The following is a 70,459-nucleotide window of genomic DNA, read 5'->3' as shown; positions in this document are numbered from 1 at the left end:
CCACAATACTTTTGAACAAATACCTTGATATCGATATTGCGACAATAGTGTAGGATGATGATTGCTTTCACAACATATTTACACCATGAGGTCTTCGATAAATAATCATTAGTAATGTGGATTTAATGACTATGTGAAAAAGGCAAATTATAGAACAGTCTGGTAAATTCAGAAAAGTACATCACTTTACTGTAATGCAGCCTTTAAAACCAGGGGGAAACACTTTTGCGATATTACGATATCCGAAATCTAAGACGATTTTATAGTCTCATATCACGATAACGATATAATATCGATATATTGCTAAGCCTTATTTCAAGCATGTGTATGTTTTCAGGGGGAGCTCTCACCCGTGAACACAAAGCAATAACATGAAGTGCATTTTCATGTAATCTGCAGAAAATCGACCCTCAGTTGGATGAGTTTTTCCAGACTCTGCGGAGGAAAGTGAAGATCGGCATCGTTGGTGGGTCGGACTACTCCAAAATAGCTGAGCAGCTAGGGGATGATGGTGAGCAGTCCTCTTTCTGTCTTAACCACTGGCGGTTTATACACTGCATGCTGTATCATTCACACTGCATGGCCTGACACGATTTATTCTACTTTCTGCTTAATTGGACACCAGTCCACAGAGAGTAGCAGAGAGGATAGTCCTTGGGAATACTTTGGGATTAAGTCCATTCTGCTTCCTATTAGAGAGTAACACAACATCCTTGTAACAGTCCCACTATAAAAATAAGACTAGTATTTAGTTCAGTCAGATCATCTTTTTCTGCCTTAATCTGTGTCATTGTGTCTTATTATGATTTCGCAACAGCAAGTTGGGAGCCACAGTAAAAAAAAAAAAAGGAAACAAATGAATGTTCAAACACCATTTCTGACATCTGAACTCAAGTGCAACTCCAGTGGTTTGGTTTAGTTTACTTTAATAACCATGTCAAAACACACTCACTCATCCTCCCAGCTGAGTTAACACACGGACAGGATGAGAACTTGTCTATCTGTAAAAATGATTGCATAACTGGAACGCATATGTATTGTGCCAAGAGAGAGCTACGTGGTTTCATAACCTTGCCAAGTGTGTGAAAGGTGAAGCTTTTCATACTTCATGATGCACACATTCGCAGCGGATGATGTTTTAGTTTCTGTATAATGTGATGACCTGTTAAAGAATGCTAAAAATGTTAAAGAATGCTAAAAATGTTGAAGAATGCTAAAAAATACACTCCAGATGGGTTGAAAATGTAATTATAAGATGTTTATGTTGTTTAACAATACATTATTACAGTGTTGATTTTGTATTGCCGTTTTAACCCAGTTAGAGTAACATTTTATTGATACTTGTCACAAACAATTGAGCCGTTATTATATTGTTTTTATTTATATATAACATATATATATTTCTACATGCCTTCAAGTTTATGCTGTTTTGCTGATTACTGCTGTGTTATTAAAGGTAAATTAATCAAGCTGCTTTTAAATTAGGCAAAGTTACAGACTTTTCCTGCTGAGTTGTTTGCAGCTCACTTACAGGCCCGAGTGAGCGGTACGGTCACACAGATTAAACTAGATTTTTCCAGGCAGTGTTACATACACTGTAATCTGCTACCAGGTAAATATAGCAGGCTGTTCATCCGCATTCAGACTTTAGCTGAAGAGCCACTGTTAATTTAGTTGAGTGCAAAGGTTTTAAAGAACCAGCTGAGCACATACAGCCACATTTCACTGGCCTCTTCTCTTGCAGTGATACACAAGTTCGACTATGTATTTGCTGAGAACGGGACGGTGCAATACAAAGATGGAAAACTCCTCTCAAAGCACGTGAGTGAAAATTCAGAGTCACATTTTTCATGTCACAATGTCTGCTTGTATGCAACACATTTGTTTTGAGAAAAATACAAAAAATTGACTGCATACATGCTTCACATGTTTACATTTTAAGTGATGAAAAGTATGTTTACCAACAAAGAATATTATATAGATATGTATATTTCATTAGACACAAAGTGAAAAGAAATGGAAAAGAAGAATTTTATTTCAGACCACATTAAAGAAATTATTCTCTACAAATGAGGTCTAAATTACGTCTTTAAAGGAAGGAAAAAATACAAAAAAAGGCTACTTACGACTATGAATTTTCCTGCATCTTGACAAATCATACTGATAGGCGGGGAAAAAACATTTATTTAATTATATGAATCTGTTTCAGTTTCTTGTCACAACAATGGGACACAGCACAGTCCATCATGTGCTTATGAATGAAGTGCATTTTCACCCTCACAGGCCATTCAGAACCAGATCGGGGAGGAGCTGCTGCAGGACCTGATAAACTTCTGCCTCAGCTACATGGGGCTCATCAAGCTGCCAAAGAAAAGGTGAAACTTTGACCAACCCCACAAGACAGTCAGGCCTCTAGTTACTTAAACCCCCAGGTGGACACACACACATACACAAACACACCTCTGACCTGCATTTCTGGTATTCCTAGTATTTCTGGTATGTCTTTATTCATCAACAGCCGGTTGAAGCAGGAAAATCCGTGCCTCATTGTGATCTCTGTGTAGGAATAAAGCTAATACACCCAATTGTGAACATGTCTTCTTTTTCTTCTGTGTCAAAACAAATCCAGGTTTCTATAACAAGTACCATTTACCAAGCATCATTTATTTTTCCCTGCAGAGGGACGTTCATTGAGTTCAGGAATGGAATGCTCAACATTTCCCCCATCGGTCGAAGCTGCACGCTGGAGGAGCGGATCGAATTCTCTGAAATCGACAAGGTAAAATACTTTGTCATTAGTACAATTATAGTGACCAACGTGACATTCCTGTATTCAAACATTGTTGGAGAATGATGCAATCTCTCTGATGTCGTCGGAGGTCACTGTTTGTGTCATTCTTCTGCTGACTGCTTTCAGCTAAACAAACTACATTTTTACACATCAGGCAATGAGAGTCACAGAGAGCCTCTCTGTCTCTCTGTTTCATGAAATGTGCTCAATTAGGCAGAGAGAGGTCAAACAATGTTGAGCTTTCAGGACAGCTAAACAGGCTGTCCATTGATGGTTCACAGAGCAATATGGAGGGAAGCAGATAGCAGCAGAGGAGGAGAGGTTTAACCCTTCAGCGCCCCGCTCCTCTGCTACGTTCATACATGAAATAATATATAATCGGATTATGTGAACCAACTAGATTTGTATATTGCAAACATTTACCTTCTTTGAAATCAAAGCAGATACTAACAATGATGACTGAGAGTAGAAGGAGTGTTAAATGAAAACACACGTCTTGTGTTCAGTAACAAGTCTGACTGCTTTGTCACTTTCTCCACAGAGAGAGAAGATCCGGGAGAAATTTGTTGCTGCCCTGAAAGAGGAGTTTGCTGGAAAGGGACTACGGTTCACTAAAGGTGAGAGTCGAAAGCTAAAACCCCACTTACAGAAAAACTTTACAAGCATGTGCACTCACAAAAAAAAAAGCATCCTTTGACATCTTACTCTGGCTGGTCTCAAGCTGATAATATAAGATAACCCTTCATTGATCCCCAGAGGGGAAAATCAAGTGTTACAGCCGCACAAAGGCAGAATTAAGTAAAAATAAACATAAACAGCATACAAATAAGAATAAATAAGAGGTATATACAACTAGTATATGAGTACAAACTATACTAGAACTCTACAAGAATAAATTTTACAAGAGCAACTAAAGACAAACTTACGAGGTAGTGACTATTTAAAGTGGCACGGTATTAATAACAGCAGCGAGTCCCGTGTATTTGTAAACAATGTACAGCAGAATCATTTGCACTGTGAGGAAGTAATGATACTAGTTTGTTCTGTATTGATATAGCAAAATAGAAATACTATTTGGTGTAGTTGTGTAAATTACATTTGGGAAATGAGACATGAGTCCTAATCTGCAGCAGGCATAACACAGCAGGGCCAGAGCGTGTTTGTCAGTTAGCATCACTGCTGCCTCCAAACAGAGGAGAAACCTTTATTTTCTCAGTAGAGTTAAATCTGTGTCTGTGTTCAGGGCTGAATCGATTGTAACACAGCTTGTGAAATTCTCCCATGGAGATCCCCGAAGTGAGGCACACCGATTTTTAATTTTAAAAAAAGAGAACGTATTGGAACGTGCTATAACGGCCCTGTTCACACCTGGCATTAACATGCGTCTTGAGTGATCCAATCACAAGTGGACAGCTCAAAGTTCAGGTGTGAGTGCACCGAGACACTGTGTTCCTGATTACAGTAGTGTAGTTTAATGACAAAAAAGACCCCTCTACCCCCACGCCCATGATATATGGAGGCTGTTGTGCTGGACATTGGAGCCATCAGTTAAGTATTACACACACTGTTCCCTCTCTCTCTGTGGCGACACAGTAACTGTGACTCAGGTAATGGATGTTTGCCTACGTGCTCGGCGAGGTGTGTGAGCCTCTGCTGATGACGCCTGAAGGTTGTTTACAGTTCAGACAAACAAAGGAGACGGACAGGCTTGTTTCTCCTCAGTACTCTTCCTCATATAGATCGCTGGCACGTAACACACAAGAGAAATGTGATGTTATTACATGTCTGTTGTCGTAGTTCACAGAGTTCTACATACATCTATCATATTATCTGAAGTGTATTAGATCAAATAACACCTGTGCAGCAGTTACAATACAAAGTGGGAAGAATGCAAATATAAAGAGTGCAAATACAAAAGTCTAAGATAAAAATTAGGTGCTAATCCAAAATGTATACAATGCCAAAGTCAGGTTACCAGTATGGATCATAAAAATATCAATAGGTTAACAGTAGGGCTCAGCGTAGGTGGGGTTAAATGTACAGTATCAGATCTGATTATCTGATCATTATTACTAGTCAAAGTCCAGGCTTTTAATTCTTATTCTGTTAACCATCAGTGTTGTCAAATATTGTTTACAGCACATTTTTCTTACAGTAAGTTTGACTTTTTCCAGAGGGATGATATCCCACACACACACACTCAGGCTGCTTAGGTGGAAAGTGTTTTTTGCGACATCACTGCCATTTGCACATGCTTTACTGTTCACTCTGCTGACTTTGACACTGAGGAAACTGAGCTTGAGATGAATTTGTTTGCCTTCCTCATTGTTTATCTGCTTCTGCACGGCTGCCTGTTGTTAGTCGACACTGCTGATCTCTGCAATAGATGTTATATAAACCTGACACTCTATCCAATCTGCACAGTACAGAATGTAAGGGACAGTGTTTCAGGACAGAGACTGATGATGACAGGTCAAAGCTATTATCCTGTATTGATTTGTCCTTGAATGTTAGCAATCACAGAGGAGTAGATGTAGTTAAAGAGAAGAAAACCCTTTGAGACTTGCCGTGTGTGTAAATATGTCCTTCCCTGTATGTAAATCAGGAGTGTTGAATATTAATTTCCTTCAATTACTTATTTCCACATAGTTTTTTAAGGCTTTCTTAGATTCCTGTTTAACTATTCTCTCTAACGTTTGACTTTTTGTGCTTTTTTGACTTAAGATTAACCGACATGCCGAGTAACCCTTATTTATTAACGCTGGTTGTGTAGTTCCTTTAGGTTTCTTTACGACCTACAGGGTTTAGCAGAAGGGTTTAAAAAGATTACATGCACTTCTTTGCTTCATCAGCAATTTAGCAGCCCAACTCAGAAGTGAAAAACAGAAGGCCTGGGGGAAGGGTTGTTACAGAGGTGGTTGAAGCCCTGAGGTGTTTATAGTGTGGGGTTGAAGGTGTTTGTGATGGAGGCGAGTGGAGGGTGTGTGAGTGAAGCAGCCCTCTGATTGGCTGGACGCTTCTCAGCTCATTGACTCTTTAAATGTTTCAGCTGAGACCATGAAAAGATTTAAAGAGGGGGAAGGGAAGTGCCGCAGAGAACTTTGTTGGAGACTTTTCTGCTACATTTCACAGTTCAAAGGTCGCTGCGGTCATTCGACTCACAGCTAAGCAACATTAAAGCTTTTTCTGTGACCTTTTTAAATGACAAACAAGCTGTAATGAGAACCGGAACTGGACTGTGTGAAAATATTTGTTCTGCAGAGCCAAATGTGTTGAGTGTAAATACAAGTGGAAGAATGCAAAAGTGAAAGTATTCACCAACATATTGAGTGTACTGGTAAATAAAAGTGTGTTTTAAATGCGGCATGAACACTGCTTTGTCTGCTCTTTCCTAAAAGAATTGGAAAATATCAGTGTTAACTTTTTCCTTTCCTCTCAAGGAATACACAGTGTACATGATGTGTATAGAATTAATCTGATGATTATAACAATGTCCTGTTTGTCGTCATCTCTTTTTAGGGGGTCTCATCAGCTTTGATGTTTTCCCAGAGGGCTGGGACAAGAGACTGTGTCTAGAGCTGCTGCAGAGTGAAGGCCTGGACGCCATCTACTTCTTTGGCAACGAGACCTCAGATGTAAGTTGTAAAGTTTACAGGAGAGCTGGATGCAGTGAACTGGACACAGATGCTGACACTGTTTACCAGTTGCACTATTTGTTAGAGTTGCAAAGATTAAACGATTAATCGATTAGTTGTCATCTGTTTAAATTCATCGGCCAGCATTATAACAAACGTTAATAATCGTTTTGAGTAATTCTTTAAGAAAGAAAAGTAAATATTATCTGATTCCAGCTTTTTAAATGTGAATATTTTCTGGTTTCTTTACTAAATCTATGACAGTAAACTGATTATCTTTGAGTTGTGAACAAAACAAGACATTTGAGGACGTCACCTTTGGCTTTGGAAAACACTGATCGACATCTTTCATAATTTTCTGACATTTTATAGACTAAACAACTAATAGATTGATCAAGAAAAGAATCGTTAGTTGCAGCCCTGTTCTCTATATGGCCGAAACATGAAACAGTGCTACAGGGAGGAGAGTTGCAGGCAGAACACAAACATATTTAAGTGATTTTCTCATCCATTGCAATGACACAGGAGAGTCAGACATACTGTTGTTACTGTAACAACTCTTCAGCTCATAGTTTGCTCTGTAAGCATCACAGAAGATGCAGATGTGCACAGAAACAGCTTGTGGTGTGATGTCTACACATTATAACAGTGATAGTCTTTCAAGAATCCATGATTTAAGTGTTCGGTTCAGATAAAACAGACTTTTAGTCCAGAAATAATGTTGGTTTATAATGTTTGACGATTCTATTTTTAGGGAGGAAACGATTATGAAATTTTCAACGACCCACGGACCATCGGTTTCACGGTTTACTCTCCGGAGGACACAGCGAGGTTCTGTCGGGAGATTTTCTTTAATGCTCCGCCACACGAGCCCTGAAGTTCCCTTCCCCCGATCCCTGTTCCCACAACGCCTCTGACTTCCCTGTGGGTTCTGCTGGTACGACAACAAGCAGCCCAGGATATTTATGAACTGCTGAAAGGTAGCACTCCTTGTTATTATCATGATTACTCTTTTTATAAAGGGACAGGTGTCACTTGTTGATGTATGTGAAAGTTTTAAGTACTGTGCCAGAAGAGTTGCTTGAAGCATGTAGCATAAATTAAGCAGGTTAGAGATATTAAAAAAAAAAATTGAAAGTTATTACTCCAGATTATTAGAGCATAGAATGATGTTTTGCACTAATGTGGGCATAATTTCATTCCAATCGTTGGTATTGTTGAACACTGTGTGAGTGAGAGAGAGATTTTAAAACCGGTGAGGAAACTTTTACTAATTTTAGTCCATTTTGAAACTGAGATATGAATGAAGCATTGAAGAAGATGTGGGTCTTTAATCCTCTACAGTTGAACATATGTGAGTCATTCCTGGTATTTTAATGTCTCTGTGGAGATCTGAGCTGAATGGGATTTATTTTTTATTTACTGTGTTCATTTAAATATCAAATGTCTGTTTTAACCTCACAAAGCTGCAGGGAATGGAAGACGTTTGCTTGTTTTGCATCTGTAGGTTCTTTAAATGCATTAAAATGAATCCGATTTCTATTTAAAACTGAACATACTACTGACTTAATGAATTCATCTTAACCAGTGAATTAAGCTACTACCAAGTTACTCTAAAAGACTTCTGTCATTTAGATGACATCTTTTTTATGTAAAATATTTTTACAAGCTGTATAATGGCCGTATGTATTGATGCTTATTGCTTGGTTCCTTGTTGCTTACGTTTTTCAGATTCATGTTGTTTTCAACAGCTGCTTAAAGGAGTTTTTCAAAAACTTTAAAAATGTGAACACTGATAGGTTAATGTTCTGTCCTGTCTTGGTTCAGGATAATAATGCCTCCTCGATTGATCATTATTGTAATTATGAGGCTTTTGATAAATACATTATGATACATTAGCTGCTGGACTGTTAACACTCTTTCAACCTCAAAACAATAATAAGAGAAAATTAGCTTTTAACGTGTCTCTGATGCTAACTGATTAAAAGATCGGTCTTGTTGTTTTTCCAGTCATGAATGGATAAAAATGTATTTTGCGTCAATTCATTATAATAAAACCTTTTTGATAATATGTCGCTGACCTCTGCTCTCCAGTGTTGTGCTTTATCCTTTTGGCCCAAACTGGGCTTTGATCTCATAAATGCTCTTTTTACACATAACTCACTCACGAAATCACAAAGCTCAGCACTTCCTCAACAAAAAGGCTTCAGATTCTCCAGCATTCATTTTTCTGCCTCTGTGTCTTTTAAAATGTTACCACTGGGAGTCGCCAGAAACTCTCAAATCTGACATACACAGGTGCTTTTAAAATGAAATACAATTCCACTTGTAGCTGCTTAAAGACCGCATGTTAGCCTTTGAAGAATTTATAACCAATTGATCATTTATTCCCCTTTGCAATCATTTAATGTCTCCTTAAAAAATCTCATTTTGCAGTATGTTTTGGCACTTGACCATCAGACAAGTGAGCCTAAGTGTTAATTGTCAGTAGAAAGATTCCCCTGTCAACAATAAATAACAGAAGTTTGTATTTCAAATATTCAGCACCAAAGACAGAACTTTGTCAGCCAACATTGCTAATGTTATAACATTGGTTTCTTTTGTATTCTTTTGTTCACCCCACAGTAAAAGACTTCTCAAACGGCTCAGTAACAATACACAGAAAAGAAGAAGGAAAGCAGAAAAGGGAGAAAATGTAATGTATGTTATAAATACAGGCATTCAAATAGCATGAAGAACACAAAAGGCTTGAGTCAGTAGTCACACAGGATTGCACTGGTTTAAAGCTTAAATGCTTCCTCAGGCCACATCAAGATGTTTATACTGATGTGTCTCTAGAAATAGAGAAAAGGCAGGAAGTGACGTCATAAATACGTCATAACGAATGGCATGTTTACTTTATTTTTGTTTTTGTCTACATAGATTATTTTTGCCTCGATTCCCTTATAGTCCAGCCCTGAGGTTCATATGGTTATTTTTCGAGAATAAATAAATCTACTAGCGTTATTTTCAGTTTATAAGCCTACTGAAAGACTTTATTCTCAACATTTCGACTTTATTCTGTTTTTTATTCTTTTTAAATGCAAAATTAATTAATTCATCTTTCTGTTCTCCAAATATAAATGCTAAACAATGTAATGTAATTGAATTAGTAATTAACCAACGATGTGAAACAAAATGGCAATTCAACGTGATCGCCAGGCTGGGGACACTTGACGTGTTGGCTGTGAGTCACCTCTTCATTACAGACAGTCTCTCTCACCACATGTTTATCAGAGTTCACACTCTTCCTCTTCCCCCTTCAGCTGGACTCTCAGTCCCACACGCAACTAAAGAAACACAGCTTCCATCAGACATGTGAATCATAAAATGCTTTAATGTTCTTTCAAGGCTCAGTAGAAGTCATCACGGTGATCACCACCACAGTGGCTCGTCCACAAAAGAAAGTGCCCTTTGATGTGACAGAAATAAACTAAATGTAATGTTAAATTCAGGCAGTGACACTGACAGATAGACACGATGCATAGACACTCTATGGAACAGGTATAATAGAAAATGACATACAGTACATAACTGAGCAAAACCTGAATAACTACAAACAGCGTTTATGTGACAATGATCTCGTTTGGCACCAAATATGAAGTCATGTAGTTCACCATCACGCTGACTACGTTTAATAAATGTTTTTTTTCTGATAATAGAAAAAGAGATTTACAAATATTTTTCTCAGCAATTCGTAGCTCCAGACGCTTGCAAAACAGAAATGTTCAAACAGAATGACAAATTGTGAAAAACCTGACAGTGGTGTCTGGAGCAGTTTTTTCTGGCAGTTTTCATAGTGGAAGTTCAAATTTCTTAAGTGCAAGTTTAAACTGTATTACTTAAAATGTAGAGCTCGCAATCTGAGGACACACGCAAATCTGAATAAATAATGATAAAATAAATAACCACAAACAAAACAATACAACCAAGGATATGCATTTTTCAGGAAAATACTTGCAATCGCTTTCCATTCACAGTAAAATATGTATTTCCTTTTCATATGTTTTAAATACCCATGCTTCGTTTAATGTGATTTGCCTTCTTTAGTCCTGATTTGCCTTCATGCTTTATCTGACAAACTGAATTCCTAACTCTGAACTTAGTTTTGCTTCAGCACATTCCCCTCTCCGTTTCAAAATAAAACGTCCCCTTGTTTCATCCTCTAAGGTCATCTTTCTAAACTGGTGACCTGAAACCTAAAAGGGGTTTTGAGTTATTAATATTTAGGGATTTTGATCGTTGTATAGATTTCATTTGGATTTCAATACTAAACCAGCTGTGATTTAGACAACCTGCCATTTCAACTTTCTTGTACTAAACACAATCCTTCAAATCTCTTTAACTTTCCCTAAACTACTTGCTTTTTTACGTCCATTATCTCTGTTCTTGAAATCAAAGTATTTTGTCATCTTTCCAAAGTCTGTGTATAGGTTGTGATAACAATTCATCTGGCCCACACTTGCACTCACCATGGGATCCTGGAAACCTTTGGTGAAGTAAACAAGTGCATAACAGCTGCAAAGAAGGGAAGTGAAACTGAATTCTGCCTTTTGTCCGACGGCGCTCTCTGACTTGCTCTTACACTGAGCTGCCTCAGTTTGTGTTGCACAGCTAATGTCCGTGTAAAGTGAGGCGAACGAACTCTTTACAATTTAGAAGTTTTATCGTCCGCTTCACCCTTCCATTTAAAATAAAAATGTTCTTGCTGCTATCATGACAATAATATAAATAAATAAAACCTGTCTTTTTCCTAACAGTAAATAAATGGATAGTTTTACACACACACAGCATATTAGTAGACAGACAACCACACCTGCAGTATCAGTAAATCTGGCCACTTTGCTGTGTATGGAAAGCATGTTTTTAAAGAAATGATTTGAGCCCAGATTGTAAGTTATCTGTCCCACGAAAGGTCCCCCATCCCCCACCCACCCAGCCCTCAGCCCTGCCCGGCCCAACCCGGAGTTCAGGTCTACGAGCTGATTATCTGGCCAGACCAGGTCTCGTGTTTCGTCCCTGGGTTGAGATGTGTGATTTTCACATCCACCGCCTGCACCTTCAGGTTCTTGGGCGGGACCCGGCTCACTTTGTATGTGACCTCGTCGCCCTCTACTGGGACATACTCCCCCTCGATGCTGAAACAGAGAAAAAGTAGGGGTAAGTATGAGTATGAGTAAAAATGGTGTTATGCTTCATACTGTTATATAGCTGCAGAGAGGGTTACAGACAAAGTGTAAACACAGGAAGTGTCATAACAAATCGAAAAATAGCCTACGTAATAGTTACAACAGAAGTATTTTCACTTTCATGCTTCAAAACTTTGTAAATGCCGTGGTTGTGACTTGTAACTCATGAGATGAGACATCAATCTTTTTCGTTAAACAAAATAATAGTTTTTTTCCTTTTCATGTTGTTTAATCAGGACTAAAGTCTGTGAACGGTTCATTATTTTATAATAGTAACAGCAGAAATTAGAGGAAAAACACAAAAGGACACGATAATTAATATGCTGTCCCATAAATGGGAGTTTATCCCCAGGGTCCTAAACGCTTCCCAGCTCAATATCCTCTTAATATGACTCATTAAGGAGACTTTTCTCATGGTTTTATGTTCTCAGCTAGCTCAATGTACATTGCATGTTTCCCAATGGTCAATATGTTGAAGTCACCCACCTACAGCTTATAGCCTACTGATGACGTTCAATACGCACTTAAATTTGCCGGCCAGACAGTTTTTCTTGACTGTTGACATTGTTGTTATCTCCACAGTGGCTGAACAGATTTTTACCATTCAAATTGCATTTGAAACATAATTTGCAATTCAAACTGTGAAGATAGTCTTTACCAATAAAGAGACACACAGGGATGATCCCAAAATTCTGCTCATGACCCTGAAGTTTTATTGTGACTCCTTTAGGATGCCTCAACGTCCAAATCTGAGAACCACTGACCTAAAGTAACACACACACGCACACACGCACGCACGCACGCACGCACGCACACACACACACACACACACACACACACACACACACACACACACACACACACACACAGGCTATTATAGAAGCAAACAGAGACATCTGCTGGAGCTCTGATGATGAGGAAATTTGAGACAAGATAAACATGTGACTTTCAGACCCTCTATGCAGCTGTTTAAGATGGATCATCCTACATAATCTGTTTTAGAAATTTAACAATGTGCTTTTGCTGAGGCTGTAGTAACATTTGGTATACTGCTTGTGCAGAATAAAAAGGTTGAATAAAACCAGCTTGCTATACTCTGTGTGCACACCTCTTAATGCAGGTGTCACAGAGTCCTAGGGTTGGAAAAAACAGCTTTCCTTTTGAAAACAAGTAGACAGTAGACAGTGTTGTTTGCTGAGTTCTTACAGTCCTGTGAGTTGACGCTGCAGATCCGCAGTAAGTCTGTGCTGCTATTTGTAATTCAGCTAACGTGTTGTCTGCTGTGATTCTCAGAGGCGACAGCTGTGAAATCTGTATGATTTTGTTCTTTAAAGAGTGTGTTCAGTGTTATTGCCACTCACTCTGAGATGTGAACAAAGATGTCTTCGCCACCATGGGAGGGTCGGAGGAAGCCGTGACCTTGTGACCTGGAGAAGTTCTTACACACGCCCTTAAACGCCGGACCTGAGTGAGCACGTACCGTACTGCAGCCAAAGAGAGAAAGTTCTTACAATAAGCATAACATGACTCATCTCAGTAAGACTTACTGTTGGTATTGTTTCAGTAAGACGAGAAGAAGGAGATATATATTTTCTTTTATATGAGACATTTCATGGTTCAGGCCCTTTTTACAAGACAGAGCAATAGAGAAGTGTGAGGACAGAGAGGGGGATTCATGAAGAAGGTTAGAAAGAACATGAAGAGCTACTAAAATAATAAAACTAATATAATTGTACATAACTATCTGTTTTTTTTGTCTCTTGATTTTCAGTCTATTGGTACCTCTATTGCTTATTGTTTGTGTCCGATTGTGTTGTAGCATCATATCCACCATTGCCGATTGAATTCTATACTTTATCTTTGTATATTAATTCACTCTTGCGTTGCATATTTTCCTTGTGCTAAAATAAAAAAGAGAGCTAATCACATTAACTCCTACACACTGCCTCGTGATGTCGCATCACAACGGCAACAGAGCTGAGACACTAATCTGTGTAGTTTTTATAGTATTTTTTCATATTCTTGTTGCAGTTTTCATATTCTTATTGTACTTATCTTCTACTCTATATTTACGTTTCTTGTACTCATTTTTTAAGTATATTTTTCATATTTTTAGTGTATTTTTCATCTATTCTACATTTATGTTTTTTGATTTTTGCAATACTTACTTCAATTATTATTTTTTTATTTTTTTATTTCTCTTACTATGTTTATGTATTGCACCAATACACAAACAAATCCTTGTATGTGAAAACCTACTTGGCAATAAACTGATAGTTATCTATAAAGCTTTAGTAAATGAAACCGTTATCCTTTAGTTACAGATTATAAACTCTTTATAAAGTTGCCTTATTCTAAAGTGGTACTGATACATGGAGTGGAGTTAAAATAATGTTTCCCCTTAAATGGAGTGAAGCTTTAAAGTAGCAGAAAATGGAAATATGTGGGTGTGTGTGTTGTTTCCACCACACACTAATTGGTTAATAAACTAATCAGACTTACGCTGAGTAGGTGCGGTTGCGTTTGGTTGGCAACGGGCTGGGCAAATCCCGAGGCAGCGGCTGCTCTTTCCCTTCCTCCCATACCCGGCTCCTCTCCCTCAGGAAGGGGAAAGAGAGGGTGAGAGAGGAGTTGGGGGAGCGCAGTGGGGTCCTAGAAGGTGACGTGAGGCCGGGGTCTGCCATGTCAGAAGAGACAGGGACGAGGAGGATGAGGGAGGATGGTGTGGATGCTGCTACTCCTCGAGACGCAGGCTGCTGATGTTCTGCTGACACAGTTATCTGTCCTCTGGTGTCTGTGAGTCCGTCTGCTTGCAGAGGCCTGCCTCAGTGTGGGACACAGGCGCAGCGGTTATCCAGGTCAGCGCTGTCGCTTCAAGTTTGTCAACAGGACAGGCTGTGAGGAGAGAGACCACAGGGTGAGTATGGAGGAAGATCAGAGAGTTGTCATGTGGCTTTAGACATGATGGGGGGAAATGAGGGATGGGAGGGGTTATCCAGCCAACAATAATTCAAGACAGAAACAACATACAGAAAACTAAGGGACCTGTGAGGTGGAAAATGCCTTCTCAGTGTTCTATTATGTTCTATTATGTCTATTATGTCTAAGAATATATCGTTCTACCATTATATGTCAAGTTATTTGATAAAAAACCTTCCAAGAGGAAAATAGATGATGATGCGATGCCTCCTCAGTCAAGTGTCAAGTCCTTTAAATCAAGTCCACTCTGATGTTAAAGGGGTACTCCAGTGATGAAGTATTGCACATCCTAAAGCTGTGGGACTTGCTACAGATAGATTTGAAAAAGAACTAGAAAAGTGCACTCTGTAGAGTCTCTCCCTCCCACCTCCCAAACAAAGACGAGTTGAATCTCACTGAGTTGTCCCTCCTGGCTCCCTTACAGTCCAGATGGTGGTGAAGATAACAAAAACAGGGATTTATTCATCTCGTATCGTGTCTACCTTTAATGGATCACAACATATCAGGTATGGAATGAATCTACAGATGCTTCGGTTCAAAATGACACCAAACCTTTATATGGATGTCAGTTTTTGAGCCGCAACAAAGGCCAACATGTGGCCTGCAACAGACTAGATAAGGCCTGTGTTTAGCCAAGCAGATTGTCAGAAAAGCATTTTGCTACTGAAGCAGTTGTTGATCACTTGCGGCCCCACCGCCAGTTGAGAGGAGTGAGGAGTCAACATTCAATGACGGTATAAAACAGTCATTGACTGCTGATTCATTACTCATAGTTTTTTCAAAACATGTGAATCATTGCAACCACAAGAGGTCCTTGAGCAAACAGTCATAAATGTGCACAAAAAATATTAGGCGGATGGGTCCAGTAGTGTGTGAGATACACACACCACCAAACACATGATCTCCTGCAGGATTACGTCTGGCGGAGATAATAATCAAAAATCAATACAGCAGAGTCTAAGATATCCTGACTATTACTACATAGTATGGGTCCAAAGGAGGTGGATCCTACACTTCCCATAATGCAATTTAATTGCATCATTAGACCCTCTAATACACCACACGCCTCCAGTTTGTAGCCTAACAGTGGCTTTCCGTTAAATATGTGTCCAAGCCCAAACTGAGATAACCCGATGACATCATCAGGGTTATTTTCTGACTTGACAGAAAAGACCCACTGAAGACATAATAATAATAATAATAATAATAATAATAATAATAATAATAATAATAATAATAATAATAATAATAATAATAATAATATAATAATAATAATATATAATAATACATTATACTTGTATAGAGCTTTTCTAGTAACTCAAAGAAGCTTAACAGAGTGAGTAAGACAAAAATAAATAAATATATAAACAAATGAAAAAACAAAAAATTACACAACAGCTGAGTCCTTATGACCGGTAAACTGACTTTTGGATTAAGAATGACCCCTTTAATCTAGCCTTAAAAGTTGTTTAATGCAGAAACACCATATTTCTTTTTTCCACCTTGAGCGTTTGAAAGTTTCCCTTTGGCCCAGTTGGTAACAATGTGTATTCCACTGCAATCCCCCGTGGTTATTATACTACAAGGTTTATCTCTGAAGCTACCCAAAGCATTGCATTAATAATAAATGTGAAGATTCAGTTTTCGTATCTACTTCACTTGCATTCCTACTCTTCAGTGTATTGCAGGACACTATCATTGTACAGTGTATTCAATGCATATCAGAGTTACAGAGTATGCTCCTTAGATCAGCATCTTGATTTTGTTTTAGTTTTTAAATTAGGCTAAATCTAGCCTATATGCTGTTCATCATTCACTAATACTAATAATTTGCTTGGGTCCTTATTGACAGTTTTCAAATAAGAATACACATACAAATAAATAAATAACAATAAGATTTCAATTATACCTGCCCTTTTTACATTCTAATAGGAAACCCTTGCACTGTTAGGTTTACAAAAACAAAACAAAACAAAAAACAACCGTTTCATACAAAATAATAATCATATCTCAGTTTTACAATGTTTACCACCCTATCTTTTTTTATTTGCTAAGTGAACTACACATTCTTAGTCAAGTCAACCCCTTTGACATATTTACATTTGCTTTTTATATTTGACCTTACCCTTGTTTTTTTAATTGCCTACATATTCCCCTAAATTAATTCCGGATCTCTCTCATTTCAAACAACCTCTAAATACAAATCAGAAAGCAAATTATTTTGTGTTTTGTACATTATCTGTGCAGTATTCAGATCAACTAGATCACAAAATGTAAATGAATAAATATAGCATTAGTTTGTTCATAATAATCCGAATGATATACAATCCTTATGGCTCTCTTCTGCAGCATGAACATTTGATTAGTGTCAGTTTTGTATGTTTCCCCATACCTCCACACAGTGTAATGTACGGGACAATGAGAGCACAATTCTGAATCAAGATATCTTTAGTTGTATATAAAATTGCAATGGTTATAGACATAGTATTTTATGATGTTTATCATTCACAACATATCCTGTTTAGTCAGGTGACCTTGCCCTTCAATACCTCGTAATCTGGTTTCTCCCCACAGTGATATTTTCAAGGTTAGGATAAGATAAAATCTCTGTCAGTACTCAAGGGTGAATTCCCCCACACCATAACACAGTGCCGAAAACACCTTGTCGTTTTATATATGTATAAGTGTTTTCTTTTACGCCCACTCCTCTCGCCTGTGATGATGCAGGCAGAGCTCCGCACGCAGCGTGACGACGGAACAGCTGCAGAACGCCACCTCAAGTGGTGCGTTCGTGACGTCAGAGCCCCATTCCCAAATTGAACAATATACAACAGTACTACAGATATAATGTTGTAGCGCTAACACCACATGATAGGCAAAGAGGGCCGCACAAACTATGAGTTTAAACATGACTATTATCTACAATCATTTTTCATAATGAGACACTATGGACCCAAACATTCAGAGCAACTCAGAGTTTACACCCATTTACAGACAGCAGCAGCGGGAGAACATCTGGATGTGCAGAAATGAAGCAACAGAATTAGGAGGGTCATGGCTCCTCTGGCCGTGGGTCAGCCACAAATTTCTTCCCTGCCCCATGATTATGAAAAGGCAACGTGTCTATGAATTGTGTGTTTGTGTGTTGATATTCGAGAGCTGGGTTCACACACTTATGAGAACCTAACCATAACAGCCCATATTTTTATTTTAGCCAATAGCAAAACGTAAAGAAATTCGATTGACAGCCCCAATAATATCTGCAATTTCTGAAAAACGTGTGAAAGGCTGAAAAAGCAGTCAGTGTTTTTTGACAATACAATTGGACAAAAGCAGGGTGAGACGTGCGTTCATTGAGACCCGCTGATGGTCAAATATGGTGGAATTGTGACACCGATCATCCCTCCATACGATCAGAGATAAATATATCCTGCCTATTTGATTTAGCGGTTATTATGCTAAGCATGCAAAGAAGACATTGTGCCCGATCCCAAAACAAAGCCACACTGACAGACTCCCCCCTGCAGGGTCTTCATCATATTTCCCACATAAATGTTACTTACTGCATTAGACGTGCTGGTAGGTTGAGGACGATCAGCGTGTGCGAGAGTGTATCTTAAGTCGGTGTGTATTATATAACGACTTATTAAATAAATAAGTCGACTAAATCCGCGCAGTCCGTCGGAAAACCCTGATGTGACGATGCGAGCTGCTGAGTCTGCGCAGCTGGCGGAGATTCCGATGGCGTGATGCGACCGTGTGTGTGTGTGTGTGTGTGTGTGTGTGCGCGCAGAAAATGACTTTCTTCATTCCTTTTAATGTGTGTAATATGTCGGGGGAACAGTGTGCTCAGTGTAATAAGGTATTTCTTTCTGTCATGATTTTATCATGTTTATCACATTTCACTCTTTATGCAGCTGTTCTTGTGCTGCTCTATTATCATTAAGGATGAGTTTGTGTGGTGGACTGGACTCCATTAATGCAATGAGTTTTACATTTGACAAGTTTATCTATAAAAAACATTCACATATGTCAGTAAAAACAACCAAAAAGAGTTTTAATGTCTAAGATGAGCTATGATATTCACATATATATACACGAGATAGTTCGGCCGAGTCCGCAGTAATAGTTATTTACATGGTCAATTATTTTATCCTTTTCTTAAGCTAAGTTTTCTGTAGGCAATATATTTCTGCAAGGAGGGTCACATGCAAACCTTGAATTTTTATTGATAAAAACTCAATAGTCTGACCTAGTTTCACAGCAGACATCTCAAATCAAATCAAATTTATTTGTATAGCCCAATATCACAAATTATATATTTGTCTGTGTGCTTTACAGACTGTACAGGTTACAACACCCTCTGTCCTTAGACCGGAATGGAAGAAACCTCAGGGAGAGCAACTGAGGAGGGATCCCTCTCCCAGGACGGACAGACGTGCAATAGATGTCGTGTGTACAGGATAAACAACATAGTACAAATACTACATCCATGTGACAGAACTGATGATGGGGTCAAATGTTTAAAAAAAAAAAGGATGTAGACAAACATCTACTAGACATGCAGTCGTCACATGAAACACTACTCTGTGTGTGTGTGTGTGTGTGTGTGTGTTGCTGAACAGACACCAGCATTATGAGTGCAGATCTGTTATAAAGGCCGTGGCCTTCACTGCCCTTCAAACTGTAGGATTTAAAGGCTGGCCACTAATCCGTTTTGGTATACTTCCTATAATCACACAAAATGACAAACCACAACCACTCACGTTGATGATACGCCATTTTACTGTGAGACAAAACAGAAACACAAAATGCCAGAAGGCTGTTGAATAAACTGGCGATGTGTGCACAAAAAGAGGTAGTAGACTTTTTCAAATCAAATGAAAAGTAAATATTTTAAGCTCGACATTTAAACATTTTTTATTGCTGCAAAGTTATCATTTTCTGGATCTTGATGATACAAATGTGTTATAAATTGTACTGTGGGCCTAACTCCTACCAACAGAAATATCACTCAGCCTTATTTCCGTAGCTTCTCCCACCATTAGGCACATGTATTCATCCCTGACAAATGCTGTTCAGTGTTTAACAGCACCTAATTTGAGCCATTGAAGTCAGATCTTGTGACCTGTGTCTGTCCAACAATCATACTAAAGTAGTGACGACATTATGATTCAAATAATGAATGACTTCATTCTTGTTTTCTTTTCAATTAGGGGTCAAAATCTCATGAAATAGACCAAATAAAAGTAAATGTCCGTTGAATCATTCTATTTTTAAATCTATAGTAAAGTTTACATGTAAACATGAAATTGGTATATTATTTACAACACAATCACAATGTGACATCAGTGTCTTTCCACTAACAGTATCTTGTTTCAGAGAGCAGCTCGACTTTGAGTCTTGACTTCTGTACCCAAACTACTGGGTTCTGTGTCTCCAGCTGACCGCTCCTCGCCTCTCCGGTCAGTCATGATGGTCGATCTGTTCGTAAACCACCGAATGTCCTCTTCTTCCTCCGTGGTGCTAACTGTTCCACCATGACAGCAGCCCCAGCCCTGGGTCACAGATGGTCCCCTGAAACAGCACAATGGGTCAGGATGGACTTTTGTTTCATTTTGGCTACAGTTAAAGTCCATGGTACATGGCAAAAATAACAATTGATTTTTACACTTTAAATCAGAAATATAGTGCAACAGTTTTTATTTAAGCAGATCTCCTGTTGATGTTAATGTGTGTTAGTCATGAGGTGTGTTCTTACAATCAGCGTGTACGGTGCCTCTTTCTTCTCCACGATCTCTTCTGCTGGCGGCGGCACCGTCGGCGGTTGTGCTGGTAAGTCTGCAGTGGCCGGGCCCGTTGGTGACGTGTCCACAAAAATTTCATCTGTCACCCGAAAACGGATGTCCTCTCCCTGGTCCATGTAGAGGTCATGGGCGCCCTCGTCCGTCTCATATTCCCAGAGCCAAACTTGCTCTGCTTCATCACTGAGGCTGCAGCTAAGGACGACTCGACTGATCAGGAGCTGCAGCTACTGAAACTACAGGCACTATCAATTCTACATGAGAATCTAAATAGTATGCGATGCACATGTGTGTTCTTGAGATGAAATCACAGCACATTTTCAGTCAGGATACAATTTTGCGGGCTGTTGAAGGGACTCTGGTGGAATGAGAATGTCATCAAAGAAGCCCATCGTCACTGTGAAGCAGAACGGTGACAGTGTCAGTGTTTACCGCAGTACTTCTATGTGTTCTGGTGGAAGACGTCAGCTTGAGCTCTGAGAATAAATGAGCCAATATATTTCTGGACATTGAATCAAACATGCTGAGATGGAAAGACAGAAGTTACCATGAACTCCCTCTTGACTGCAGTACTTGATCTTGCCGAGCAGGATCTCATCGAGAAAAGGGTGAAAAACAACGTACCTGAAATGAACTGAGAGAAAGACCAAAGGAAGATAGGGAAGAATCGGTGGGAGAGAGTTAGGTGAAGTCATTCAGGGCTAATACACGGTCCATCAACCCTCACTTTAACCATAACTTCAGTTCGAACAGTGACAATGACCGGGTTTCGCTTTGACGCCCAAGACCAACCTCCATCACTCTGCAAGCCTGTCAAAGTGTTTTACTATTGGATATGAAACGCAACTGAAAAGGAAACTGCGAGGCCAAATTCCTCATAAACAAATTAAAAAGTGGAATGGCACAGTTATAGTCGGGATGCAATATTTGTGTGTCCAAAATCTAAAAAGGCAGTAAAAACACAGTGCATGGCTTGATGCACGATGCAAGCGTATGAAGGAACGAGAGTGCATCGTCATACCTATGGTGTGTGAGGCTCCGTCCCCCGGGAATATATAGGAGTCGTCCAGTTTAGTGATGTCGTACAAGCAGATGCACAGGCCAACGTTGTAGACCACCTGAGGAGATGAGAACAGGAATTGAAATGACAATATCCCACAAGTGAGTGGGCCTGATTGTCAAAATAAAACAACTTGTAATGCAAAGAGCCAAACTGACTAGTGCGAAACACTAACTCACATTAGTTTGAATCCCTTTACCATCACTGACAAGGCATTCATGTCAAAATTGTAATGTGTTGGGTGTCTGTTAGTCCGAGAGTTAATGCTTACATTTTTCTTGTAATCGTCTTTCTGTAGTTTGATGATTAAACTCACAAACGATTAAATCTCAAATAATGAATTTTGTGGCAGATACAGAGCAGAAAAAGTAAACTGAGGCAATGAAGTACAGTCATTTTGACTTGCAGATGTACTATTTACGTAATTGGAATTAATTACAAAAGACCTTGAAAACCTGAAAGTCTCATCTCATTGGATACATTTTAACTTTTAATTTTGGATCTTTTTTAGCGAAGTCTGTGATCGTTTCTGGTGCCGTTTGTGTATGAGTGTGAATATGCTTTGTTGCATCTGTTCTTACATCTCCTGCTGCACTTACATAGAAGATTAATTGACTGAATAAAGGTAATGATAAGTATAAAGTATATTTTAACATTCTGTGTTAAGTTTTACAAATCTCTCGCCCACGCACGCACGCGCGCACGCACCTTGTTGGCCAGTTTCTTGTTGAGCTCCTCGGCTATGGCCTCGTTGAGCTGTCTCTGGAAGTTCCACGGAGGGATCCTGACAGTGTCGACCATCTCCACCAACACGAACATGATGCAGACTGCACACTGTGAGCAGGTACTCGCTTACACACACACACACACACACACACATAAACACACACTCACAGAAACACACACTCACAGAAACACACTCACAGAAACACACTCACAGAGCTGCTGTGGTTAAACAACCGGAATGAGCTGTCAGCTGAGCTATGAGTTGTCGCTTATTTTCAGGAAAGCGTTTCCTGTTTTTCAACAATCAACAATTGTTCACAATCTAGCTGAAGACATGACTAAAAGTAAAATAATATAGAGCTAACTCAGGAGCATCCATGATGTCTCCATGTGATTATTTACGACAGTGGGTATTTACGACATGTCGCAAATCTTAAAGGTACAGTGCACAATTCTAACGCAGGTTATTTGGTTTCCACACTTTTCACGCAACTCTAACAAAGAAATAAAAACATTTTAAAATCGTTAAGTTTATTGATATTATTAGACAATTGTCATATACACAAAGTAGATGCAAATTTTCTGGTAAGTTATTTTCTGTTTTCTTAAAGGAATGAGACCTTTATGTTAAAACTATTGAATTCCTCACAAACAAAAAAGGCTTTTAAAACTTTATCCGCCTGTAACACTTATTTGTTCCTTTAATTTGTTGACATTAACAATCCCCTCATTAGCCAATTTTTTTTATACATTACAGTTAAAAATTATTACCGTTTAAATTATTGTCAGACTCCATTAAATACAAAATATCATAATTTGGCACGCACATATTTCCATGTACACTACCATGCACAGTAGATACTATCTAGTATCGGTTTGGTAATGTGATCTTTGGAATTTCAAAGATGAATGTTAAAAATAATGATATAGTACAAAGATTTCATATACACATGGGAACTATGTACAGGTATTTTGATATTTCAAAGTTGTGGTTGTTGTTTTGAAAGTGCAAGTGAACAGTTAACATTACTGTATAAACAGAATAATAAAAATAGGTGATATAATGAATGCATGTCAAGACTTACAGATGTAGATGGAGCCAATTCTTCCTCTGCAGCTAGAAGTCTGTACATTCTGTAACAGTACTGACAATCACATGATCTTATTATTGACTGCATTAAACAAAGAAAAACACAAAAATATTCACATCAGAATTTCATCTTTATTAATTTACCAGTTATTTTGTAAATGTCAAGATATTTTTAATCTCTCAAGCAATAAAACTGCAGGCGTTTTGAATCATCTACTTTTACAAAGACAAGTTTAGGTGTGAGGCGAATCATAACTATGAGAAAACATCTGTTCATATATTCCAGATTTATTTGCTGCATCTCAACAATTGAAGCATGGTGTAAATTATATTCCAAACACACCAGAGGAAGCCTGACCAACACACCAGAGTACAAAATGACACAATAGGCATGCCTTCATGAACAACATCATTTCATTTGTTACAGTAGCGCTTTAAAACTCAGGGTTGAACCAGTGAACAACAAAGCATTGTCTTACGTCACAGTATCAGCAAACGGCTTCACAAGCGGCTGTTTTTGAATGGATCAAATTATTCAGTATTTTGCAAAAGGTTTCACGAATAAACATTCATCCTGGTGAATTCTGTAGGAAACAACACCCTGTACATAATCAAATAATTATGGACATGGCGATACATTTGAAAGAACACAACTTATTGATAACCATTACTTCTCAACATCTCAGTATTTTCATTAGGCATCTTTGGCAGTTTACACTGGCGAGGAGTGTTTAACCATCTAAGCGACGGGCTTAAAGAGTGCATAAAACATGATGATTCTCAAAGTGTTGAGCAGTTGAGTATATGAACAGATAACGCCTACATGGAGTCATTAATGTCCAAAACGTCTCTAAAGTTGGGCTGCTGCCATTTTATATCCCCTCTGTCCCTGAAAACAATTTGAACGAAACTAAAAATGAAGAAACATACACAAAGTAATCAAGAGTCACCTTCCTAAAAGTAACAAGTTCCTTATCCCTGTCAAAGCCCAGTAGCGAGCGACAGCTACAATCTAATATCTGTGCTTTAATTTAACACACAATCCTAAACTGTTTTCTGAAACCATTAGATTGATCTAGATTCAGTTTAATGAAGACCACAGAGGGGACTATATATCATATTATGTTACAAGTCGTCCCACACAGTTAACAGCTCTCATTTAGACAGGCAGCACACAGCATGTTACTCACTCTCTCCGTTTCTATATTTATATTTATATATATCTGTATAATGATTTATCATTTATGTACACGTCTCTATATAAAGTGCAGCTGTAGATCACATCATTTACACACCGGTCCAAACTCAGTGACTTTTTTAGTGCATAGGGATTTAGCTCAGGAACTGTAATTATTCATCCAAAAGCGATTTTACTTCCTATACAGCATAATGAAGAAGTGACGGATTTATAGACTTTCTGGATGATGATGAGAACTAAACACAGCTGATGTCCCACATAAAACACTGCAGCAGCAATGACCGCAAACATCCCTAAGCCCACAAAAACACATAACCACACTGTTACTGTCGTGCACACCATGTATACAGCATGGCAAGACTAAATCCAAGAATGATCTTGAATCTACATGTTCTGCTGTTCTGAATATTACAAGCTGTATGTCAGTCCTAGAGTCAAACACAACAGAGATGTGCGCTGAAGAGTCAAATGTTTGCCGAGGATAAACGAAGCGCTGCAAAGCACTCCTAAAGCTGCTTTCCTAACTCTAAAAAAGTGTACAGGCATCTGGACACTAGATTGTGCGTTAGTTTGTGTAAGAAGACAGCAGGCTCTCTCATGCTATGGGGAACCAAACCTCAACCTGTAAAAACATTCAGTTGGAAAACAAACACTGTCATCTCCCATTACAGCTACATGAGGCAATTTCACACGCTGGCAGCTCCAGAGGATAGTGAGGACTAACTGAAAAAGTGGGACTTTAACAGAGAGAAACCACAAACACATAACAGCTGTGGAGGTTAGTTCCAGAGGATTTAATTGGGATGATGAGATAATAGGCCTACTATAAAAGAGTAGTCTTTTTATCACAATGTAATGCTGCAATTTTACTATGAGCACAGAAGATTTCCTGTGTCTATACGCTGCACCAGAATTGACATTAAAAATCTTTGCAGAGTGCAGCTTCGATGTCTAGCAACAAATTCTGATTACAGCCTATTTCCCCAAACACACCAGGTTGAGGTTTGGACAGCATGAACCAGCCTGGTGAGAGAAACAAGACAGGAATTGAAAGAGGGACAGACAGATGTGTACACAGACTGATGTCAACCCAAAAAAAGTATACATAATAAACACACACAGGACAAAACACAGATGAAAAGAAATGGCGAGGTTTTCGCGAACACAATGGTAGTATGTGTTGTGGTTTGTTGTCCCGGTCCCAAGTTTTTACACAATGGGGTGTTATATCACACGAAAGAAAAGAGAACGAGTAAGCAAGCATTGGACGAGCAGCAGGGAGTGTGCACAGATTCACGTGTTGGCTGAAATGTAACACAATCTGGGCGAGCTCAAAATGATCAGTGCACAAACAGCCGCATGAAAACACAAGATCTTGGACTGAGTGACAACGGCTGTAGTTGTACCATGACAAGGCGGGGGCTGATGGGTTTTCAATAATGCTGCTTACAGTAAATATGTGTGCCTGGTAGTTTGTTTACAGTGTGGCTCCAAACTACAAATAGTGAGGAAACACTTGTTCAAGTCAATAATGGCTAATCTAGCAGCGCACTACAAGAGGAAAACGAATGACAACTGGTGGAGTTCATCACCATTTGGGGCATTATAATCATGGGGAACATGTGGGGAACATCTTTCCGGAGATATTGAAAGGAAAAGTACATTCATGCGAGTTGAACAACTCTGAGCTTATTGAGCCGCTTGGATGGAAACTATTGAGAAACATTAAAGAGGAGGTATAATGGAGGATAAGAATTAACTGGTTTTAGGGTGGATTTTACAGTTTAATAGATTAAAGCAGGAAGTTGTTAAGTCGTCACTGCTTCACCAATTTCCTTTTATGAATATTCTCAATCCAACTTTATGAATTCAGGGTCTGGATCAGGTTTGTGTATTCCTAGACACGATGGCATATACAGTCTAGTTGATAATAAATTATGCTTTATGTTAATGCTTCCACCATGTTCAATGGAGAAAGATGATTGTCTGTCAGCTGAACGCTGCAGGGTAACACTCAATGAAACACTGAGCTTGACAAATCTGATTTTAGACTGAGGAGTGCTGCCAGTACGAACGATGCTGCTTATTACAGAGACACACACTGATAAGCTTCGGTTATGTGCGCTTGTTTGAGTGCATTGTGTAATTCTGCCTGTCGTCTTGGAGTGATTTCACAGTTAATCCTGTCTGTGCATGTACGTGCTCGTGTGTGTGCGCTTTTCATCTGTACAGCGACCGTGTGTGTGTGTTTTTTTTTTACTGAGTATGACTACAGCTGTCCCTAAACCAACAAGTGTGGTTACCATCTACCGTTCACATCGTCTCTTCCTTTCTGCGAAGCCCCTCTCTAGGCCTACATTTCCCCCTTCTTAACCCACGCCAAGGCCCCTCATTGGCCACTACAGGCCCCGCCTTCCTTCCTCTCCACTAATTACTGGACCTCCTTCATCCTGTTGAGAGCGGAGCCAGCCTTGAACCACTCGATCTGCGTCTCATTGAAGGTGTGGTTTAGAGAGATGGACTCCTGGCTGCCATCGCTGTGTTTGATCACTGCTGTCAGGGGCTGGAGGGAGGCCAACAAGATCATGTGTCAATCATTTATCCAGTTGTTTTCCACATATTGTAAAAAGGTTTTTGGTAATAAAGCAGGTCTAGGTGCTCTATAAATACTGTGAAAGAACCAAACAGTCCGTGGAGAAATGCACACAGTCCGTATTTAGAAACCTTCCCTTTAAACAAGCCTTAAAGAGACAGGCGCTAAAACAGAGCGTTTCAGACAGAGGGTGAATACAGGTATATTCAAACAGACAGTATGGGAAAAATAATGTGTTTCTTGAACGTTAAAGCATGTAAACATTTCTAAACATGTAGAAAACCAAAATAGAAGTATGAACCTGAAAACTATCATAATTTGTCTCCTTTAAGAGAAGGTCAGCTGTCCTTTGGATCAATGTTTCAGTAATGCAGAATACTGCTCACCTTGCCGGGAACAAGGGATTTCAACCCAGTGATTGAAATCTTGTCATCAGGGCGAATTTTGTCGTAGTCTTTGGGTTCGGCAAAAGTCAGAGGCAGCAGGCCCTGCTTCTTCAGGTTGGTCTCTGTGCAGAGGATAAAAAATTGGAAATATGAGACATAACGGCGTGACACCGACTCATTCCGTACTTCCATCAAGTAACCAGAGAAGAGCTCTTTGTCTGTCAGGAGAATATCGATTACACAGAAATACAAGGTCGTGGAGAATAACGCACGAGTACGTGTGACTGGTTGTTATTGATTGGTGCCAGTTCTCATGATGAATTAGCTGTTCCATTTACACAGAATTCAAGCCGTTAGAAATATTTTTTGACAAGACCAAATAACGTTGAAAGCTTTGTATAAATATATGCAAACTACCAACTACACCTGACAGCCTTCATTTTGTGTGCTTCTGGATCTGAAGAAATCTTTTCACACAAAGATCAGACAGGCTTACATCTGCCCACTACATGTAGCTACAACAAACTGGCACTAATGGACTGTAATTATAACTTGGAGACTCTCTTAGGAGACATCCCTTTTCTTGCAGACTGTAAACATGCCAGTAAATAGTCATCAGTCTGCTCTGGAACCCAACCACACTTATTAAGATACTGCTTCTCTGTTGCCTCTACCTTTCACAGAACACAATAAATTAACGGTTTGAGTGTAAGCATAAAATTGCAGTGATGCCAGAATATCCCTAAAATGCGAGAGACAGATTTGCATGTTTGTTTTTTTTACACTGTGTGCCCGGAAACGTACCGTGGATTCTGGCAAAGCTCTTGACGATGATTGCGCGTCCTCCAAGGTGTCTTGGCTCCAGGGCAGCGTGCTCTCTACTAGACCCTTCTCCATAGTTCTCGTCTCCAACCACCACCCAGTTCACTCCATTGGCCTGGATTATACAGTTAAACAAAGACAAGGGAATATGTAAACAGCTGTCAGGAAGAGGACCGAGAAGACAAATAAAGTCCCATGGAGGAAACTGGGAAATTGGTTGTTCGGAAAATATGCAACACAAGCATACAGCATGCTACATTATCTACACTCAGTTTATTAGGTACACCTAGCACTAATGCAGTCGAATACAACAGACAGCTTACAATGTTAAGTTTTTGTTGAATCCATTTTAGCGCATTGTTAATTCAACTTAATGGTCATTTTGGAGGCTGCAGTTTGTGGTGCTGTTTGACTAAAGTGCGTTATATTGACAGGTGTTTCTATCATTGTGTCCACCCCATATATATCCATGAGTAGACTAAATATCAGAAACACCTTTCTCTATAATGCAATACAGGGTAACGAGCACCGCATCCTCCCATATGATCAAAAACTGAACATTATAACCTTTGTGACAGTAGGACTTGTTGTATCAGACTGTATAAACAGGTAACTGAGTGTATGGGAGACATTTAAGTCAATGAAAGGAATAAATGTAAAACAAATCATCACCAGTCACCGACCCATCAAACTCACCTTGTAGTGGCGGGCCACATCAGGCACACCTCCGAACTCTCCTGTCAGCAGGTTCTTCACCTTGTTGATGGCATCATTGTCAGTGTTGACTGCACCGATCAGCATGTTGTTGGAGATGTTGTCCAGGTGGCCACGGAATTTCAGCCAGGGCCCGGCAGCACTGATGTGGTCAGTGGTGCACTTTCCCTTCACCTACAGCGGCAGGGGAGAAGAGATACAGAGGATAAGAAATGATGTAAAGTAACAGAAGTTAAACATGGCTAATTCACACTACACCATTTATATAATTCACAGGAGTTTCAGTCACCTTTGTGCAAGCGGTTTTGAAAAATCAGTTAAAACAATATAATGCTGCAACTGAACGCTTGTTTTGTTTTTTAATGCATTAACCTCAGTGCAGTACTGAGACATCAGATGTATGAACACCACTTCACCTCCTCCGGCTGCACTCAGAGCTGATGGACATTCTGCTCTGACTCCTTCACTCTGTCTCTCTCTTATTATGTCACTCCATCTCATTTCTTTCCCCATGAAGCTCGTTTCATGACTCCTATTGCATTCATAATATAATTCCGTATGTTTGTGTCTGCTGCCTCTTTTTTCTGGCTACGAGAAAATCAAACATGTTTTTAAAAAGTGTGGTAGCGTCTGGTACAGCTTACGATGAGGTGAAGTCTCTGAACTAGTGACTTCTCACCTTGATGAGGACCCTCATCTCCTCCATGTCTTTTCCATGCCACCTGTCGAAAGGCTCCAGCAGCTGCAGACGGTTGCTGGAGGGGCTCACGTTCACCTGAACAACATCAAATCAGGGTAAGACATAAAAGGTTCTTCCAAAACTATTTCTCAAAGGATAGTAGGGCAGACAACTTTTCTGTTTCGACAACTGTCACATTACAAGCCTTGATCGTGCTGTTAGTTCACACTTTCATGTACTGCTTTAAACTCTTGGGTTATGACAGAGGATGCTCACCTCACTAAACGTCTGTTGGATTAGTGCTGTGTTGCTTTGTTGAATGTCGAGATTAGCTATTGTGTCTTTAATAAAATTAAAAATAATCACCATTACTGAGCTGCTCTCGGCCGGGGGGTGCTGGTAGGTGTCCTGGCCCGGGTCGAAGTCTCTAGAAGGGAGCTCGTCACCGGTGGGGGGCTCCAGCTTGAACTTCTCTCCGTTAGAAGCAGTCAGGTAGTCTGTCTCTGGGTTGAAGTCGAGGGTCCCGGCGATGGCCATGGCAGTGACAATCTACATTGAATGACATAATAGGCGCTCAGGGCGTGCAAATGTCAAAGCCACAAAAGCAGTAACACACACACACACACACACACACACACACACACACACACACACACACACACACACACACACACACACACACACACACACACACACACACACACACACACACACACACACACACACACACACACACACACACACACACACACACACACCTTACCTCGGGAGAGGTGACAAAAGCATGAGTAGCTGGGTTAGCATCATTCCTGGCAGTGAAGTTCCTGTTGTAGGACGTGACGATAGTATTCTTCTCTCCTTTTTTCACATCTTTCCTGAAGAAAGTCAAATCACGGAGCATGTTAGGCTGATGCGTTGCGTTTAACCCAAATCACTCAAGACTTTTATCTTGATCTTCAGACTTTACTGTGTACTTCTGCGCCGTGATCCACCCGTTTAAAATCAGTTTACAAGACTGAAGTTTTAAAGCCTTGCGAGTGGCCTTTAGTGGCTGCAGGGTCATTACTGAACGAACAACATATTGATGATTTCCCTGTTCTTACAGCCTTACTAGAGGAAGAGCCATTCAAAGGGTTCATAAATATCCAAATGTCATGACACTCTGGCTTTGATATGCATTCTATGTAAATGTATAATTTTGGCCTCTGATTGATCCATCCATTTTCCTCCACTTATCCAGGGCCAGGTAGCGGGGGCAGCAGACGAGATGTCCCTCACAATATCGATACTCATGAGCCCCGGCTGAGCGCCGCTGTGTTGGAGTTCTCCCGAGGGACCAACAGGGTCACCTCTATGCGATGGCAAGATGCAAAGAAGGTAGCCACAACTTCAGCCCAGGCTCACTTAAGGTGGACTGAGCTTTAAGGTGGACCGACTATTCTTATTTCAGTGACAAGCTACGCCAACTAGCTCAGCCTCCCCCGCAAAGTGTGTGTGGACTCGTTGAAGGCTTATGGGCGTGTCCCCAGGGGAGTCCTGTAGGGGGTACTGCGGGAATAAGGGCAACCGGGATCGTTGCTACGCACCATCCGGTTCTTGTATAACCAAAGTGAGAGCTGTGCCTGTGTAGTCTGCACAAAGTCAAACACATTTCCAGTGAGTGTTGGCCTTAGCCAGGGTTGTCATGATTTCTGTTTGATTCCTTCTCTAGCGGGGAAGGAACTGGAGCTGGTGTGGGAGGTGGAGCGGTTTCAACTAGATATAGTCCCGCTGAACTGATCGATCAGATTGATGCTAGAGGAACGTTTATCAAACCTCAGAAATAGAAGAGTTCTGGTGAGCATGAATTCATCTCTTTAGATTGACATTTCTTGTTTGAGACTTTGTGTGAGAGGAAAGGTCACCAGAAACAGTAGTATTCATCCTCCGGGGACCATAAATATTCAAAGTTCATTTAATTGAAATCCAGTCATTAGTTTTCATGAACCAGTGTTGGTAAAGAGGAAATACTGAAATGGGAGTTTATGATATGATATCATTATATGAGGAATACCTCTGCCTTTTATAAATAAGGTGCATACCTGTCCCACTGTCCGATGCAAGGTCCACAAGCATTGGCGAGGACGATTCCACCAACATCGCTCAGGATCTTGGCCTGAAGGAGGGACAACATAAATCATTTCCTGCAGCATTCAGACACACGCAACTGTATAAATGTCTAATGTTTCAATAAAAACTGAACTGCCCAAATGCTACGGGTCACTAGATTAATGTTGGCGAGACTCACATATCCATCTCTCTCGATAGTGGCGCGGATCTGCTCAGAACCAGGAGTGACTGTGAACTGGGCCTTGCACTTCAGACCTTTATCCAGAGCCTGTTTGGCCAAAGAGGCCGCCCTGCCCATGTCCTCGTAGCTTGAGTTGGTGCAGCTGCCGATCAGACCTGCAAGAGACAATGTTTGTAAGGAGGACTGAATGAGTATACAGCTACAGTGGCAGATCGGAAATATTCATACATTTTTGCATATGGAATGAGAGGAAAATTTGCTGAAGAGGAGAAGACACAAAAATCAATTAAGTCTGTAATTATCCATCTTTATCATCTTAATTATATTCTACTCATTATGTTAATGATTGGAATTGTATTGCGCTCAGTGCTTCTAGTAAGCACCTTTGAAATGCCACATGACAGGGGCTGTAATGTGATCTGGACAGTGGCGGGCCGTGCATTTCACACCTAGGCCTTCAGTGATGTCCTACACAGTCCTACCTGAATTATTCCACCTCTTAATACCATCATTATGACGCCATGGCTCTAGAAACTATACATTTAGACAGAAACGCAGTATAACCGGGCGTTGCATCACCTTAACAACAGAGTTATATTAATATTTACGAAACATTTAGTTGTAAATAGCCGGCATTCCCAGCAGTACAACGTGCAGTGCCTCTCGGAGGCTGTGAGCCGGGGTACCGCTCGTAGTTAGTGATTTGAAAGTGGCGGACAAACCCTTTTCCCGAACGATACGCCGAACACGCCCCCTGCCTGAAATTCAAGGTGTTTTTTATTTTATCGAATTAAAAATATATTTTTTTGTTTTCACAACTCACTTTTCACATTGACAGGTCTCTTTTATTAAATAAACTAAACGCTTATGCTATTAATCTAATTTATGTGCACGTTTCAGTTTTTACCGTCTACTTTGCGCATTCACATTCTCTCCTTCGCTCCGCTTTGCGAAGGGCGGGGCTTCGCAGCTGACACACACACACACACCTACAGAGCGGAAGAAAGGAGAGGGAGAGAACTAAATAGAAACCGCGCCGCGCACGCGCACTGAAATATGATTGGATAAAAGCTTAAAAACATAAAGGCCAGACCTCCAAATCTCGATCTGAGGCTGGAAGCAGCGCAACCAAGAGGAAAGCTATGAAATGAAGAGAATAGACTATGGGGAATCATTTAATACATATTTGTGGAAAAAATATATATAAAAATTAAATTTTTATTCTGTTGATGTTTAGGCCAGCAGAGACGGCCCACCACTGGATCTGGACATATCTGGTCAATAACGCAGCTCGTAGGAACAAAGAAAGAAGTATCACATTTCACTAGACAAAGCATTAAAAACATTGACAGTTCTAAGATAATACAGTTGTGTCACAGATACTGACCAACTTTAACCTCCAGGGGCCAGCCACTCTTCTTAGCCATAGCCCCGATCTCAGACACAGGGTGGGCCAGGTCAGGGGTGAACGGCCCGTTGATGTGTGGCTTCAACTGTTAGAGGAGGAAGTTGTTGTTTTTTTTAGTGGACAGCACTTGAAATCTCCTCCCGAAAGCTGTTACTCAACATAAGCAAGATTTGGTAGGTCAGTGATTCTTAATGATATCTGTACATGTTGGTTCTTTAATGAATGTTTTAACAAACAGGTTTCTATGTTGACATGTTTGTCTTAACATAACACACACATATTTAAATCAGCAACATGCTGAAGCATTGGATTTGCTTGGACATCCTAAACTCAGTTTGAACGTTGCACATGTTGTATCATTTCCTGCTAGTATAAAATAGTGTGTCAATTTATTTGTATACTAGTATTTAGTACAGACAGTAAATAATGAGTATGTAGTCTGGATTTGGGACATGCCGATAATAATGTCTTGCATTACATGACTCGTGAAAATGTTTTGACTCACCTCACTCAGGTTAATCTCTATGACCTGGTCGTATTCACAGCCATTATCTGGGACCAAGTCTTCTCTGAACTGATCAGCCACAGCGGCAATCTCTGACAGGGAATGAAGAAGGAGACGAAGTTGTTGGTAAGACACTTTGAATAAAGACTAAAACAGACGGACCCACGGTAAGAGACTGACCTCCACGGCCAGTTTTCTCCATGTACGTCTTCATGCGGTGGTTGTAGGGGAACACGGACGTGGTGGCTCCAATCTCAGCACCCATGTTACAGATAGTGGCCATTCCTGAAAAATCAAAGTCTCATTTTACCCTTAGAGTAAAACATACTGCACTAAAGTTGAAACGTACGTAATATCTGTTCAAGCAAGATATGGATGGTAGTTGATAGGCCTATTGCGACAATTACGTTATTGACTATATCGTACAACATAAGGACATGACCTTGATATTGACTGTTGGGTTTACGTGAGTGTTTGTTAAGTAAATAAGTCGCCAACATGATGCCAGAATAAACAGCAGGGTTTGGTCACGTACACAGATGGTAGCCAGCTTCACTGTGTGCATATTCAGTTGGTTATGCAGGGTTTGGAAACATAGGCTTTATTAACTGTTAATTATTACTTAACTGGATCGTTTTAACTACAGGGTAATGGATACATATCGACTGATTTCTTTTGTGTGAAATGTAAAGAAAAACATAAGGTTGCTCTGCTGCGTCACAATGTCTCTGGTACAATGAGGTAATTATTATAATCATTTTTAAACAGATTGTAGATTGTACACAGTTCTTTGTAATTTGGAATTCATTTGTTTATGTTTTATTTTTCACATTATAATTCCAATGTCTGAATATTATTAAGAATGAATTGCTCTTTGAAATGGTATACTTGCATTATTATGCTATTATATTATCCTTACTGGCATAAAAGGGTCTCAAAATCACACGAATGTAATTTATACGTATTATTTCTGGGATAATATATCGTCCAACAAAAGTAGTTATCGTGACAGGCCTAGTAGTTGAAGCCGTCACTGTTGTCTTTTTCTTTGATTTTCTCATGTAAACAGGGAATGTCTTTCACCGGCGTTTTAAAGTCTTGTAATGCAGCTCATCCTTACCTGTGCAGGAGATGGAGTCAACTCCAGGCCCATGATACTCCACAATGGCTCCAGTGCCGCCCTTCACAGTCAGGATGCCAGCCACCTTCAGAATGACATCCTTCGGAGAGGTCCAGCCAGACAAGCTTCCTATCAGCTTCACTCCAATCACCTGCAGGAGAAAGAAAACGGATAGAAACAGTTGTGGAGACGTTTAGTTGTTGAAAACAGGGATGAAACTGCCAATGCAACAAAAATGTATTTATTTATTTTTTTACAAGCTATCAGATGACAAAAACTCACATTAGGACACTTGAGCTCCCAAGGGATTCCAGCCATGACATCCACGGCATCAGCTCCACCCACTCCAATACAGATGGAGCCCAGGCCACCGCCATTGGGAGTGTGGGAGTCTGTACCAATCAGCATCACTCCAGGATAGGCATAATTCTCCAGGATGATCTGTCCAAACAAAAAGAACATGACAGTCAGTCAGACATTTTTATCTTGAGACTTTTGAACTGACCGCTATTCGAAATAGACTTCTCTGGAAATGTTTTTTCTGGAAGGACACATAATCTATTCTGCAAAGTCAATATCTAACATCCAAGAAAAATAACAATATGCAAAACACATTTACATTAGTAAAGCCATTTACAGCATCATTACAAATCAGTGTACTGTACCTGATGGATGATCCCTGATCCAGGTTTCCAGAAGCCAACTCCATATTTGGCAGCAGCAGTGGAAAGAAAGTTGTACACTTCCTCGTTTACTTCCTGTGTTAAGAGTAATCGAGGAGTAGTTATTTTCATATACGATAAACAAGTATCCTTGATTAACCATAAAATATTAAACTTGGCTGCAGCACGTAATCCTGAATCCTGTAATTTAACAATTTGATCAAACTGCCATAATTTGAACCAACACATGGTATCTATCGTACCCACAGAAAACTGTTTACACGCACAATAAGTCATTTTCTGTCACCAGGGGTCTCTCAATAAAAAAATGTTTGGTGTCTTGAAGTAGCGAATCATGGAAGTTGTTCATCTTTTAGGATGTTTTTACTGGGAGACAAAATGATCTGCAGAGGTCGCCTACTCTCCAAAACAAACCGGTAAAACACTGAATAAAGCAGATCCACCTTAAAAATCAGTGTTTCATCGATGCTGTTCAGCTGACGCTAACGTTTGCTCAGCTTGTTTCTCTGATAACTTAAGATCCAGAAGTCTGATGACTAAAATCCTTCATCCGGTTAATGTATACTTAAAAAACGACTCAGATCTAAAACGTGTGTGGTACAAATGTGGCTTAAAACTGGATAAAAGTCAAGTCATGCTTCAAAAGGGGGGATACAGTACATCGCCATAACAAGTGACCAAACACACAACTCAACAAAACGTATAACATGGGGCTAGTTTTTTTGTTTGTTTTTTTATTGGCTCTACTTCACACGTGTTAATTGACAAAAACTGGCTCAATTGACAAACTGAGCCAAAAGCCAGATGAGAAACTTCCACAGCTGATGAGTCTCTCTATAACTGCGTCTTGCCAACACAATAAAGGAACCTTATGAGGTTTGTAATGGATGCATATAGGCTAAGAGCTGCCTCTCTGCTGTTGTTAGTATCAGTGTGTGTGTGTGTGTGTGTGTGTGTGTGTGTGTAAAAACCTGAACCAGCTCTAGTCGCCTTAACCTGAAATCAGCCTGACATTGTGTTTTGATGTTTTGTCAGTCAACCCTATTTATATACCATACCATACCATATATATATATATATATTAATTATATATATATATATATATATATATATATATTAATATTATATATATATATATATATATATATATATATATATATATCTACTATATATATATATATATATATCATCTATATATATATTACTCTAGATCTATATATATATATACTATATCTCTTATTATATCTATCTCTCTCTCTATCTATCTATATATCTTCTTATCTCTCTCTCTATATCTCTCTCTCCTATCTCTCTATATATCTATCTCTATCTCTATATATCTTCCTTAATTATATAGAATGCCTTCTCTATCTCTCTATATATTCTCTATATCTCTCTTCTTCCTCTCTCTCTTCCTTCCTTCATCTCTCTCTCTCTCTCTCTCTCTACTCTCTCTCTCTCTCCTCTATCTTCCTTATCTCTGCTCTCCTCTTCTTCCTCTCATTCTCTTAATTCCTCTCTCTCTCTCTCTATTCTTCTCTCTCTCTCTCTCTCTCTCTCTTCCTCCCTTCTCTCTCTCTCTCTCTCTCTCTATAATATTAATATATATATATATATATGCTATATGTATATGTGTGCGTGTATATATATGTGTGTGTATATGTGTATATATGTATATGTGTGTATATATATATATATATATATATATATATATATATATATGTGTATATATATGTGTATATATATATATATATATATATACATACACATACATACACGCACACATGTGTGTGTGTGTGTGTGTGTGCTCTGTCTGTCCTCACCTTAGCCCTCTGCAAGTCCTCAGGCCCTCCGATTTGAGCCTCAATCAGATGATCGCAGTGGATGGTCGAGGGAACCGCCACCTTGGGCAGACCACTGCTGATGAACTGAAGCATTGCCATCTGAGCTGTGGCGTCCTGCATAGCTACGCGGTCTGGACGCAGGCGCAGATAGGTGCGGCCGCGAGCGATATCCTGCCCTGCTGGATCATCCAGGTGACCGTACACAATCTTCTCCGACAGAGTGAGAGGCCTGCTGAGCCTTGTGGAGTGGATAAATGGAAACGGAGTGTTAGTAGCGTCAGATACTACAATATTTGATGAATTTGGCTAAAGAAAAGCCTATATATTTTTTTATTTTATTTAAGTGTTCCTGCAGAGTCTTTCTGTGTGTTGTGTCTCACTTCTGAAAAGTACTATATTTCGTCTGATGCCGAGAATTATGGAAAAGCCCTGAACACCACAGGTAACCATGTCTTATCGGGACAGAAAACACTTGGGAGCCAACTGCTCATCTAACAGTCATATAACGGCCACACATAAGGCTTTGCTATTCAGGATTACAGCATGTGGTAAACTCAGTAAGAGGGAACACCAAGCCGTCCAAAGTTAGCTCTGTGGGCCCTCAACATTGTAAATGTCACAAGATTAACTGTGCAGCTGTAATAAACACCAGCCATTCCTCATGAGCCAAACTGTCCTCAACAAGGACTCGGTGTATGTTCATGTGTATTTCTGAGAAGGGCAACTGCTGACCTCCTGCGCACAATGTTGATGTTCTCATGCATCTTCTCATAGTTAATGCTGGTGCCGGGCTCAAAGCGGCTCATAGCCACCTTGGCCTTGGCGCTGAAGGCTGCGGAGACATGTAAACGCCTTGCCCCGGTTCCAAGGGCCAGCTAGAGCAGAGGAAACAGAGAGTTTTATTTTACAGTTTAGGACAAACACATTAAGTTTTGAGTTATATACGAAGAGGACAAAGAGGGGGACAACATGTGACGATAGTTAAAACATAATCTTGCAAGTGGCACCAGTAAGAAATAGAATGCGTGGCGTATAGAAAGACAGAAGAAGAATCCTCCATTTTGGTCACAAAAGGCTCGGTCAGTTTGTTTAAACATCGACATCCGATTAGAAAGAGGACTTGGAATGTGCCGAGCCCCTCCACAAGATCAGTACTGGAGCTGAACAAAGCTTATTTTAATTGATCAGACATTGTTAATTCTGTTTCTTATCCCACTGCATTCCAGCTGACAAAAATGTCCCACTGAACCCATTTCTGACATATGGCTTTGCCACAAAGTAACAGCCTTGTTAAAGTTTTTTGGGGGGGCTTTATTGAGAAGACTGAATTTGAATGTTTAATGTAAATGTACAATGTAAAGCTTTATTATGGAGTAAAACATATGATATATACACAACTGTTACATCAAAATTCTGGCAGAAACCTCATTTTAGACTGAATGTTTGACACCGCTTCAACTTTTTTGAGCCATTTCTATTAGCTGATGTCATTTGCAACTGTTGGCAAAGGAATCTATATTATGGGAATTGGATTAAAATATGTCATGCCAATGAATAACCTCAGGCGATACATGAGGGATGCTCTGCTCACTTATATTTGACCCTCAGTGTTGATATTCAGGAGAAAGTCACTGTGCTCAGAGAAAACTGGGGGAAAGTTTATACAGCTCATATTTCAGGAGATAGTCTCAACCTCTAGGCTGTTACTGACAGTCTGATATGCTACACTGTTTACTATGTATGAACATTAGAGTTACAGGCAAAGTAAATCAGAGGAGCACTGTTAACTACAAACAAGATCAGTGTAAATACACCAGCAGCAGTGGAATAATTGCTCAGAGGCCCTTTCTCATTACTCCAGAAAATGTTGATTTTGTGTCCAGTTTGTCCCATTGACAAAAGATATTTTTGTTTTAAAGCTAAATATGGTCAGTTTTTAGGTATTTCTTTAGTAGAAACAGACATTGTGGGATGAAAAGACATGATGGCACCATCTCATAAACGTTGGCTGAAGGAGGGAATGTCATTTCTCAAACTCAAACAACTCAAGCCCACTAGTGAATCTAGTAATATCACAGATATGTTCTCATATTCTCCATGTATTTATGTTCTCCTTTATACCATATGATATTTATTTATGAGTGTAATGGATGAAGGCAAATGTGATGTTTATATGTGTGATGACATAATCTGGGAGAATTGTTTTTTTATTTATATTCTGAAATTTCAATACAAATATTGGGATAATAAATGAATGAAGCTTGAAGACCTCATCAAGAAGACAACACAACCAAATGTAAGTCCATCATTTACAAGCAGTGATGGAGGAAGTGCTCAGATAGAAGAGTATAAATACCATGGTCTAAAAATACTCCATTATGAGTATAAGTCTTAATTTCAAAATGTTACTTAAGTAAAAGTAGAGAAGTATGATCAGCAAAATGTACTTAAAGCATCAAAAGTTAAAGAACTCTTTACACTTTCTCAGTGTCTTATCATAATAGAATATTATTCTGTTTTTATCAGTACCACAATAATACACTAATACATGTAGGAGCATTTTAATGTTTGGTAATGTAGAGCCAATTTTAGATATACTATTAGGTAGAGTAACAGTATAGTACTGCAACATATCATATAGGCATAGCATATGTTGTTATTTTATTTTACATAAAAGTAACTAGTAACTATAAGTGTCATATAAATGTAGTGGAGTAAAAAGTACAATATTTCCTTCTGTAGTGTAGTGGAGTAGAAGTGTAAAGCAATATAAAATGGAAATACTCAAATAAAGTTAAAGTATTTCAAAATTGGACTTAAGTATAGGCTGCATGTTCCTTTATAAGCAGCAGGCTTATCTGTGTTTACATCCTATTGTATACGTTTGCTTAACGAGGGCCCTGTGCTATTTAAAATAATTATATACTATGTGATTTGATCCAATACCCAACACAAGATCAGAAGCAGGCTGCTGTGCATCACTCCCAGCTGTCAGGAGCGAGCTGTCATGAAGTGGGTGTAGAGAAAACTCCGTAACCTTGCGATCACCTTGCAAACATCAGGCCACCTAGGACCGTTTGTAGACACTATTCAGTTGATGTTGACTGAATTCGATACTGCTATTAACAACAACACGATATAGTATTGTTTACTGTATGGTCGGTCGTAATTTATAACCATTACAATACGTCGCAGTGATGAGTCAAACGAGGACACTGTGACCTGACTGACGGCGGCTCGGTGCGCACTCTACATGTACGCGCTGTCCGTCAAACTCAAGCAATGGCGGCCGAACTACACGACATTACATATCTGTTGTCACATGTGTAAATAATAGGAAGGCATTTAAAACCTCTATAAAAGTTAAATAACGTTTTCTTACCCGCAGCCTAGTGACAGTCAAACAGTAAGACGCCATTTTGTTCACTGACAAAGATGAGTGTCGCCCTCATGTGACGTAACTGCTTTAAGGATCCCGTTATTTTATTATTAGATTAAACAACAAATACAAAAATGCTAAATATAATAAAGTCAATATAAATTAAGAATGTTAATGATTATAATAGGTTATTTACATTATTATTATTAATAATAATATTGTTGTTCCACAAACATATTGATGAGACATAAAAAGCAGTTATATTCTTTACCTTCCTCCAGTCCTTCTCTCATCTCTCTATTGACATTTTTGAAAATTAAGTTTCTACTTAATTTATATATGCCAGGAACATCCTGATAACACCTATATTTCATATAAATCTTATCTTTTTTCTCACATGTATAAACTAGGCAGTGGTAAATGTATACTAAAATAGCCTATTGTACTCAAGTAGGCTACACCTTTGAAATACTACTTGTACTTCACTTAGTTCTGTTTTGTGCTACTTTATTCTGACTATACTTTATTTTAGAAGACGATATTGTACTTTTACTCCTCTACGTGTATTCGACAGTTAATTTTCATTTTCAGATTTTACTTTTTATTAGCCTTCCAATACATATCTGACAAAATATTATGCATCGTGAGATTAAATTAGCCAATAATGTATAAAATAGTTAGCCACATACAAAGTAGCCATAACACAACTAAAACTAGCTCCACCTCCACAACACAACATTAAAACGTTGCACAATGATGCATCAATTGTGATAATCCAGTAATATAGCACTCTGACAGGGGCCTTCTACTGCATAACACATACTTAAAGTTGGTATACCTGTGGATACATTTCACTGGCACTCTTTTACTTCCGCTTAAGTAAATGAATACAGGACTTTAATGGAGTATGTTTTATTGTGTAGTATTGCTACTTTCCTTATGTAAAAGTTCTCAATACTTCTTTCACCACTGGAACTACACTATATATATAATACATAACATAATATCACTTATAACATGAAATAAATATAATGATTGACTGTGTTTTTATAGTTTAATGTAATATTAGACACTCTAGTAAACACAAATAACTGGAGGACATTATTGAAGTAAACAATTATAAAAATGTAGTTGGGCATTTGTATGCCTCCTTATTAAGTTAGGTCTCCTTACTCACTTTGCAGGCTACTATCTGCTCCCTTGATGTGTAATTTTAACCCTATTCTTTCTTAATAAGATAGATCAGAAATACATCACACAATGCTAAAAAGTACACGTTGTCCTGGGTGGGAAAAGCCACTAATCTATTTCAAATGCCTTTAGATTACTTCATTTATGTATTTAATTGTAATCAGTTCATTTATCAGAGAGAGTGCATATAAATATATATAAACATCTAAACATTACTGTAAATATTCCTGAATTAGCCAGGGATTTAAATGATTTAATTCAAATAGATTAATTTTGTGAAAATAAAGTCCATTATCACAGTCCAACTCATAGGCTGCTATAAATGCCTGACCCTGCAGTTTAAAAAATGTAGAATTGTGTGAATCCATAATAACCCCGGAGTCAACAAATATCTTTTGCACGTCATATTATTTAACACTCAATACCACGCACCATTTAGGGATACGAACATCATTTCCCACAAGCCTCTGGTAAAAATCAAGTTGCTTTAGCTGCTGAATGGACGCTGCAGCCCAATAATATGTGGGTCCTCCCCCATCCCAGCCAATAGAGACTCTGTTGCTATCACCGCTTATATTTTTAGCAAATTGTTTAGAACCGTAGGAAACTACAAATATCCGTCCGCCAATTTAACTAGAGCGCGCTAGGTAAACATGGATGATAAAACGTCCTGATTTTCTGTGTTTTTGGTGTCACTATTTTCAAAGAAGACAATGAATCGACATCTTGTCTGCAAAGAGAACAGTGAGTGAAGAGTTATGTATTTTGTTTATATGTGTTTTCAAAAATCTATCTTCTGGTTAACATTTATATAGATGGTGTGCATAGAGCCGACATTAGCCTAATGATTTACTGACAGGAGAACATATGCATAAATACCGTCATATGGAATAATAATAATAATAATAATAATAATAAAGCAGCAGCAGCAGCTACTATAATATGAAGAAAGTAGTCCCTGCCGTCACGGGCGTGTGGGCGAGTCACACTGTATAAATACGCCGGGTTGTCAAACAGTAAAGTTTCTCTGGACCCTCCATGCAAACTGTCAGCTGAAGACTAACTGGGAAACCCTTTGGACATTGGAGAATTGGGGAAGCATTTTAGAAAACAATACTAAGGTGAAAAATATATAGTGGTCAGCATCTGAGCCAACGACTCGACACATCCGCCTTGAAATCTGAGACAACACAAGGGATTTACAACAGAAACGCAGGAGTGCAAGTCAAGCTAGGGCATCAGTGACGACAGGTGAGTAATTACATGTCAGCCGGTGCATGACATTGTATTTAAATATCCGTATAGGCGTGATCATTGTCAACAGCATGTTGCTGTGTGTTGGTGTTTGGCTTGGCTTGGCAGAGTGCGCTGACTGTAATGAATGACTGTACTGGTTCAGCCATTGAATAAAGACCCAGCTTTTGTTTTGTCTTGGCCCGTTTTATATTAGCTAAAGTGACCCCTTAAAGTCTGTTCAGCTGTCATGCTTATTTTTCGTTTTTATACATTGTTGGACGGGGTTGTTTATGCTGAGGAGGGACTCTCCTCTTTATTGCTCAGTGAGCACATACTCGCGCGATAGGGTCTTCACCACTTATTTAGCCTTTATAATTTAATTTACAGCGACAAATTGGCATGGGGGATTCTTCTCTTACATATCAGCTAAACCAGTGTCCCTTCTGCTCCACTGCCTTTTGACTGACATATGGCAGAAATCCCCAGGTAGACCCTGCTCCCTTATTATCTGAGCTTGTCATCGCGCATGCAAACCTGGATGATATTCCTCCAATCTCACCCTCTTCTTGCACATTAACATCCATTGATTAGCATTTGCTAGTGCAACATATTCCCATTTCTAAGACGTCAATAATTATCAAATGTGTTCAAAGTTCTATTGGGAGAAAATTGTAAGTTAGAGGGAAATTCAATAAAAGGAAAAATCACAATAATATTCATGTCCTATTGAGGGGCTTTGTATCTATCTATATCTATCTATCTATCTAGATATAGATATAGATAGATCTATCTATATCTATCTATATCTATCTATCTATCTATCTATCTATATATAGATATAGATATAGATATATATATATATATATATATATATATATATATAGATATATATCTATATATATATATATATATATATATATATATATATATATATATATATATATATATATATATATAGATATATAGATATAGAGATATCTATATATCTATATATCTATATATATATATATATATATATATATATATATATATATATATATATATATATATATATCTATAGATATATATCTATATATATATATATAGATATATATCTATAGATAGATATCTATAGATATAGATATCTATAGATATAGATATCTATAGATATAGATATAGATATAGATATAGATATCTATAGATAGATATATCTATAGATATCTATATCTATAGATAGATATATCTATAGATATCTATAGATATATCTATCTATAGATATCTATAGATATATCTATCTATAGATATCTATATCTATCTATAGATATATATCTATAGATATATATCTATAGATATATATCTATAGATATATATCTATATATATATATATAGATATAGATATATATATATATATATAGATATATATCTATAGATATATATCTATAGATATATATCTATAGATAGATATCTATAGATATAGATATCTATAGATATAGATATCTATAGATATAGATATAGATATAGATATAGATATCTATAGATAGATATATCTATAGATATCTATAGATATAGATAGATATATCTATAGATATATCTATAGATATAGATATCTATAGATATAGATATCTATAGATATCTATAGATATAGATATAGATATAGATATAGATATCTATAGATATAGATATAGATATAGATATCTATAGATATAGATATCTATAGATATCTATAGATAGATATATCTATAGATAGATATATCTATAGATAGATATATCTATAGATAGATATATCTATAGATATCTATAGATATAGATAGATATATCTATAGATAGATATAGATATAGATATATCTATAGATAGATAGATCTATCTATCTATATCTCTCTATATATATATCTATCTATATCTCTCTATATATATATCTATATATCTATATATCTATCTATATATCTAGATATATCTATATCTCTATATATATATATATATATAGAGATATAGATATAGAGATATATATCTATATATATATATATCTATATATAGAGATATATAGAGATATATCTCTCTCTATATATATATATATATATATAGAGATATATCTCTATATATAGAGAGAGATATATCTCTATCTATATATAGAGATATATCTCTATATATAGAGAGAGATATATCTCTATCTATATATACATCTCTCTATATATCTATATATATACATCTCTCTATATATCTATATATATCTATATATACATCTCTCTATATATATATACATATATATCTATATATACATCTCTCTATATATCTATATATATCTATATATACATATATATCTATATATCTATATATACATATATATCTATATATACATCTCTCTATCTCTATCTATATATCTCTATATACATCTCACATTAGCTTGTGTTATTAGTAAGATCACTTGTTCTTAATAGATAAACCTGACATGTAGGGGATGATTCGCAGCACAGTGTCACACATTTGCAGCTCTGATGAGTCCATGTAAACAAAAATAGCATCTTACTGTTGCTCTAACTTGCAACAACAGGCCTGCAAAAATGAGTCTAGCATCTGCAAGCTGTGTACCAGTGAAAAATACAAATATAAACATAGTGAGGGAAATAATGAACATGAAATATTTGGATGTTTTTATTGAAATTTGCTTGCTGTGGTTTAAGATTTAGACCATTTTATTGCAGTCTTGAAGCAACACATCTGCACATATTAACTGGACTAATGTTATCGGATGACATTGGATCTTGTGTATCTTGCTGTTGCCTATATATAATGAGAGGTATGAAATGCAGTAGAAGCTGTGGGTAGCTTAGCTGTGTGTGGACTCCAGGTTTTCAGTGATGTTGGCTGTTGCAGGTGATGGACCGGTGGTTTCTACTGTGCTCAAAGATCCTTTTATACGATCAACTCATTTTTAACCCAGGTGGTTTTTAACCATAGATGATGCAAAATGGGGCCCTATTTATAGCCTATTCTAACCAAACCCCATCTTATCCTTCAATGTCACCTTATTCATGCCATAGGGGAAATGTAAATCTCGTCTTGAACTGTCACTCCCGCAGCTCTGCATGCAGCCTGTGCAGCTTTATCTGTAATAACATTAGAATTGTCTTTAATCGGCGGTGTCTTTCTAATCTTAGCTGCCGAATCCCCATCTGGCAGGGAAGTGAATGTGAGTGAATTGTTTGCGTGTGTGTGTATGGGGGGGAGGGGAGGGGGTAGTCACACGCACTGCATGGTGGGAAATGGTGTTCTGTGAAGTCGACTTACTGTCCTGCCATTTTACACCTCTTCCTTTTGAGTCTTCGTGGTGTTATTGCTTTTTTTGCTTCTTTTTTTGCATATAATCTTTCATTCAGTTAGACTCTGCATGGTGATGCATGGCCTCCGTGTGACTGTGACGCATTAAAGCAGGGTGCACTCCATGGGATCGGATTCAGATTATAAAGGATTTATGAAGCCCACAACACAGCATCTGTTACATCCATCAGTAGGTCCTGTAGTTGTTGAAACCAAAATATGAAATATAATAAAATGGGTTTGAATGCGGTGTTATCAAAACTGTGATATTTTCCCCTCATCGCACATCTAACAAATGTACTGTATTTTTGCCATACTGTATTATAGAAATGTATCATTTGATTCCTAAAGGCAATAGGGTGAGTTTTCACACTGTTTCAGAGCTCTTTGACTTTATTTTTGAAGGCTTCAAACTTCAAGTTTTTAATTTGAACTAAATTAGAGTTTCCCCTTACAGGTCAGTAAAGAAATAATTTGATCTATAGCTGCAGACGTGTACATTTCTTGCTTTCATTAGCAATGACTTATATGGAGGCATGAGTGCCACTCAAATAAGTATGTAAATCAATGAAGCGTTCACTTAACTGATGCGTTCATTAAACCATTCCACCGGGATCTCACAATCTTCTGTTGCATTTCTTTACTGTGATGCAGTTTTTTGAAAAAATTGCAATTGTTCAAACAACTCAGAAAACAATAATATGCACGTTTCAGTTTTTAGTGCTGTTTGTGTTAAGACAAAAACAAACATGTAAATAATATTTGTTTTTATAAAACAATTTAATTACTGTTTTGTTCTGTTGGCACACTCCAGTCCCCGTACAACCGGGGCCTTCTATGCTCATAAAATACAGCGAGATGTCTTGTCTACAGCTGGATAACGGTGTCCTTCCCCCATTTTTTTGTCTTTGATCCATTGCCCTTGATCTCCCCCTTTTTTTTTATCTTCCTCTGGCTCCTTTAAGGTAAAATAACATCTTTCTTCTGTTTTCTACTTCACAGTTGGGACCTGAAAACATTGTGCCATACTTGTGACAACAAAAGACAGCCTGCAACCTGCCGCCTTCAAGGTGCCTTTACCATGGTGACACTAAAAGAATCATACACTTTACAATAAGCCAGAGGAAAAACTCCTTGTTACATTTGCATTGCCCCACTTTCAGCATCTTGATCACTTTGCTCCCACGGCGGCGCTGACCTGGTGCAGCCATGCATCTAGAAGTGAAGGTCGCCCTCAACTTCATCGTGTCCTACCTGTACAACAAGCTGCCTCGGCGTCGGGCGGACCTGTTCGGCGAAGAGCTGGAGAGAATACTGATGTCTCGTTTTGAGGGTCACTGGTATCCTGAAGCCCCTCTCAGGGGTTCTGCCTTCCGCTGCATTCACCTGGGGGCACCGAGGGACCCCGTGGTGGAGTTGGCCGCCAAGAGAAGTGGACTGGACACGGAGGAAGTGCGTGCAAATGTTCCTGCAGAGCTCAGTGTGTGGATTGACCCTTACGAGGTATCCTACCAGATTGGAGAGAAGGGGGCAGTGAAGGTTCTCTACCTGGAGGACCCTCCAGGCCTTGGATGCGACGGCGAGAGGGCTGAAGGGGTGATCAGAGAGATTAAAGGAGATGCAGAGGCGGAGGAGGCCAAGAGTTTGGGGTTTAACCCAGACGCTCAGGTGTTTGTGCCGATTGGAAGCCAGGCGTCTCCTGCCCTCATGCCGTCGCTCTCTAGCTCTCCCATACCTCTGTCTGCACCATCCTGCCCCGGCCTTTTCAGCTACCCCAGCTCCAGCACGCCCACCGACCCCGCTGCCCACTCCTCAAACACCTCCACCCCTTCTCCTCCCAGCGGCGGGCTGCCCTACCTCTCCGCTCAGCAGCCGCCCTCCGCCATCCCCACTGCCCGTCCTCAACCCATCACCTTCACCACAGCCAGCTTCGCCGCCACTAAATTTGGTTCGACCAAGATGAAGAAGTGCAGTGGGGCCGCGTCGGCAGCTAGCTCTGGAGCCGTCATACCGCCTGGTCAGAGGATGGTCACCCGCTCTCCTACCACCATCTTGGCGCCAGAGCTGCTCAAGCACAAGCCCCTGTCTCTCTCCTTACACTCCCTCGGAGCTCCCATCGCCAGCCAGCTCTCCCCCAACGCCAAAGAGTTTGTCTACCCAGGATCGCCAGGCCCCCTTTACTTTGATGCTGACACCCAGCCCATGCAGCCTCACGCCAGCCCGTTCCAACCGCCCCACACTGTCAACACCCATCCGTCCTTTGACCCCTTCTCCAGCCCTCCCCCCGCCCAGAGTGTGGGCATCATTGGCAGCAACGGAGGAATCCCCTACATGGAGAAGCCGCCGTTCGTCGAGGGTTTAGGAAGCTACAACCTGCAATATCCCAGCCAGTCCTTCCAGCCTGTCGTGCTGGCCAACTAAGCCTTCATTTGTAACTATAAGAATTGTTGTTGGAGGAGGAGGTGGGTTTGGAAAATGATGCTCCAGATATTTTCATTTTGTTTCTAACAAATTGTTCTAATACTAATACAAGTTAAGAATTACTTTTACTACAAGGATTTCAAAATACAACGTCCACTGAATAATTCATGTGATTTTGTTTTGTTCCTTCATTACCTCCGACCCCACCCTGCCCTTTCGTCCGTTACTGTTACTCATCACGTTCTGTGTGTTGGCTTTGATGACGGGAGTGGGTGGGTGGGGAGGGGAGTTCCTTTTCTACGTTGAGTCATTGCCAATCTTTTACGTTTATTATTTTTCACTGATTGCTAATGTGAGGGACTTGTTTTTTTTCTCTTGACTTGTAGTTTAATGGACCCGGCTCTAGTATAGCTCCATTTTGCACTGCACTGTCATGCTGTGAAAAAAGGACCTCGCCAAGTCCTGCAGGGAACGACGGCTGTGGAAAGCTCAGCACTTTGCTCTGCAATCTGCTCTGCCCTACTTGCCACAAATACAGAGAGGGGGGCTCGGCTGTCTGTGCGTGTGTGTGCGTGTAGTGCTGCTCTGTTTTGTTGTGGCTCAGTGTGATGGAGAGATTCATTATTTGTACGATGGTGGGCCCGTTACCCTTGGAACGTACTCGTGCGCAGGCACCATTCGACTCTGTTGTTGTCACCGGGCGCATATTGGAAGCAGTTTATCGTCAGCTGGAATGTGTACATGACATGGGTTTAAATGAAGTAAGAGCAGCGGCGGGAGCAGAAAGGCAGCTTCGGGGTGTTAAGGGAGTGATGTAGGAGAATGTATTGCATCTGTCAGAGGGAAACTGCAGCTGGGAAGGTCAGGGAAACCTTGGTGAATGTGGAAAAACAAGTAAATATTTGCATTTTAAGACCATAACAGTGCGATGATACCTCAATTATATACACAGGAATGTAATTTATGGTTTCATACATGCACACACACGTGCAGAAATATGTACACGCACGCCATTGCAGTCGGCAGCGTGTGAAGGTGAAGAGGAGCATGGGATGCAGCAGTTAAGCAGTAGGGATTGTGATAAATGGCTTAGCATGACTTTGACTATGAAGGAGAGGTTTTCCTCTGCATGGAGAAGGGAAGACCAAAGGAAACGAGAGGGAGAGAGCAGCAGCTAGAGGGTTCTTTCGCCTCGGTGGCATCCAGGCTGTATTGGCTTAGAGAGCGACACTTTAAAACCCAGAACACGTTTGTGGTGAGCTTAAATGGTATTGAAGCCAAAGGCTCACACTATTCTCTCCCTCCTCTTGAAATTCTTCAGTGAGCTCTTTTCTCTGGCTGTTATCAAAGAAAAAATAGAATCCTACAGATGAATGTTCTTCATGAGTCTGCGGCTTTTGGTCGCTTTATTGGATAGCTTGTCAGATCTGTGGTAGTCCGCCGCCTGTTTCCAACAATGGTTTGTTTACCAGCCGGGTCCATGCGATTGTTGGTTAGTCACTACAGGAAAGGGTAACTCTCAGATGAGCCGTCCAGCACTTTATTACTGGGCTCCTGAGACTGTGTGTTGTCCACAGACACGAGCACTACACCTTCTTTGCCCTCTGTTTGGTAATGGCACATTTTTATTCAGCTATCATGAAATGCTTGAGAGATTCAAACGGGAGCTTAATTTGTATTCAAATGCATCATGCTAGTGAGGAGATGCTGTTTGTCGAGTCCGTTTATTTGAATGTTTTCAAGAACCCATAGATGTTTTTGTATAAGATGACCCAAGGACCCTTGACTTGGGCTCACGGCTGGTTTTGCAATGTGACAGCTTGTCATATGCATGCAAGTTTTTATTTATTTCTTTTTTTGGTCACTTTTCAAGGGAATGGGTGGGGAGATGCACATCTCTGTAAATGTTGTTATTGTGAGGGAAAGATGCATTTATATATCTTTTTTTGTTTTGTAATTTATTTCCAATATTTCTATATTTTTGTTTTTTTGCAAAAATGATCACTGACATTTGTATGAGTAAGACATGGCAAGTCCAGGAATATGTATATACAAAGTTCTTATGTTCAGATTCTTTGTTTAGTTTCTTACATGCCGAGGTTATTTTTTCAGAAAATAACATGAATTTATGCAAACCGAGACAAAAATAAAGATGTACAGAATAAAGTATTGAATGTGTATTGTACCTTGTACGGCATTTGTCTAATAAGACGGGTAAATGTATTCATTCTTCAAGTTGGATTTGAAGTTTAAGATGTGAATGTTTACAGTGGGTTTGTGTAGGAAAAGATGGCTATCACTTTTTTTTCTGTGCTCCCATGGCAGTCTGATAACACTACTCCCCATAGGCAGTGCAGTTGAACCAAAAATTCCACATTTCAGATTCCTTTGAAAGAAATGGCCTCTACATTCACTACATATTAATCCTTTTTCCCCCTGGAAAAATGTCCCACTAATTTGTTTCCCCTCTTTATTGAAACACATCAACACTACTTGCTAACACTCATGTATGCTTCTACAGTACCCAGATAAAACAGATTTATTAAAAATAAAAATGTCCCCCATAGTATATATCCTATAAAGTTTTACCTCGTTTTTTTTCCCAGTGGGTTCTCTTCATCATCCTGGTCCTTTGGTCCTGATACTATAGCCATATCCCAGACTGTCTTTGCTTACACAGACGCGTGCCCTTCTCCAGTGCAATGTAATGCCATAATTTAAATTACCCTGAAGGATTTAAGGGGTTTCTACCTCTCTGCAACCAGGAAAAAAAGAAATTCAATATATCGTCTCAATAGGAAGACAGTGTTACGGCAGGTTTCAGAAAGGATGAAGGAAATGAATGTGCTGTGAATGTGATATGTCAACCCTGGTTGAGATGGCCTGCGGGGAAAAGAGGAAACTGTTTTTCTTTGTGTGTTTAAAAGTCATGGAGAAAGTTTTAGTCGCCTGAATGTCCAAAAATGTCCATGTGACACTTTCTTTTCATATTTGTGAGATTATTGAGAGCAAACGAGGTGTGTTGTTAAATTTCCTCTGCATACAAATCTGGCTCTTGAGGTGAGATCTGAAGATGTGAGCGATTACTGTAAAAGTGAACGCTGGTTTGTGTTTTAAACACACTGCAAATCCACTCCGAACGCAAGCTATTCTACAATCAGGGTTGAACATTAATGAAGAGGAAAAACAAGAATTTTGTATTCTGATGTCCTTTTGCTTATATCGATGTGTGCGTTTTATTTTGCACTTTGGAATATTTCATTGTCATAAAAAAAAGTTTATTTTCTATGTAAAATTTAACATTTAAGAGAAAAAATAGATATAATTAAAAGTTCAGATGTATAAATATAGTGCTTTCTTTCCTGCCTGTATTTTATTTTTTCCTATTTTGTATCTGATCTGTACACCCTGTAGATGTGTAATGAATCTTTCACTACTGAAATGCAATGACCTGTTTTCTGTGCTGCTGCCCCCCTCCCCCCCAAGAATGGGGAGTTACTACTGCAGTTTCTTATTGTATCAGATTCTTTTTTTAAGTTTGTAATAAAAATATAAACAGATTGGCAAAAATAAGCATGGAAAATAAGCTAATTGTATCATCCTCATTGTTTGACTAAATGGAGAAAAAATAGACTTATTGCGTGACATGAATTTTCCGCTTGGTCATAGATGCATCCAGCTCTCTCGCACCTCTTACTGTCATATACTCATTCAATCTGAACATATTGCACATCAAAGATTAGAAAAAGTAGATCCCTTGTTTTCATGTGAGAAGCCTCAGATTGAAATGCCAGAGCTTATTGCAGTAAACAAATTCAAATGATGTTTGATCAATAATTCAAAGCAAAGATGAAATTCTCAAATGGTGAGGAGCCAGATTGCTCACCACCCACCTCAGCTGGACCCATCCCAGCAGATATTACATTAAATTTCATCATCCAGCCCTCGTTCGGTCTGTCGGATGCAGCCAGCTGCGAGGTTGGCCCGCCTCGTGAACACACTGGGCTGCGCGTTCTATAGTAACATGTAGGGGTGTGACATTAACATGCATGGCCAGGCTCCTCCTTGGCTCTCCTCCACGTCTTCATCGCCCACTCACAGCATCCCAACTCCCTCCCTCTGCTCACATGTTTTTAGCTGCATCCCTGTTCTCCATCTTTCTCTGTCCATCCCCTTGCCATCTTGTTTGCACCCCTCTCTTCTCCCTCCCTCTTCAGCCCCCTCTTGTCCTCTCTCCTCCATCCTTCCAAACACCTGATCCTTTCCTCTTGTCTCTCCCCCCAACTCCAAGAGCCCCTCCCCTGCTTCCTCACTTTCCTTTCTCAACACACCCCCCATCCCACTTGTCTTTGAGGCTGCTGTTACGCAACGCTGCTCCCCAGTGTGTCGATGTGATCATTACGCAACATCTCGTACTCCTCTGGAATACTGATGAGCAGCAGGACCGAGGCAATGAAGGGACAGTAAAAAACAAAACAAGGCGAAGGAAAACAATCAGGATTATGAGTGTGTACATGGGTGATGTAAATACATGTGAACGTGTGCATCAAGGGTGAGGAAAAGAATGAGGAAGACGTCTCCATCCGTACACTAAACTGTGCTTCTATTGTTTTTGTCTCAGTGCCATTAGAGCTGCCGCAGCTGACTGATGACTCGGGCAAGGTCAAGCAAAGAACCCACGTGCCATTAAATCTCAATTTATTTTTTAATTACAAGATACAGTTAGGACATGGTACTGCATCCTATACATGGTTAGGACAATACAAAAAACACTTAACATGTTTGTATAAAAAAAGAGAAAATAAAACAAACCACAACTCTTTCAGGGGTTTTGTAGCTACTTTAATTAGCAAACGAAGACGTTATGTCAATGATGCGCAGCACACAAAAGCCAGAGACAACAGTTTAAGCCAAAAATAAAAACGCAGACCTTCAGCTGTAGATGCTAATTTGCAAGACGTACAGGCAAAGAAATCAATTTACACACGTGCCACCTGCAGAGAGTATTCAAGCTAAAGTTTTTATTATGCTTTTTGTGTGTGTCCCTTGTAACGCAGCAGCTCTGGATAAGTCACTTTCATTCTGAATCCCCTAATGATGAAGTGTCTGACCAAGCCCGATTTTAGGCATAGGAATTAAAAACCTCTAAGGAAGAGCTCCTATAGAGGAAAACATGCCGTTGTAACATTACTTATAGGTGGCGCAAAACTGGTTTTAAAAGTGAAGCAGCAGTTACTATCTTTGTCTGTAGGTGGCGACAGACAGCTGCAGATCTAAACCACTGCTGCTGCCATTTTCCTTTCCTATTGGTGACACAGCCTGCTAAACATGAAATGAGCAAGTTTGAGATTTACAAGCTGGTTCCATGAGGAGCTTTCCATTAAAAAAAGAAATTCTGTATGCAGTATAATAAAACAATCTTAATTTCTGTCTTCTAAAATAATCTCTTGGCCTGTACCTTTAGTCAGCCTGATGTAGAACAATATTAATTTAGTTTATAAACTAAATGTTTGCATTCATCAACTACATTGATGTATAACATAGCATAATGCAGTCAATGCATTGAAGTTTGGATGTCAATGCAACATGAAAACATTGCCAAGACATTTCACTAAACCTTCAGGAAACTGAAACAAACACAGAATCTATCAAGAAAACACAAAATCACCAACTGATCCAGTGTATCTAGATATAGATCAAGCTTTTAGTAAATAGAAAACAATCCACACAGTGATCAAAAAGCCGTTTTCAGCGGATGTTTGCCCCGAGGTCAAGCACTGGCTGCACGAGGATAGGTGGCGCTATTATGCAAGTCGTAAACACAGGAGATCAAAGCAAAGATGTTTTTCTTTTTCTTTTGACAGAACTGTACAACAGACCATCAACGTACCCATCCAAAAACATATTCAGTTTCAGTGATGGTTTACAGACATAAGTACACTTGGTGTATATTCAAGAAAAACAAAAAAGACAAGTTTACTGGGTTTCATGCATTAGGATCCTAGACTACAGAGGATCTAAACTGGAAGCACAAATGACTTTGGGGCATTTCTATTTAGTACATCATAACAATTTTACATACGTCACTGAAATAAAACGAGCATTACATAACAGAGTATTATTGCCACATTAATTTTATTTCCAAGATGATGGCGATTATGTGCACAAGTCGACCAAGCACAAAATGTGCATCAGCAAAAGATACTTGAGCTTAAGAGTCCCATAACAGTCTGTATTTACTAATTTAGAAAAATAACCCAATGTATGAATTATGCTGCTTTATGTGCTCTCTGCCTCAACCACTTTGTAGCCCTATTAAACTTTTACCATTCAAAATAGGAAGTGTTGAATAAGATACATAAGAGTGTGTCCTTTGTGTGTTCAGACACATGCTTTAAGTATATAGAGAATAAAACTATATAAATCCGTTGTTTAAACAAACATCCAAAAAGCACAGTTTACCCATTGATTTCCCTGCATTGGTTTCATTATAGAAGTATTGTTCCTCAAAGGAAATAGAATTATCTGACATATTGTTGTACATCAAAATCAACAGATGCATTATTACCATCAGAATAAATACAGCACTCATTGACTATTTGGCAATTATAAGGAATAGTATTGGGTTAATAAAGACACAGTCTCCTTGTCTTAGGAAATAAAGACTATGAAACAATCATTTATTTACAAAGTTTAGAAGCAGTCGACTGCGACTAAAATGTAAAATCAATCCAGCCATCACTACACCATAACCAGACAGGCGGAGGCTCTAGCGCCCTCTACCTGCAGTGTGCAGTAAAATAAACATCTCTACGCATGAACATACCCCTCCACCGGTGAGGGCCCTGGAGATCATCAGACATGTGCCTTCGAAAGTAACCGACAGGAAAAAAACTAATTTGTATAATCATCTGAAAAAAATAATTTTAAAAAACCCTTCTACTTGTGTGAGGCTCTGGAAGCTGATCTGAGGTTAGTAGAAAAGGAAACTAGATCACAGTAGCTTTAAAAATTGTAGGTCATGCATGTTTTTTCCCCCTAATAAGAAGCTACTGTGTCTCCCATGGTGGTAGTAAATAAGGTAGATACCTGCCACCACTATAATCTTTAAAACACTGTGTTTTTTTTAAGAGGAAGTGCAAAAATGAATTACACACTGATACACACACACACATATCTATTATGTGCCACAGGGAGATGACTATATACACAAAGAGTTTTTGTGTGCGCAGAGGCGTGCATGTGGGTTACAAGATGGAAGAACTGTGACTGAATCACTAACGGACTCTCGTCCTTTTCTCCTCTGCAGACCTCAGCCTTTTGCTTCCTTTCGCTGCGGTCTGGAAGTACCACTGAATCCCTTCTCCTGCTCCTTTATCATTTATCTGTTCCTCTCCTACCCTGCCAACCGCCTTAGCCTCAGCCGGAGTATTTTAAAGAAAGTACAGACACGACACAAACATGAGTGCAACACGAGGAAATGTTAGGGGCGGTAAGTGTGCATCGTTCTAAATACAGGACTTCTAAATTGACGTTACTCATGCTTTGGTCCACTAAGAAGAAGTGCTGTGCTGTGATAAAAACTGATTTGTGTCGTATGTAAAAATCCTGGGATTCTTTTGTACCACTCTGCTCTTTTTCAGATTTCCTGACTTTCTTGAAACGGCCTTGAGACGGATTAGATTTTCCATGTGTGATTGACCACGGGAGTGTCCACAATCGTCCTCTCCGAGTGTAGGAGCCAGGCGCTCTCCACAGGCCTTCCTGTGACCACCGCTCTCATCACGCCTCGCCAGTGTGTATCCTAGACTCCAGCATCGTGTTAGAAAACAACAGCTGGAGCTCGACACAGTGACTGGAGGTCAGCGAAGACGACAGTGCAAATTTAGATTCCCTTGGTGGTTTGTGTCCGTGTTGAATTCTGCGGGGAAGAGAGTTCTGCTTTTTGTCTCATTGATACGTCTTGGGTTCTATTCAGTTTTTTACAGTGGGCCGTACTTAGCTTCATATCGGGTCAGGATATTCTTGCAGCGACCGCAGTCCTTTCGCAGCTCCGCCACTTGCTGCCGCAGCGCTGCGTTTTCCCGCTCCAGGAAGGAGGCGCGCACCGTGATCTGGTTCTCCTTCAGCCGCCGCGCGTCACGAGAACGCTTCGCTGCCACGTTGTTCTTCTTTCTCCTCCACCAGTATTTGTCATCCTGGGGGAACGAGAGTGTAAGTGAGAAACAGAACGGGAGAAGTAGAGTTGTACATAACCAACACTAGCAAGGGATTTGATACAAGCAAACATCTGTGTTGTGAACATCCCCCCCCCCCCCCCCCTCCCCATCTTTGATCTCTAATCCACCACTGTGTTTGCAAAGGCTTTACTCTTTACCAGCACTGACCAGAACACAGTCAAACTGCAATCACTTAGTCATCCCTTTTTGAAGTTAAAAATAATGTTTGTTTATGGCCAATATCTATCAGTGCCCCAGACCTAAATAATTATTAATAAGTGTCCCAGTCGTCATTTGTTGACAGTTTTGGAACAAACAAAAGTGTTTCTTTGATTAAATTAGCCTACCTTCTGCTCATCAGGAACAAACACTTTCTTAGCCTTCTTGATCATAGGCTGCGGTTTCAGCTCCTCGTCGGAGAACTTGTGTTTGCGCGGGTTGAACAGCTCTCCTCCCGGCACACTGGACAGGACCAGGTCTGTGGGATCCGGCTGGAAATTAATGTCCACCTCGATGGCTTCCGGGTCGATGGGGGAGGGAGTGTTGCGCTCTGCAGGCTTACGATCTATGGGGCACGGAGACACAAAGTAACCTTAAATACAAGAGAAGCTACTCCAATAAAACAAAACTAACCATATCTATTGTTGGGTATAAGAATTGACACATGTGTAAGAACTGCCCAGGACACAGGCGATTAAGACAGAAGGAGGCTGCTTTGTGCTTAACATATTGTTTCACTGGGCACTAATATTGTTATAGTGTCTTGACTGAACAGAACATACCAAACTGGTAACTTAGCAGGTAAGAGACCTTTGGTAATGGTGAGCTCGTGTTTTCCCGGGAAATGTAATGCCTGCATGTTTTAAGCTTCTGTGCCTTTGTGATCATAGGTTTTGGTCAACAGGTAATGTGGTTTTTCTCAACAAAGCACTGACAGTGTCTGCTTTTAGTTGCAGGTTCTTACTGATCAGTCTTGTGTAGTGGACCGCCGGGCTGGCAAAGGGCCAAACATAATAAAAGCTATAGCATGGGCTCAAAAGGTCTGTGTGTCGACATGTGAAATGTTAGTTTATGTTTCTCCAGCGAGCAACAGAAAGTACACAATACAGCTACACCTAAACAACTACAGACCGCTGAAACAAATGGCACACTTCAGTGTTGTTCAAAACAGTCTCTCTATTATGTCTTATAGAAATGGGGAATTTAAAAGGGAAAAGAGAAGAGGATTAAACAGTAAGAGTTATCTGAAGTATCATAATATAAGTGTAAATCCAAAGATAAAATATTACATCTCCATTTCTCACCTGTTTTTTTCTCTTTCTCTTCCACTTCGGCTGTTGCCTCCTCGGACAAAGATTCCTCTTCTTGTCCTTCCTCTTCCTCTTCATCTTCTTCTTCAAGCTTAGCTGGTAGTAACGTAGTGACTGTCACCGTTTCCTCTGGATCTGAGGTGACCGTAGAGGTGGCGGAGGGGGAAGCTGCTGAGACGGGGACAGGGGCAGCAGCAGCAGTAGTAGTAGTAGTAGTAGTAGGTGTAACCTTGGGGATGAATTTGGCTTTGATTCCCACCGAGGCCAGAGTCTTCTGTAGCTCCTCCTCCTCCAGGCTCGCAGGGATCCCGTTTTCCAGGAGGAACTCATCCAGGTCCATGTACTCCAAGTGGAAGGTCTCCCCATCATAGGGAATTGTCTTCTCCCAAATAGCTGGGGTCAAGGAGGCTGATACCCCTCCACCGCCACCGCCTCCTCCAGCACTGGCTGCTCCGGCCGCGCCTCCCTCCGCATCCTCAGATGAGACCAGCTTCTCCTTCTCTATTTCTGCATTAAAGACAAGAGGAAACTGTGGTTAAATAAACGGCTGCTTGTTGCGAGTTAAATGTTTTCCAGTGCACACAATGACAAAAGAGGTCCTTTCAGAGCGTCTCAGACAGGTGCACACACAGGAAGAGCTAATTTGCAGATGGAAAGAGGGGGGTGTGGTGCTGACAAAAAAAATAAAGAGGGTTTCACCAAAGAACGTGTCAATGAGTTTAAAAGTGAGAAAGTAGATTCCTAGATGGAATAAATGACAAAACAAGGCTTCAAGAAAACCAGAAAGTAGACAAGGAAAGACACAGACAACAAGCAAAGAGTCCCGTTTGTTCCACACATGCACCACCAAACACGGGACCAAATAACACACTAGACCAGTGTGTGTAATGGAAAGTCAAAATTGTCTTTGTCTCAAGGTGTCTTCCCAGTGTGTGCGCTGCTTGGAGAGCAGCAGAGAGGACTTGGAACTTTTTGTTCTTTTTGTTTCCCTTCAGCCTCGGTTGGACCTGACTCAGTGCAACATATATATATAGCGTGTCGGTCCTAATCTGGCCTAATCAACGGCTATTATTGTATACAAATAAACAGCCCTTGGCATATATTTAGATTTGAGGAATATAAACACACGGCATATGCGTATAAACATATATATACACATATGAGTATATAGTGTCAAACCCGTCGACAAACATGGGATAAACAGACGGAGCGCTCGTTTTCGCATTTTGATCTTACCGTCGTCGCCTTCCTCCAGGATGTTAGGAGGGGGAATGTCCATGATCTTCTTTAAAACAAAAGGGAAGGACTTCTGCGGAGCCGCTGTAGACTCGTTACCGCTGGGCTTAAGCACAACTGTCACCGCGGCTTTGCCAGACATTGTTACCTGACAGGGGCGATGTTCCTAACGGTGCCGAGAGCTGCCTCCTCCACCGGGAAGCAACAGACGCAAAATATCGCTTCAGTCACCACTAGTGCTTCTTTCAGGCCTGTGTCAATATTAACGCTTTTAGGATGCAAAAACAACACTACACAAGCCCCTTGTTCTGTGCCCACCGAGCGCGCTCGTTAGATATTCATGAGCTACATGCCCCGCCCACTCGTGGGAATAGTAGAAGCTGATTGGTTGACAGAGCTGTCCATGTTATTGTGTATTACAGTGACAGTGAGTGAATGCACTGAGTAAATAGGCGCTCCTTTTTGTCTGTGTATTGTTCTACGACTGCTCATTGGCATCTCCACATGGAGATCAATTCTTTATCTAGAACAAAAATAGTCTCGTGCCGCCATCATAATATCTTTTAAGTTGACACTGCTTGCGCATACAACCTGCGAACCAAGGACGCGGGGAGCATCCAGCATCCATCTGAAGCCTACTACATCATTTGCACACTTTCATCATGACCACAGATTAAATAGCACATCTGCATCCATGCACACTCTTGATACACCCTTAAAAAAAACTAACTAAAAAAACGCAGTGTGCTCGTGCAAAGACTTGTCACTCGCGCATCCCAACCACCCTCCACAAGGAGATACTCGTGGCAAAACACGTGCCCCCGCCCCATCCTACTCACGTGAAAGTACAATTTGTCAAGGGGCGTGGCTTCAGATAGTTGGCACGTGTGGGCCAAGGCGAGCTGGAACAGGCAGGGGACCCAAAGGTAACAGAGTTCCTCACCAGACGGCTCTAAATGATACTTCTCCGTGTCTTAATAATAATTTACCACCACGTCTTTCTACTGCCCAACACAACTATATGTTTCGACCTCATGTTAGCAAAACTATCAAGTAACCCTCTAAAATTCGACTCATTGTGCCATCTATTTCACACAACCGTAATTGTCAGCGATTTAGTATTTTACATTAAGCGCTCAGACTGTAACAACAAAAGAGGACATATCACGTTTCCGTGCAAGCGCCGCAATGTTGCGCGTGACAGTCTCTTCAGCAGGATGTTTGGTTTCAGGAACACGATGTTCAGACCGCACAAACACCTAATCTGCGTTTTTATTTAACTATTTTTGCAAATTCGTCACAGTAACTACACGGTAAACAAAGTGTTCTGTGTCTGCTGTAACTGCCACAGCTGATGAAACCTGCTGCAGCAGCTTGATTACAGAGAGGGGATTGAAGATCTGACTGATGTATTGTTTACAATCCCGTTTTATCTATTAATGAATGGAGCAACAGGCAGAGAAAATACCAGTATCTTTACAACGTTTGATTTGCCTCAGCCTTTGCACTGAACACTTCTGAAACATTGCGCAAAATCATTTTACACACCATGTAAAATATTTTTGGCCATTTATCCTAATTTGTATTTTTCCCATTCCTCCACACTTTCAATTATCAGAGTGAGTGACCAGCAAACGCTCTATTTTGATGTTGCATGGTAAGCGATGTACCACCAAAGAATACTGTGCAAGAATACACCGTGTTAAGCAAAAGGTTAGGATTTCAGAGTCTAGTCCATCAGCAGTACCAAAAGCATAATAATATTTGTTTTGACTTGCCACCATCCAAACTCCATATTATTAATTATATTTAAAATACCACATCTCCCCAAGTCATGGTTTATAGTTTCCATCTAAAAACACCAGATGATACTGAAACTGACTAGGTGAAAAACCCAGCTTTGAGCTGGTCAACAGGGAGGTTGCCTGTATTTCTTCCATGGTGTCTATCAACAGTGCTGAGTACACTTAAGAAAGGTAGCAAATTGCTGCACTGCAGTAAATTATGTACTTTAATTTCTTACATTTAGGATAGTCTTTTTTAAGTATAAACACTATACAAACTCCAAACTTTAGGATTACTATGCAGTATAGTACTGGTATAGTACTGCTCCTAGTAGTAGACTCCTGGTATAAGGATGGGTTAAAAGCAGAGAACAAATTTCACTGTGTGCTGTGTGCTCTGCATGTGTGACCATTAAAAAGAGGGTTTCATCCTTCCAAATCTTGAAGTACATAGCTTGAGACTCCCTCTGTCAGGATGATGAATATCAAGGTGGTCATGTGGCAGGGGTAACTGGGTCAGTCTGTGTTGCACAATAACCACAAGCATTAATTAAGTTATGTTTAGTGCCTCACCTGTACTTGTGCAAAAAGGTCACAGTATACAAAGCTATCAAACCTTGCTACTTGCTAAATATTCTGCAGAGCTTGTTGGGGGGGATCCTTAGACTAACCACTTCTCAGTGCCCTCTACAGTCTGTTCACATGACAACATTGTAAGTAGCTCAGATAAGAGGTGTCCTTGTTTTGGGATAGATGAGAACAAGAAGGTTTTGCTCGACAAACACCTCCAGGGCAAATAAGGATTTGAAACTCCTTGTCAACTTTACTCAGTGTTGGAAATAGCAAAACATAATCACCAAAACAAAAAAGCTTTAATTATGCTATATTTTTTTCCCCCTTTCACAATAAAAGCCCTAGACAAAAGTTGAGAATCACACAAATATTTATTTTCACAAAGTCTGCTGCCTCCGTTTTTATGAACGCAATTTGTATATACTCCAGAATGTTATGAAGAGTGATCAGATTAATTGCAAAGTCCCTCTTTCCATGAAAATGAACTTAATCCCCAAAACAAAACATTTACAACCGCTGACAATCTATACACTCAGTGAAACAGCAGTGAGGCCGAAGCGAGGTGGTGCGCGTGGTTTTCTCGTTTCTGCCACTTGTAATCCAATAACAAAAATAAACTATAAAACGGACACATGAGTCAGGCAGCTTTACTTCTTCTCCCTCTCTACTGAGCGCCGACTGGCGCTACAGTGACTCACTGTCGCCTCTAGAGGAACAAGTGGTATTACAGACTGGACGCAGCGCAGCTAGTCAGTTGTCATTCTGTTGACAATGTTAGTTAATTGTTTTAATGTTTTAAGTTAAATTCTGGCATATCTTACACATTGAAAATGTATATGCTGAATCTAAATTCCAGCATTGTCTACCAGACCCTCGGCCTATTCCCATCAACCCTGCTGAAGGGCCCTTCAAGAATTTATACAGTCATGTCCAAAATCACAATTTGCATACCAACAGTTGATAGTCCGCAAATTCTACTACATAGTAAAAGAGCATAATAGAAAAGTAAAGTTATTTTACCAGTGTTACTAAAGGTCACTTGCACCTGGATGTGAAAGTCTGATCATACACAGTAAACAGACCATTATGTTCTGACAACACTGTCCTCACCATCTGGAGGAGAGCCGTTTAGACATGTGCAGTACAGGTGAGGGGTGGAAAAACACTACTACTACGAAGAAAGAAAGAAAGAAAGAAAGAAAGAAAGGGGTATCCCTGTCACAACAACATGTGATCATATCAGCTTCTGTTACATGCTGGGGGCCTTTTGTGGCATGACTCCCTCACTCACTCTTACCTTATGTTTCTTTTCTGTCAACTATTGGATAAAAATGCAAAAAAATAAACCAATAAAAGCAAGTAACAAAGAAAGTACAGAAGACAAACCGAGTGCAAAAAGAAACTAATGATGTGATGAAACTGTGAGGACTGTTTCAGTGTTGTTGCATCAGTTGCAGTGGTGAGACTGCATGGAGAAACAGCACACAGTTTGCTGACACTTTTCCACATAGGCCTAAACCTGCAACATAATTAACTTCAACATACAACAATGAGCACCTTACTATAGTAATCAATACAAAGACGAGTTCCTGATCGCAGGAGTGGGGCATGTATGACAGAGAGACAGAGAGACCAGACTATATTTAATCCCATTGCAATGAGGTGTTTTACAGTAGTTTATACATCAGGATTTAAATTGTCTCCTACAGTTTTAACAACTTTTCACCAATGGTGAAAGTAGCATTGGGATATTTTACTTAAATAAAGTAGCAATGTAAGTGTAAAAATACTATACCTGCATTTTTTTAATTTATTTATAGTACTTTTAACAGCAAAACTACTTTGAGCATCAAAAGTAAAAGTACTCAATCCAATCAGTGGCCATTCTGCTTCATAATATTATTACTGGTGATGTATGTGGCCGAGCTGAAGCTCATTTATTGTCATTGAACAACACATGGTTGTGCAACGAAATGCAATTATAGTCCAAGTTTGCTACATAAGACAAACAAACGACAAACAAAGGTGGAGTGGAGAAATTGTTCAGGACTCAACAGCCTGAGGAAAGATGCTGCTCTGTAGTCTGGTGGTACGACAGCGGATACTTCTGTATCTCTTGAGCTACTTTACATAATGTTGAGTAGTTTATTCTATAAAAATGCATACGTTTAGTCACGTACTTGCAGTGGAGTAAATAGTACAACTGTTGTAAAGTAGCATAAAATCACTCAATATTCAAGTAGATTATCCTTACAATTGCACTTACAATACTTTAAAATATATGATACCACCTGCAACGCTTTGACAGGTTTCAAGTCTGTTTTTTTTGCTTTAAAAAACATCTGAAAATAGTCTTACTGGTGTCATCAAAGGCCGGGAAGGAGAAGGAACAATCAGCCATGGACTTGAAGAGATCAGGAACGTCGCTCCTTTCTCCGAAGATGATTTGGTTAGCTGTTGACATGACGAGCAACCTGTGGAATATCTGCTGATGTCTAAAATACGAGTCCAACTGAGTGAGAAACGCTCAAAACTGTGAGTCAGCAACAGACTTCAGTCACTTTTAACCAACTTTGTAGCAAGTCAGAATCACGAGGATGCGTGCATGTGTCCAAACAACTTGTATGATAATGAGGGAGGGGAGCCGCGTACCCTGAACCACGTTGATTTGTTGACAGTTGAGCACGCGCCTGTCAGTCACACCGCAGAGCCAATGAAAGAGCAAAGAGCAGACACTGACAGAAAGGAAACAACAACACTGTCAAAATGAGCACATTTCTCTTCACGCACGCGAGGCAGCACGTGCAAGCCCGAGAGACACGAGGCCAGATCTACGCGAGCGTCCGCGCCATCTAGTGACCTGTTTTCGTAGTGCACTAAAAAAGTGATCGCTTTAATTAAAGCACATAGTGCAATGAAATGGTCTTCAATTAAAATGGTGGAGAAAGTATTAGTAGCAATATGTGGTGGAAAAAGTATTTAGATCCTTCACTGCTGGGTAGCTTATCCAATAATAAATCAAAATGTATTAATTCATTAATATTTTGTTTTAATAAGAATCTTCAAAATAACTAAAGCTTTAAAATAAATGCAGTGGCGTAAAAAGGACAATATTTTCCTCTAATTAATAGTGGAATATATATATATATATATATATATATATATATATATATATATATATATATATATATATATATATATATATATATATATATATATATATATATATATATATATATATATATATATATATATATATATATATATATATCCACTATTAGTTCAAAGTAGCAAACATTTAAATAATCAAGTTAAGTTTAAATACTCTGTACATTATAAGGAGAAGTAAACATTATTTGGTTTATTTCTCATTTAGTTAAACAATCTTATCTAGCTAAACTATGAGAAAAACTCATAATAGTCTAAAAATAATAAAGTCTCATAATAATAATTTTGTCAATGATTATTGTCCGTCTCTCAGGACGATGGAAATATTATGAACCAGAATAACACACACACGTTCCACATAAAAATACAAAATTATACAATCAAAAACACAGGACTTTGCTTAAATACAAATCGGAACTGAACATGACACTTTTTATTGAGACTTCAGTTCTCTCTCGTTCTCTCTCTCGTTCTCTCTCTCGTTCTCTCTCTCTCGCTCTGGTTCTCTCTCTCTCTCTCTCAACTGTGGAACAATTCCCTTTTCAAACAGGACACAACACAAGGGAAAGGACTAAACAATTTAACAAAACTTTTGTGTGTATATATATTTTTGAAGTCATCTTTTGGCTGTAAAATTGTAAACACTGCTTGTTTGATTACATCACCTGCTAATTTTGGTCACGATTTGAAAAAAGAAAGGCTAGTTTGGCAGTTAAAGTCCAGAAAACCTTCTTAGTCCTGAAGGAGAAAGTTGAACTTTCCAAAGTCAAACTCGTCAGGCATAATGAGCATGTCTTCTCTGGCTTTGGCCAGCTTCTGTCGCAGGAAACCCCGTCTCTCGGTCCACTCCTGCAACTCCTCCACGCTGTGGGCATAGTCGCAGCTCACACCGTCAGGACAGCCGTCATCCAACCTGTTAAACATTAACATCACGCAAAACAAGTTGTAAACAGGGACAAATTATATCCTCCTAAAGTTGATACGGTGTTAGAAAACAGTTGCTTATGTACACATTCAGAAGATACAGCATTCATTTGGCAACAAATAAGTTCAATATTCACTATTCTTTCAGCTCTCCATCAACTCTTGACACAAATATCTGGTTATTTAGCTTTTGAAAGCCAATTCCAATCCGGCCCCTCCACACCTGCACAGTTTACTAGTGAATGTTTGCATGGAACTATTTGTACACAGCGCGTTCAATGATGGATCAAAAACAGGGTTGCACGTGGTCAGTAAGGGCAGCGGATTAAGTTAGGATCAATGCGGACTCGCTGTTGGAGGGTTTTATAACCCACTTTCACTCCCCGCTATTTGGTTTGGAACAGCACTTAATATGGCAGACCCTCCACGCGAACAGAGTGGAAGTGGGTAGGGAAAGGGTGGCAGGGCCGCATTAGAATTTAGCTTAACTTTGTCTGCAGTCTGGTACAGAGCAGGTCGTTTATGGTGGGTGAACTAGGGTGAGTTACAATGAACTAACATTATCAACAGAGTGTGAAGAAGTAACAGTGTTGACGTTATGTCAAACATGTCTCTGTGTTGTGTTGCAGAGATATCTACTTAAGTTAGCATGCTAACAGCTATCTGCATACGTCCAGTCTGTAATACCACTTGTTCCTCTAGAGGTGATAGTGAGTCTGCCCTCAGTACAGAGGGAGAAGAAGTACATCTGCCTGATTTGCTAGTCTGTTTTATAGTTTGTTTATTGGATTACATTCAAAGTGGTAGAGAGAGAAAGCCACCCGCACCACCTTGCTTTGTGGTCGTTTTTCCACTTTCTGCCACTTTGGATTTAGTCCAATAAACAAAATAACGTAACATTACGCGGACTGCAGCCCCCGGTTAACATCAGTGCCCCAGTAAACACAGATAGATAAGCCCCACTTGAAGATTATAAGATAGCAGTGTTTTTTTGACCGGCTCTCAGAGTTTCACACACATTTAACCTTTCAAAGTAGCTTCCTGGTACTGAAAACAACACAGTGTCAACCAAAATAGTAAGATTTGAAGGGTGTAAAACCAAAACAATGTGAGATGCTAAAGTGCTCTGTGGAACTGCGGGGAACTGCAGAGTTGGCGAATTCTCTGTAGGTTTGCCAGTAAGACTGACAGCATTCACATTGTTATACGTTCTGATCCATTGTTGATTTAAAAATATTGATTAAAGTTACTCTTTGTGTTTTGTGTTTCGTTTCCCCAACTGGTCCACGATTCAAACAAACACTCAAAATCCAAAAACTGATCCAGGGACAAAGAAGTCTTACTTGGGGCAGAGTTCAATGCACGGGCCAGGAAAACGGTAGCTCCATGTCAGAGCCTCGTCTTCTCCCTCACAGCTGAACACTCGGTCCTTGTGCTTCTCAGAAGAGATGTGCTTCTGCCACTGACGCTCACTGTTACTGTGCTTACCACACAGACGGCAGTGGAAACCACTCTAAAATACAAAGAAGAAGCATCATCATCATCATCAACAACAACAAGTTCTTACAAATGCATAGTCGGGAAACACAACATGTGGCAGTTTTAGTTCGTACCCACCATTGGCTCAGCATAGTCAGTTGGCATGATGATGTATTTCTCTTCTGGGGCGGGCTGAGTGAGCCTTGCTTGGTGGTTGTTGGTGGTTAATGACAGCCACATGTTATACATCTGCTGCAAGTCCCGCACTACAGGCACAAATACAAATCTGTAATCAATTTGAGGATGTTCACTGTGTCAGCGAACAAAATCGAGGCTACATTACATTTGAATAAGGAAGAGGAATGAATGGAATAAATAAAAGACGATATCACTGGTTCTGCGACATAAATGTCTTTTTGTAAAACGTGTTCATGGTAAATCCAACAATGTTATGAGTGCAATGCTAAACCCTTCTAAAAGCTCTACTTAAATAACTCACGGTCATTATTCTTCATATACATCCACATCTCCTTCTCCTCTTGGCTGTGAGCAAAGTTGCAGTTCCCAGAGTAGTCACATTTCCTTTTCTTCAAAATCTGGTTACATATCTGCCAGGAGAAAACGTAATGCTGCTAAACAAAGATCACAATGTGCAGTACAAGCTTTCAGCAGACACCACAACAACAGGCAAAGTTCCTCTTTAAAAGCCCCAGATGTGCACAAGCACAGCGTCTTGTTGTACACTACTTGTTGTATTATAGTGCATAAGAGCCGAGGAGGCACACGTACATCGTACTGCATAGGGAAGTACTTGGCATGTGGCAGCGGTCGGACCTGAACCCATTTACTTCTCTCCAAGGACTTGAACAGCAGTACGCATCTGTCTTTAGTCCACCTTAAGATGACGACACAAGAAGTGGACAGAGGTTAAGAATTACACAACCGCAAGACCCAGATATAAAAAAAAGTGGAAAATGTATAATTTTTACCAGTTTTATATGTATTTATTACAACATTTAACCTTTCACTTTTTGGGCAGGCTTGAAAGTTTCTGGTTGGTATACAGTAGATAACTTTAAGGAGAGACACTACAGGTGAATAGTGTAAATATTGTAACTAATAGAGATCACCATGAAACTTATTATTTACATGACAATAATTTTTTGTATTACAAGTTTTCTGAAATGTTATGTTTGAATATGCAAATAAGTCATTATCTTATGAAATATGTGCTGCTTTGCATACATTTCCAGAAAAGAAATCTGAACATTGGACAAAGCCAGTGTATTTGGATGTTTTTCCCCACTTGTCTGAAAGAAGACATGTTATGGAGGCAAAATAGCCCAAATTCTCAAAATTCACCAGGGCATAGCAAAAGCTATTTTTTTGGCTGTAATGTCTCACCTTAATAATTATCAAACACATCTTCCAGACTTGTATATGCAAATACATGATTTTTACTCACGCGTGCCTGGCCTTTGCATTGCAGTACTTGAGGGCTTTGTCGGGTTCACTGATCAGGCCGTCCCCCCAGCATCGAGAACAGGCAAACTTCATATTCATTTTTAGACTCTTCCCAACTCCTCCTCCTCCTCCTCCTCCTCCTCCTTGTTTGCTCCCTCCTCCTCCTCCTCCTCCTCCTCCTTGTTTGCTCCCACCTCCTCCAGAAGACAACTGTTTGAAATTAAGTGATTTCATGTGTGATGTCATTTAACATCATGTCAGGATACTGGACAAGTTGACCAAGAACAAACTGACTGTCCGTTATATATGAAGGGGAAACATTGTGTAGTTTCAATAAAACTATAAAAAAGGATGAAATGGTTTCTTACACTATTTCCATACGGTTTGCTTAAGTTTTGCTCCTGCTTCTCGGTATACTTTGTGGATATTTTTACAATCTCATCAGGTCTGATACCTGAAAATAACACAAGCACACAGAAATAAAGTTGCCACTTAATTTAAGAGAAACAGCACTCGCTATTCATTTCCACTGCATGTGACAAATAGACTGCACCTGTGTCTCGCTGCACCTTCCAGGTTTTGAGCTCTATGACGGAGTGGGCGTAACAGCAGCTGTCCTCTCTTTGGCAGCCGTACCGGATGGCATGGCGGCACAAATCCAAGTTGCACAGGACGCTCAGCGGTCGGACCTTTCTGTAGTTTACACTGTGGGCCCGCATCACAAATGCCAAACACCTGAGACATGAGAAGTAAAGCGTTAGCATATGAGTGAAATAAACGAGGGAAAAGAGGACGATGACTCTCAGTGACAAATATGTTGTAAACACGCTCACTTATTGGCATCGAAGGCGTGGCGGACATCCAAGTTAGAGCAGATGGTGGGATCGTCTTTAAAGCGCTTACTGACGATTCTAGGTTTACCGTCAAAGCATTCCTAGAGAGACAGAAAGAGAAAAAAGACGAACAATAAAGAGATGATCCAACAAAATGCTGTGTAAATGTTCAAGACACAGATGATCCAACAAAATGCAGGCATATGAAGGTTAAAAACATAGCTGTGTAGTGAAGTGTACGATGCATTCTTCATAGACAGAACAAACACTGGCATCTGGTACTTCATCAGTTTCCAATATTGTGTTTTTAATAATATTATTGTATATATGATTATTGTCTGTCTATTAAAGTCAGTGGTTCCAACCTAATCACTGTAAAGCACTGTTGTACT

The 70,459-nt window shown here is 39.6% G+C and overlaps 7 protein-coding genes across 14 annotated transcripts in view; 2 read left to right on the top strand and 5 right to left on the bottom strand.

Moving 5' to 3' along the window:
* The window catches only part of pmm1 (phosphomannomutase 1), a 9,195-nt gene extending 689 nt beyond the window's left edge, over positions 1–8,506 (top strand). The window contains exons 2-8 of the mRNA XM_029438421.1: positions 400–511; positions 1,745–1,821; positions 2,284–2,375; positions 2,680–2,779; positions 3,333–3,408; positions 6,311–6,426; positions 7,181–8,506. Of these exons, the coding sequence (XP_029294281.1) occupies positions 400–511; positions 1,745–1,821; positions 2,284–2,375; positions 2,680–2,779; positions 3,333–3,408; positions 6,311–6,426; positions 7,181–7,303 (696 nt within the window). The 3' untranslated portion in view covers positions 7,304–8,506. The remainder of the gene's footprint in view (positions 1–399; positions 512–1,744; positions 1,822–2,283; positions 2,376–2,679; positions 2,780–3,332; positions 3,409–6,310; positions 6,427–7,180) is intronic.
* A 2,917-nt stretch (positions 8,507–11,423) lies between these two features.
* csdc2b (cold shock domain containing C2, RNA binding b) lies at positions 11,424–18,350 on the bottom strand. Its single transcript, XM_029438021.1, has 4 exons — positions 18,197–18,350; positions 14,157–14,549; positions 13,016–13,138; positions 11,424–11,603 (listed from the first exon to the last, which is right to left on the bottom strand). The coding sequence occupies exons 2-4, from the start codon at positions 14,336–14,338 to the stop codon at positions 11,441–11,443; spliced, it is 468 nt and encodes a 155-aa protein (XP_029293881.1). The 5' UTR covers positions 14,339–14,549; positions 18,197–18,350; the 3' UTR covers positions 11,424–11,440.
* A 1,045-nt stretch (positions 18,351–19,395) lies between these two features.
* On the bottom strand, positions 19,396–23,287 carry polr3h (polymerase (RNA) III (DNA directed) polypeptide H). Of its 2 annotated transcripts, XM_029437037.1 has the most exons (7): positions 22,436–23,287; positions 22,206–22,348; positions 21,459–21,555; positions 20,985–21,071; positions 20,771–20,834; positions 20,395–20,620; positions 19,396–20,210 (listed from the first exon to the last, which is right to left on the bottom strand). In XM_029437037.1, exons 2-7 carry the CDS (start codon positions 22,314–22,316, stop codon positions 20,160–20,162), a joined length of 636 nt encoding a protein of 211 aa, XP_029292897.1. In that variant the 5' UTR covers positions 22,317–22,348; positions 22,436–23,287; the 3' UTR covers positions 19,396–20,159. The 2 variants fall into 2 exon arrangements, with proteins under 2 accessions (XP_029292897.1, XP_029292896.1); XM_029437036.1 differs by having other exon boundaries at positions 22,206–23,287.
* A 3,418-nt stretch (positions 23,288–26,705) lies between these two features.
* LOC115011803 (aconitate hydratase, mitochondrial-like) lies at positions 26,706–41,000 on the bottom strand. Its single transcript, XM_029437035.1, has 18 exons — positions 40,938–41,000; positions 38,288–38,430; positions 37,535–37,793; positions 35,694–35,786; positions 35,311–35,469; positions 35,029–35,179; positions 34,089–34,193; positions 33,909–34,000; positions 33,383–33,488; positions 31,993–32,150; positions 31,787–31,860; positions 30,469–30,580; positions 30,072–30,254; positions 29,706–29,801; positions 29,009–29,200; positions 28,295–28,427; positions 27,491–27,612; positions 26,706–27,074 (listed from the first exon to the last, which is right to left on the bottom strand). The coding sequence occupies exons 1-18, from the start codon at positions 40,971–40,973 to the stop codon at positions 26,943–26,945; spliced, it is 2,346 nt and encodes a 781-aa protein (XP_029292895.1). The 5' UTR covers positions 40,974–41,000; the 3' UTR covers positions 26,706–26,942.
* Positions 41,001–43,140: 2,140 nt separating this feature from the next.
* tob2 (transducer of ERBB2, 2) lies at positions 43,141–52,647 on the top strand. Of its 2 annotated transcripts, none has more exons than XM_029437708.1 (3): positions 43,141–43,376; positions 47,659–47,726; positions 47,864–52,647. In XM_029437708.1, exon 3 carries the CDS (start codon positions 47,866–47,868, stop codon positions 49,075–49,077), a length of 1,212 nt encoding a protein of 403 aa, XP_029293568.1. In that variant the 5' UTR covers positions 43,141–43,376; positions 47,659–47,726; positions 47,864–47,865; the 3' UTR covers positions 49,078–52,647. The 2 variants fall into 2 exon arrangements, with proteins under 2 accessions (XP_029293568.1, XP_029293567.1); XM_029437707.1 differs by having other exon boundaries at positions 47,820–52,647.
* A 1,114-nt stretch (positions 52,648–53,761) lies between these two features.
* Positions 53,762–64,943, bottom strand: tefb (TEF transcription factor, PAR bZIP family member b). 2 transcript variants are annotated; one of them, XM_029437651.1, is made up of 4 exons: positions 64,558–64,943; positions 58,601–59,113; positions 57,644–57,861; positions 53,762–57,275 (listed from the first exon to the last, which is right to left on the bottom strand). In XM_029437651.1, the coding sequence occupies exons 1-4, from the start codon at positions 64,661–64,663 to the stop codon at positions 57,060–57,062; spliced, it is 1,053 nt and encodes a 350-aa protein (XP_029293511.1). In that variant the 5' UTR covers positions 64,664–64,943; the 3' UTR covers positions 53,762–57,059. The 2 variants fall into 2 exon arrangements, with proteins under 2 accessions (XP_029293511.1, XP_029293510.1); XM_029437650.1 differs by lacking the exon at positions 64,558–64,943 and adding an exon at positions 59,843–60,194.
* Positions 64,944–65,641: 698 nt separating this feature from the next.
* The window catches only part of LOC115012651 (zinc finger CCCH domain-containing protein 7B-like), a 15,384-nt gene continuing 10,566 nt past the window's right edge, over positions 65,642–70,459 (bottom strand). For all 5 annotated transcript variants that reach the window (XM_029438364.1, XM_029438366.1, XM_029438365.1 and 2 more), the window contains 9 exons: positions 70,068–70,168; positions 69,788–69,969; positions 69,603–69,688; positions 69,236–69,444; positions 68,560–68,665; positions 68,270–68,378; positions 67,909–68,036; positions 67,635–67,804; positions 65,642–66,280 (listed from right to left, as the gene is read on the bottom strand). In XM_029438364.1, coding sequence (XP_029294224.1) covers positions 66,100–66,280; positions 67,635–67,804; positions 67,909–68,036; positions 68,270–68,378; positions 68,560–68,665; positions 69,236–69,444; positions 69,603–69,688; positions 69,788–69,969; positions 70,068–70,168 — 1,272 coding nt within the window. In that variant the 3' untranslated portion in view covers positions 65,642–66,099. The remainder of the gene's footprint in view (positions 66,281–67,634; positions 67,805–67,908; positions 68,037–68,269; positions 68,379–68,559; positions 68,666–69,235; positions 69,445–69,602; positions 69,689–69,787; positions 69,970–70,067; positions 70,169–70,459) is intronic.

Source organism: Cottoperca gobio, chromosome 8, assembly GCF_900634415.1.
Source record: "Cottoperca gobio chromosome 8, fCotGob3.1, whole genome shotgun sequence".
Classification (NCBI taxonomy): Eukaryota; Metazoa; Chordata; class Actinopteri; order Perciformes; family Bovichtidae; genus Cottoperca; species Cottoperca gobio.
Note: the sequence above shows the minus strand (reverse complement) of the source record. Positions and strands in the feature narration are given on the sequence as shown.

Bases quoted from the DNA above. Each gene is read 5' to 3' on its own strand.
- csdc2b (XM_029438021.1), bottom strand. From the start codon at position 14,338: ATGGCAGACCCCGGCCTCACGTCACCTTCTAGGACCCCACTGCGCTCC. The intron at 13,139-14,156 runs GTAAGTCTGATT...CTTTGGCTGCAG, and splicing joins CGCAACCGCACCTACTCAGC to TACGGTACGTGCTCACTCAG. The intron at 11,604-13,015 runs GTGAGTGGCAAT...TCTCTGTTTCAG, and splicing joins ATCTTTGTTCACATCTCAGA to CATCGAGGGGGAGTATGTCC.
- polr3h (XM_029437036.1), bottom strand. From the start codon at position 22,316: ATGTTCGTGTTGGTGGAGATGGTCGACACTGTCAGGATCCCTCCGTGG. The intron at 21,556-22,205 runs GTGCGTGCGCGC...TCATCTCCTCAG, and splicing joins ACAAGAAACTGGCCAACAAG to GTGGTCTACAACGTTGGCCT. The intron at 20,211-20,394 runs GTAAGAACACAC...GTGCTGTTTCAG, and splicing joins AGGCACCGTACACGCTGATT to GGGACCATCTGTGACCCAGG.
- LOC115011803 (XM_029437035.1), bottom strand. From the start codon at position 40,973: ATGGCGTCTTACTGTTTGACTGTCACTAGGCTGCGG. The intron at 38,431-40,937 runs GTAAGAAAACGT...CCTCTGCTCTAG, and splicing joins TGACTGTCACTAGGCTGCGG to CTGGCCCTTGGAACCGGGGC. The intron at 29,201-29,705 runs GTGAGAAGTCAC...CTGCCGCTGTAG, and splicing joins AGATGAGGGTCCTCATCAAG to GTGAAGGGAAAGTGCACCAC.
- tob2 (XM_029437708.1), top strand. From the start codon at position 47,866: ATGCATCTAGAAGTGAAGGTCGCCCTCAACTTCATCGTGTCCTACCTG.
- tefb (XM_029437650.1), bottom strand. From the start codon at position 59,984: ATGTCTGGCAAAGCCGCGGTGACAGTTGTGCTTAAGCCCAGCGGTAAC. The intron at 57,862-58,600 runs GTGAGAAATGGA...CGTGCCCCATAG, and splicing joins AGAGAAAGAGAAAAAAACAG to ATCGTAAGCCTGCAGAGCGC. The intron at 57,276-57,643 runs GTAGGCTAATTT...TCGTTCCCCCAG, and splicing joins TTGTTCCTGATGAGCAGAAG to GATGACAAATACTGGTGGAG.